A 71239-nucleotide genomic window follows, 5' to 3' on the forward strand; every position below is an offset into this window, starting at 1 on the left:
CATTTTCATATCCTTGATTCAGTTCCATTTCCAGCACTTTTGTAGGCAGTTTATTCCATGTTATGAAGTTTACCTCGAGACACACCGAAGTCTATTTTAAGGTTTCTGTGTGCCGGGTAATGTGTGATCACCAGGCATCTGGCAATCTTCAGGAATTTCCACCTATGTTATGTCCATTTAACTGTGCAGACTGATCACTTATTTTGTGATTTTCTTTGCAGGAAGACGTGCAGAAAGAAATCTGAAAGGAAATGATACATCTACTTCTGACAGAGCCACTAGATTCATTGGGACTTGAATATCAGCAGCCATTCCAATCGAGAAGAAATGTTTGCTTTTGTTTGCTTGAGAGACTTTGGACACTGGTGTGGCAGGGAGAATACTGAGATACCGAGTGAGGGAGATTCAGTGCGCTGACTGTGAAAAGTGCTTCAAACCATTTACTCAGATTGGGGAATTAAAATCACACCCCTCACGGTGGGAAAGACGATATCCCCGCACTGTTTGTAATTTCAGACGCAGAGCAACACAAGGAAAGCTCCACCCAATGGGGAAACCGTGGAAATGTGGGGACTGTGGGAAAGGATTCCCTTCCCCATCAGTGCTGGAAACCCACAGACGCATTCACAACGGGGTGAGGCCGTTCACCTGCTCAGTGTGCAGGAAGGGGTTCAGTCAGAGAGACGCCATTCACGTGCCCCATGTGCAGGGGAGAGTTCACTCAGTCATCTGCACTGCTCACCCACCAGTGGGTCCACACTGGAGAGAGGCCATTCACCTGGTGTAAGTTCCAAAAGGGCTTCACCTGCTCCTCCCACCTGAGGAGGCACCACCGAGTTCACGTGCCAGCGCAAGGGGATTGAAGGAGCGATGGCCAAGTGCTCCGATCAACCCAGCACTGGGGCGTCCCAGGTTCGAATCCCACTGCGGTGGATGGCAGAATTGGAATTCGGTCAGTAATCTGGACTTCAGAATCTAAGGATGACACCACTTTTAGGGGGAAAAAGCACCATCTGATTCACTCATGTCCTTTTCAGTGAAGGAAACTGCCGTTGCGGGAAAGGGTTCACTCAGTCATCCCAGCTGCATGTTTTACCCGGCTGTACCAAGGATCCAGTTACAAAGGACAACTCAGCTGACCAACAAAGAAAGTTGGGTGGGGGGAGTCGGTGCACTTTGAGCTGGAGGTGTTTTCTTGAAAAACTACTTTTTGTCTGCCTTTCTCCTGGGGAAATCTGAAGCTGTCACAAAATAGGGTCAGAGTAAAGGTTACCTGAACTTACCGCCCGGCTTAGACCCTGTGAGGTCCAACAGGTTTTTGTTTTAAAGCTGCTCATTTCTTTCAGCCTCCAGCACTAATGTCATGTCTCAGAAGGACCAGTGAATGAGTAGCTAATATTGTTACAAATTGTATATTTTTTCAGGACTTCAGGTTCATTGTTTCATTGGAATTGCAAAGATTATTGGCAACAGTGGGAGGTGTGGGCTGTATTCACTGGAAACAAAGTTTTAAAATGTCACAAACACCAGGGTATATTCTAACAGGTTTATTTGGAAGCACTAGGTTTCGAAGTGCTGCTCCTTCTTCAGGTAGCTGTGGAGTAGGATCACAAGACACAGAATATATCGCAAAAACATTATCGTGTCATTCAACATAAGTGACGTATTGAAGAAACCTAGATTGCTGTTAAATCTTTCATCTTTTAAAATGGGCTGCAGATTTCGGTTCATTAATATGTACATTCCAGAACTTCTTTTAAGTCACGTTCTCCAGGAAAGTTGATGTTTTTTAAAAGGAGGTAACACCTCACATCAAACAACGCATGAAAGCTGTGAGGTGAGAGTCTGTCTGTATCCCAATCTTGAGTCAGACTGGTTCTATTTCCAAATATATAATCCTGTAAATGCAAATTCACCCCAAATGTGTGAGTGCATGCATGAGAGAGAGTGTGTGTATGTGCGTGTGCATGCTGGGTAAAGTGTGTGTGTGATGGAGTGTCGTCATGTGCGAAGATGTATGCGTGGGTGTGAGTGGGGGGCGTCTGAGTGTGTGTCTGAGAGAGAGCATGTCTATCGGAAAGGCTCTGCACGAGCGTGTGAGTATGTAAGAGTATGTGTGAGAGTGAGGGAGAGACAGAGAGAGAGAGCGCGTAACAGTGAAGTGGGGTTACCTGTCATGTGACATGAACCCAAGGTCGCGGTTGAGGCCATCCTCCTGGTTTCCGAACTTGGCTATCAACCTTTGCTGGGGCTCTAAAAGTGATTAAGCAGTTACACAACACACATTGGAGAGGGCAGGGTGGGACTTGTCTTTCGATTTGCAGAAGGTGGGACGTTCTGGGTGCTGGAAATGAAGGAATACACATACTGGAGGACCTTCGGCACAGAGAGATGGAGCTGGAAGCCAGGCTGCAGACACGATGGGGGATTCACTGTGGAAACAGGCTGTTTGACCCACCAAGTCCACACTGACCCTCCGAAGAATGTAGTCCCACCCCCCGACACACCCGATAATCCCCACAGCTAATCCCTGAATTTAGAACGCCCAATCCACTCTAGCCTGCACATCTTTGGAACATGGGAGAAAACCCGAGCACCCAGAGGAAACCGACGTGGACAGGGGGTGGGGGAGGGGTAGGAAAGTGCAAAATCCACACAGTCTCTGTGAGGGTGGGATTGAACCCAGGTCCCTGGCGCTGCGCCGAATCCCCTCTCCAGCTCTTGGCTTCTCCCCAATCCTGGTGACACTCCAATCAGTTTGAGGAATTCAATCTGCTTCCATAGAGTTTCCACGGGGCAGGTGTCGTTGTTACTCGGCAGATTCAACGATCCAATGAAGGGCTCGTCTATAGCGAGAACACTGGTCCACATTTCGCTGAAAAATTAAAGTTCTCTCCGCAATTAGAACCCTTGAGCACTCCCACGCAGGCTGCGTGTATTCACGGGGATTCTCAATGCATGTTGATATTTGAAATCATTTCCTGCAGACAAACATTTCCCCTCCTGGATTCAAACACTGCTGATATTCAGGCCCTGACTACATTTCTTGTCCCTGGCTGAAAAGCAAATCCTCCTCTTCTAATACCTTGCGAAAACAGATCACTGCTATCAGCGCAGGGCAGAAAATAGGATGAAAGAATTTTGGTTTGCACAGAACAGCCTTCTCTATCTTCTACCCGAAATCTCTGTCTCTCAATTCCTCCACCTTTCAATGGATTCCAACCCAAATTCATCCTTCCATCCTCCTGCCTTTCCCCAGCTCCCCTCTCCTGAAAGTGCTGACCCTCTGTTCAGTTTCTCAGCCACATCTCGCCATCCTTAGCATATAGCCCACATCTTTATTTAGTTTTTAAAACAGAAAGGCAGTGGTTTGCTGATGCCAGGATGTGAGGGTGACTGCACTCACACAGTGTTCCAGACTCGTCTCTTGTGTCATTCAGAAAAGTCTGCATTGCACATGTGCAGAGAAGGGTATGCTGGGAGTGGGTGGGATGCATTCACCAGCTCCCCATTGAAACATCCCCATAGCATCCCCTGTCCATTCTCTCTCTCTACCCGAACCTACCAGTCCCTTCTCTCTCTCTCCCACACATACCACTCTCCCCACTCCGTCCATTCTATCTCTGCACCCTCTGCCCTCTGTCCAGTCCCTCATCCACCCTCTGTCCCCATCCATTCCCTTTATCGCTCCACCCTCTGCCTTCCCCAATCCAGTCCCTTCCCTTACACTCATTTTCTCTCACCTCCCACACGCTGCCCCCATCCATTCCTTTTCTCCCCCACCTTCTCCCGCCATTCGTTGTTGCTCTCTTTCTCTACCCCGTCCATTCTCTCCCCAACCATTGACCCCGTCCATTCTCTCCCCACCCATATCCCCATCCATTATCTCCCCACCCATTGACACCTGTCCATTCTCTTCCCACCGACTGTCCCGTGTCCATTCTGTCCTGATCCACTGCCCCCGTCCATTCTCTCCCCACCCACTGCCCCGTCCATTCTCTCCCCACCCACTGCCCCCGTCCATTCTGTCGTGATCCACTGCCCCTGTCCATTCTCTCCCCACCCACTGCCCCGTCCACTCTCTCCCTACCCACTGCCCCGTCCATTCTCTCCCCACCCACTATCCCCGTCCATTATCTCCCCACCCATTGACACCTGTCCATTCTCTCCCCACCCACTGCCCCGTCGATTCTCTCCCCACCCACTGCCCCGTCTATTCTGTCCCCACCCACTGCCCCCATGAATTCTCTCCCACCCACTGCCCCCGTCCATTCTCTCCACACCCACAGGCCCCCGTCCATTCTCTCCCCACCCACTGCCCCGTCCATTCTCTCTCCCCACACTCTGCAACCAATTTCTTTCACTTCACACTCTACAACTCCGCATTCTCTCTCTCCTCCCCAATCCTCTTCACCACATTCTCTCTCTCTGCTCCCACCCTGTGTCCCCCCCATGGATTCTCTTCCCCCGATGCTCTGCTCTCCTACCCATTTTCTCTCTTTCTCTTCCCCCAGTCTCTGCGCCCCCGGTCAAATCTCACTCTGAGTACCCTCCTCCGTCCTTTCTCGTGCCTCGAGCCCTCTTTGATCACTGTATCAAGCCCTTCTAATGATAGAGAGAGAATAGATGGTGATGGCGACCTGGGGTGGGGGCGGGGAAGGGAAGCAAAGAAGGTTAACTGGAGATTTCCTGGGGCTGTTGGTCATGATGGGAGAAGAAGCGGTGGGAATGGGCAGATTAATGATCAGAAGAACCAATTGCCACTGACCAGAGTCAGTTACCAGAGGACAGGGATTGAAGTTCTTGAATGAAAAGCAGCACTTGTGCCTAATAAACACAGAGAATACTGCAGAAAGCCAACAGGTCGAGCAGCATCTGTGGAAAGGGAAACAGAGCTGACGTTGTGAGTCTGGTACGTTGTTTGTTCAGAAAACGAGTTTCCTGTTTGGCAATCAATTCCCAGACATGAGAAAACGGGTCTTTATTGAGACGGGTTTTGTGAAGTTTGAGCGATAATGAAACCAACAGGAAGTCATTTAAAATCGCCAGCGAAGAAAGCATAGCCAGCAGGTTACCACCCTGGGCGGGGGGTACCCCAAAGGATCTCTACGCCAACACCTTAAGTGTTCGGCCACAACTACACGCCCAAAGTTGTGCTCTAAACTTTCTCATGGAATACTTCTAACAGGAAAGGTGAGTGCTGGGCTTGTCCTGTCCGCGCCATAGCCCCAACGTTTCCTGTTCCCCTGGATTTGATCAGGACAGAGGAGGCTGATGGGAGATCGAATTGAACTACACACATTGATGAGAGATAGAGCGGCTGGGAAGGATCCATTCCAATGCGTAGAGAGATTAATAATCAGGGCCGAAATTAAGGAGCCACTTCAAGTATTGTGGGGTTCATTCAGCAAAGCTAATGTAGAACTGTTCACAGAAAATTGTGATGGAAGTCTCTCGAGTTATTTTGATGAGAAGTGTTGATGATGCTAATACAATCGATAGGATGAACGTAGATTGGTAAATGTATTTGGTGACAGTTCTGTTCCTGTGAGCGAAACCTGGATCTGAAGGAGTATAAGGGATCCGAAATTGGACACGTGACAAGAAACAGAGCCATCATTAACAGTTGGCTTTTGAACTGGAGAAGGTTTCTCGTGAAATTAGCCTGAGGCTTGACCTATGCAAGGTCAAGATAATATAGGTAAAACACGGAAACGCTATCCTCATTAGCAGACAGTGAAAGGATTACAAGACACAAATTAAACATTGTCGACAAGTGATACAGGGGACTGGGAAGATAAGTATTATAAACTGTGAACAGCAAAGTTCTGGAGCACAACACTTACATTCAAAGACCGAAAACATCCAGGTCCTGATTAATCAGATTGCATTGTGGTGCTTTTCTGCAAAACATCCACTTGCAATGCCCTACAAAAGAGTGACAAAACCCATCCCTGTCAGCCCAGGATAGAAAATCCGAAGGGATGAACGCTTGCTCATTTACTGAAGATTCACAGAGCTTAGACTGGGTTTTGGTGATTGTTTCTTTTCCACTGCCAGGAGCTGCAGTGGTTGAGGCGTTGAGTTGTGAAGAATAACATGTGCCCGTGAGCAGCATGTGGGGCTATTTCAGCTTCCCCTCATATGACTGCGCTGTGAGTTGACTCAGATGTTCTCAGGGACATTTACTGACGCGAGACAGTGAAAGGATTCTCATTCCTGCAGATCGGGAATTCAAACCATATGCCGGCTTCAGGACAATGAGAAGATTAATTGGGGTGTGTGAAGAAGCTGTGAGCTGCATTTCAAACAGGTAGGTGGAGTCAGATGCATCATCCATTGCGCCCCGGCCCTGTACGTATCTTCCGCCACCATGCTGCAGAGTTCTGACGTTAACACGGACATGCGCAGCAATGGGTTCATTCACAATGTGAACAACCAAAGATAATCACCGTCACTGCTACCCTTCCACAGGCCCAACTTTGTGAAGCAGTATCTTTCACTGGCAAAGGAAACACCCTTGTCCTCAGGTGCCTGCTTCATTTCGATCACGATTTCAAGCCCCTCACTGTTCTAGTCTCATTTCCAAACACTTTGCTCATAGCCTCAAAAGAAGCTCTGCGGGTATCTGCTTGTTCCACCCGAACAGGCAGTGGGTTGCAGATTCCCACCAGTCCCAATTTGAGTGAAATATTTTTCCCTCTCCACCGAAATGAATTTTAAAAAGAAGCCGGGGAGGAAACTCCCTTTCTTTTCGACGACATTTCTCATTTTGTACTCGGCAGGGTTCACACCTGCGAGGGGAAACCGCAATGGATTTCAAGTCCATCGCATTAACCACTCGGCCCACGAATACAGAACCACACTGACAGCTTGACTTCCCAGGTCTGTCTGCCTGTGGAGCTGAGAAAGAGTGAATCATCGCAGAGTTTGTTTGAATCCAATCACTTCACAGTGATTGGAAAGGGTTAAATATCTGCACATGGTGTTTGCAGATATTTAGGTGTTTCACCCCAAAAGATGAAATGAACATTCAGTTAGAAATTGCAGGAGGAACTCAGCAGGTCAGGCAACATCTGTGGAAAGAGAATCAGAGGCAACATTTCAAAATTCTGTTTTCTCCGACAGGTACTGTCAAACCTGCCATGTTTCTCTTTTGGTCTCGTCTTCTCAGCAGACGCAATCCCTTCCGTTAGACATTATTTCAATTCAGAAACCCCTTTGTGGAGAAGATTTCCGTTTGGGGAACATTTTCCTGACCCCATTAAAAGCGCACAGCTTCGAAGCCAAAGAAGGGCAGCGGACACACCGCCCCTGGATGGGCTCGAACCACCAACCTTCCGGTTAATAGCCGAACGCGCTGACCAATTGCGGCATAGAGACAGCCGTAGACGTAGGCTGCACCATCGCTTAATGATTTTATAATTCAGCCTCCCCGCCAGTCTCTGGACTGTCTCTGCTCAATCGGACCGGTCATCTTTCATTCTCCTCTAAATCCGCTTCCCAAATCGTTTCTAAATGATCACAAAGCTGGATACTGGGATTTCTGTTTTGCTTCATGAACATTTGCACATTTTTTCCATTTCCTAACTGACAATATTTTGCCAAATTCTCTTCCCTTGCCTCATGTCCAGGGATGAGGAATTTCCATTTTGGGGACACATTCCCAAGGTTGAGAATGTTCGCTTTGGAGCAAAGAAGGATAACTGGAGATTTCCTGGGGCTGTTGGTCATGATGGGAGAAGAAGCGGTGGGAATGGGCAGTTTAATGATCAGAAGAACCAATTGCCACTGACCAGAGTCAGTTACCAGAGGACAGGGATTGAAGTTCTTGAATGAAAAGCAGCACTTGTGCCTAATAAAGACAGAGAATACTGCAGAAAGCCAACAGGTCGAGCAGCATCTGTGGAAAGGGGAACAGAGCTGACGTTGTGAGTCTGGTACGTTGTTTGTTCAGAACCCGAGTTTCCTGCATGGCAATCAATTCCCAGACATGAGAAAACGGGTCTTTATTGAGACTGGTTTTGTGAAGTTTGAGCGATAATGAAACCAACAGGAAGTCATTTAAAATCACCAGCCAAGAATGCACAGCCAGCAGGTTACCACCCTGGGCGGGGGAGCCCCCAAGGATCTCTACGCCAACACCTTAAGTTTTCGGCCACAACTACACGCCCAAAGTTGTGCTCTAAACTTTCTCATGTAATTCTTCTAACAGGAAAGGTGAGTGCTGGGCTTGTCCTGTTCGCGCCATAGCCCCAACGTTTCCTGTTCCCCTGGATTTGATCAGGACAGAGGAGGCTGATGGGAGATCGAATTGAACTACACACATTGATGAGAGATAGAGCGGCTGGGAAGGATCCATTCCCATGCGTAGAGAGATTAATAATCAGGGCCGAAAATAAGGAGCCACTTCAAGAAATTTGGGGTTCATTCAGCAAAGCTAATGTAGAACTGTTCACAGAAAATTGTGATGAAAGTCTCTCGAGTTATTTTGATGAGAAGTGTTGGTGATGTTAATACAATCGATAGGATGAACGGAGATTGGTAAATGTATTTGGTAACAGTCCTCGTTATCGCATCGCCCTCTTGTTTAATTCATTCGACCCTCCTCATCTCTATGTACCGGAATTGCTCCCCAGCCTATGTCGCAACTCTGTAACAAAATGCATCAAAATCACTTATTAAAGCCTGAGTACGAGATCAAGTCACAATCCAGTGGTTGCATGAGCATTGAAACTAACATAAAACGTACCATAGCCAACGATTGCTCTGAGATAATCTGGGTGACGAAGTTTCTTAATTTCTTTCCTTGAAATGAATCACATCTTACTCATTTCTGTGTACGTTAATATTAATTCCCATAGCACTTGACCGTTCTAATTCTGTGATTGAGCCATTTATTGGCCTCGATGCATGAGTAGAATCTGTCAATTTTCAAGTGCCACCGTTAAGCCACACCTACAAACTTGTCTCCCGTTCACTCTCAGCTTTCCCTCATAACCGAGCAACGGGGACAGGGAGAAAACGAACGGGAGTAAAACTCAGTTTGAATATGAGTCGATTGCCAGTTGAAGAAAGAACGAATGTTCCGCACAAAAAGCAAAGTTTCACGGGAACATTGCACAATATGGATGTTAAACTCACGACCTCAGAATAAAAATCTTTTGTTCTACTCCTGAGGTATTCCAACATATAGTCAGGGTGTGACCAGTTCTTTTATCAAGGCGAAATAACTTTTTAAACTTTACGAAAACAAATACATTGATCAGCAGAAGTCCACAGCTCCAATGCTTTCTGCTCAAAACTCAAAAAATCATTAAGATTCCACTTCCTTTTTGCTTCTTTCTCAACGCTAACATCCAGTTTCTTCAGTTTCTCTTCTTGAATTTAAAGTTGTTTGTCTTTTTTTTGCCTTTTTTTGAAAGCAAATTCGCTTCAATATCAACAAAACTGACAGGCAAATCTGACACACAAACAGCCATTCGCGACCACATATCCCCAATTCTCACTTTCAGATTTGCAAAAGTCAATAAAATAAAGGAACTAAGCAGTTGAGCACGTTTAGAAAGTAGATGACTGACTTTTATGGGTGAGTCGCTTGGGCCTTTGCCAACGCTGCTCGCAGGTTTCGTGATCAGGACATAATCTCCCTCAGTTTTGTTGAGCCTGTGCTTGGTTCATTGGGAGATGAGGCCCGGGTTGCAGTCGACCCCGACTTAAGTTGCGTTGTTGTTTTTCACTGGCAGCAGAAGATTGGAGATTATAGGACCAGAACATTGCTGCTTTTCTATTTTTTCTTGTGTCGTTCCATCTGGGACTGAGGAAAGCGAATCATTATCGAGAAACCAAGAACATTACGTTTCTAAAGATTCAAGTGCAGGAATTCAATCAGTTAACTGTTCTGTGACTGTGTTTGTCCGAATATTGGTATAAGATGCCTGGGTGTGTCTGTGTTCGATATTTCAAGAACAAATAATTGGAGAATATTTTCTTGCAGATTGTGCCCCCGATAACAGGCCGCAAATGTGCAATAAGGAAACAGTTAAGATTATAGGAACATCGGAATATGAGTCGGCCATTTAGCCCCTCAAGTGTGTTCCAACGTTCAAAGAAATCATGGCTGATCAGAGGCCTAAATCCATTTATCTGTCTTTGGCCCATGTCCCTTAATACCTTTCCTGAACAAAAAAAATCTGTTTCGGATTTAAAGCTGACAAATTATCCTGTACCACTGCCATTTATGTAGGATATTTCCAAACATCTGACAAACTCAATGTGTAGAAGTGCTTCTGAACATGTACCCTGAAAAGTCTGGCCCTAATTCTACAATTTTGCTCCATTTCGACTTACAACTATTTTGGTGAACAGCCGGACTTGCTGACTAAATGCACCAAAGAGTCTGAGATGTAAAAAATCAGTAAGATCACGAAACCCGAGTGTTAGCGAATTCCAGCTTCAGACTACAATTACAGAAATAGCAATTGTCCTTTACAAGTGTGACTTTAACAAAATAAAGGCTGGGACATTCATTGTAAACGGTCTGACCACAGACACTGCAGACACACCCATGTCACAGAAACCACCCCTGTGTGGGGATACAAACAGAGTGGTATGGCAGCCTGTCTGCAATTTCGTTCGTTTCACTTGCATTGTCACTTTTGTCTCGATTTAGAAACACGAACTGACTGAGCGGAATACAGTCTTTCTCAGCCGTAATCATACGGTGCTTTTATAGCACTATCACCTCTTTAATTATTGGTCGAGTAATTCGGGAACGTGGTTTGGAAGCCGATGGCTCTCACCGTGTTCAAACTTTACCAAATGTCTGCAGAAATCATTAGCCAACATCGGGAAAAAGTGCTTCCAGACATACCTGAGGAATTTCGGTTTGATAGGCTTTGAACTTAAGTGGAAGGAAGGGAAGCCCCGATGCAGGGTCTGCCTGACCCTCTTTAAAAAACTCTCACCAGAAATTCCACCCGCAACACGACGTCATCGGACATGCGCAGTGATGGCCTGCAGCTATTGTGACGCAATAATGATGCTGGCCCCAGGAACATGAATATGTATTCGGCATTGGTCACGTGGTACTGAATCCAAAAAGTAGTTTTCAGAACATCTGCTTCTCATTCTGTCTCCCAGGACCCGGGCGGGTCTCCACTGGCGGATAATTACGCCATTCTGTTTTTAAGTTTGGCTCGAACACCCGAGTGGCCAGGGACAAGCATTACCCTCCTCAACAAAGGGGACAGAGATAAGGAGAACACCACCCTGAACTCCACAAGTGTGTAACCTCAACTTTCGACATTGGGCCAGTGTATCATTGTGATGATATTTAGCTCACATATTCAAACATTTGTTGGGGTAGCGGGTGAGGAGGGAAAGCTGCAAAAGATGACACTGAGCGGATAGCAGAGGATGGCTTCTATCCATCAACCTCTGGTTCTGGGCCCAACACGGTCCCGCTGCAGCACTCTGCTATGCTACGCAAACAGCCTTTCCAGACAAAAATTTTCAGCTTTTCATCTGGTGTGTGACATGCACGTTCGAGATTGATGCCAAAAGATCTTCACTCCTCTCGTGAAATATGCTGTTGTGAAGATGTATCGCTGTTGTGCAAATATTAACGTTGTCTAAATTCCAACATTCTGCTTTTCGAAGTGTGATTTCGCTCAGAACTACACACTTTCAAAAATCACCAAGTTGAAACGTAAACACAGTGCCCACAGAAAGAATTAGCCATGCCAATGCTACCCGATGCAGGGCTGCCTGACCCTCAGGGAGGTTTCTTTGATAAACTGTGTCCAAGCATTCCGGCCGCACGTCATTGGGTATGCACGATGATGGCCTGCAGCTATTGTGACACAATAATGATGCAGGCCCCGGGAACATAATATGAATTAGCCGTGGTTCACGTGGTAGTGAATGATTCAAACGAATGTTATTCCATGTCCAGGGATTTATTTGAGGGATGAGGTAAATGGGCAAGCGTTACACCCGGGTTCACTCTTCCTTCACTCCCATCACCCACCCATAGCCCCATGGCACTTTGTCCGGCAACGGCCGAAATTGGAACACCTGCCCGTTTCCCCCACCCTGCTCAGTATTCAAGGGCCCGAACATACCTTCGACGTGAAGAAACACTTTACCTGCACTTACCACAGACAAGACTACTGCATTCGCTAGTCGCAATGTGGTCTCGTCAACATTGGAGAAACGAAGCGGGTGACTGCTTCGCAGAACATCTAGGTTCTGCCCACACAAAGACCCTGAGCTTCCAGTTGCCTGCCACTTCAGCACACCACCCTGTTCCCTGTCCAGCATCACTGTCTCAGGCTTGTTGCAGTGTGCGAGCAGAACAATTTTGCACTTACAGTCGTCCTCAATATTGTATTTAATAATTTTAAGGCCTGAACTTCCCCACATCATAGCCCCGTACCACGCACACAAGGCCTTGTTATCACGTAGTCTGCCATTACACACCACCTATTATTCGCGACTAACACTTTCCTTTAACAGCTATTCACCCTCCCAGACAGTTCGTTATCAATTCCTTTGTCTGTCCAACCATTCTTGTCTCACTTTGGGCTCTATCCCTATCTATCATTTACTCCGCCCACCTTCCTCTCACCCTCCCATCTGCATATTAACCGACATTTTCCTATTCATCACCAGCTCTGTGGAAGGGTCACCGGATTCTTCTTCACAGAAGCTGCCAGATCTGCTGAGCTTTTCCAGCAACGACTGTTTTTGTTTCTGAAATACAGCATCCGCAGTTTTTATTCAGAAAGAGTTGCTAATTGGTTTGAGAGACAGAGTGAGAGAGTAAGTGAGACAGAACAGCCATGAACCGTTGGCCTCCGTTCTAATCATAAAGTAAAATCATTGTAGTACGATCATTGTCGTAAGGGCTTGTGGCTTGTGGCGCAACGGGAGCGCGTCTAACTGCAAACCAAAAAGTTGAATGTTCAAATGGTGTCAGCCTCAGTGTGCTACATAGGAGCTCCATTCCTGCTGTTTCAGCTTAGAATAACAGAATGTGCCGCAGCCCACCCTGGCTCTGCTGCTTCTTTGCAATGAGCAAGTTAGTGTCTTTTTTCGTACCGTAAGCTTGCCTTCTCCCTGTCAGTCTCTGCTTTGTTCCTTTGACCATGACCACCCCGAAATCCCTTCTGTGTCGATTGAATCTGCCTCTCTGTCACTGTCAGGCAGCCTTTCCTGATCCCAACCACTCCATCTGCGAAAACGTTCTTCTTAATGTCACTTTTCCTACTGACTTTCAGTCTCTGCCTATTCGCTTTCAATCCTTTCAGGCGTGGAAGCATTTTCACCAAAGCGGGAATCATACGCCTGGACCACTCCACCATACATCGTGGGTCCTCTCACCTCCCGAAGCAACTGGGACTTGGTCACTATGGAATACATTCTACATTCCTTCAATAATTGCAAGGATGCAACAGTTTCCAGAACATCTGCTTCTCATTCTGTCTCCCAGGCTCCGGGCGATCTACACTGGCAGATAATTACACAATTCTGTTTCTAAATTGTTCTCTCACACCCGAGCGGACAGGGACAAGCATTATCCTCCTCAACAAAGGGAACAGATAACAGGAGAGCACCACATGTGCGTCACCTCAACTTCCTATGTTGGGCCAGGATATCGGTGTGAGACATTTAGTTCGCATCTTAAAAGGCAAGATACAGAACATAGCACCAGTGTAGGGGAAAGCTGCTGAAGGAAACATCGAGAGGAGCATCGCGGTTGGCTTCGACCCATCGACTGCTGGGTTATGAGCCCAACACGCTCCCGCTATGCCACTCTGCTATGCTGCATGGCAGCTTTTCCAGAGAAGTATTCAGCTGTTTGCCCCATGTTTGCACCAGGAACATAAAGAGATCCGGAGTTGAGTGATTTTGCTCAACTGGAAGTGAGATCTATGAGCACGATATTGCAAAGCAAGTGCTGCCTGATGTTATTGTTGTCGACTTGTTATCACCGATTGGGAATAACAATCCATCTTTCTGGCGAACACAATATGGATGCTCTGTCAAGCAGTCACCCAGTCTGCACTTCGTTTCAACCGGGTCCGATCCATCTCCCGCAATTCTGCCTTCCCACTCTCGTGTGCAATGACGTCACGATGCGGCTGGAAGTCTAAGGGACAGTTTATCAAAGAAACCTCCCTGTGGGTCAGGCAGCCCTGCATCGGGAAACATGGGATGGCCACCCATTATCAGTTTACATGGGGAACACTTCTCCATATTAAACGGTCTCGATGCAAACTTCCCTTCCTTCTGCTTAAATTTCGAAATCACAGTTCGAAAAGCAGAATGTGGGAATTTAGACAAAGTTAAGTTTGCACAACATCGATATGTCTGTGCAACAACATATTACCCGACAGCAGTGCAGATCTTTTGACATCAATCTCGAACGTGCATGCCACAGTCCAGATGAAAAGTTGAATACTTCTCTGGAAAAACTGCCATGCAGCACAGCAGATTGGCATAGCGGGAGCGTGCTGGGCCCATAACCAAGAAGTCATAGAGTCATAGAGATGTACAGCATGGTAACAGACCCTTCGGTCCAAACCGTCCAAGCCGGCCAGATATCCCAACTCAATCTAGTCCCACCTGCCAGCACCCGACACAAATCCCTCCAAACCTTTCCTATTCACATACCCATCCAAATGCCTCTTAAAGATTGCAATTGTACCAGCCTCCACCACATCCTCTGGCAGCTCATTCCACACACGTACCACCCCCTGCGTGAAAACGTTACCCCTTAGATCTCTTTTATGTCATTCCCCTCTCACCCTAAACCTATGCCCTCTAGTTTTGGACTCCCCGAACCCAGGGAAAATACTTTGTCTATTTATCCTATCTATGCCCTTCATAATTTTGTAAACATGTATAAGGTCACCCCTCAGCCTCCGACGCTCCAGGGAAAACAGCCCCAGCCTGTTCAGACTCTCCCTGTAGCTCAGATCCTCCAACCCTGACAACATCATTGTAAATCTTTTCTGAACCCTTTCATGTTTCACAACATCTTTCCGATAGGAAGGAGACCAGAATTGCATACAATATTCCAACAGTGGCCTAACCAATGCCTGTACAGCCGCAACATGACCTCCCAACTCCTGTACTCAGTACTCTGACCAATAAAGGAAAGCATACCAAACGCCTTCTTCACTATCCTATCTACGTGTGACTCCACTTACAAGGAGCTATGAACCTGCACTCCAAGGTCTCTTTGTTCAGCAACACTCCCTAGGACCTTACCATTAAGTGTATAAGTCCTGCTGAGATTTGCTTCCCCAAAATGGAGCACCGCGCATTTATCTGAATTAAACTCCATCTGCCACTCCTCAGCCCATTGGCCCATCTGGTCCTGATCCTGTTGTAATCTGAGGTAACCCTCTTTGCTGTCCACTACATCTCTAATTTTGGTGTCATCTGCAAACTTACTAACTGTACCTCTTATGCTCGCATCCAAATCATTTCTGTAAATGACAAAAAGTAGAGGGCCCAGCACTGATCCTTGTGGCACTCCACTGGTCACAGGCCTCCAGTCTGGAACACAACGCTCCACCACCACCCTCTGTCTTCTACCTTTGAACCAGTTCTGTATCCAAGTGGCTAGTTCTCCCTGTATTCCGCGAGATCTAACCTTGCTAATCAGTCTCCCATGGGGAACCGGATTCTGGGTAATCCAAGTTGGAGGATCGGAAGAATTTCTGGCTATAAGAGCTGCTCCTTTTTTTTGAGGTATTTTAAGTGTTGGAGGCGATTTCCTCCAATTCCAGAAGCAGCAATTACTGTTTTATATGCTGTTGCATTGTTTTGGAACTTTTGGAAAAAAAGACAAAATAACAGCTGTTTTAATGGGGAGAAGAGCAGACAAAGGAAGCACATGGCGAGGACAGTGCAGGAGACAGAGAGAGGGAGAGAGAACCTGCACAGTTACCGCCTTTGCTGTTTGAATTCGTGTATCGCTGGACATCGGAGTGCATCTGGGAAGATTAACAAACAGTGAAATTCACAACTAATCTTGGAGTCGATGGCTCGACTCTCCTCTCGATGTTTCCTTCAGCAGCGTTCCCCTACACTGGTGCTATGTTCTGTGTCTTGCCTTTGAAGATGCGAACTAAATATCTCACACTGATATACTGGCCCAACATAGGAAGTTGAGGTGACGCACATGTGGTGCTCTCCTGTTCTCTGTTCCCTTTGTTGAGGAGGATAATGCTTGTACCTGTCCGCTCGGGTCTGAGAGAACAATTCAGAAACAGAATGGTGTAATTATCCACCAATGGAGATAGGCCGTGTCTTGGGAGACAGAATGAGAAGCAGATGTGGTAGAAACTCTCGCTGCATGCAATTCTTGGAGGAATGTAGAATGTACTCCACAGTGAGCAAGTCCCAGCTGCTTCGGGAGGTGAGAGGGCCCACCGTGTATGGTATGGTGGTCTAGGCATATGATTCCCGCTTTGGTGAAAATGCTCTCACGCCTGAAAGGATCGAAAGTGAATAGGCAGAGACTAAAAGTCATTGGGAAGAGTAGGAAAAGTGATATTAAGATTAGATTACATTACATTACAATGTGGAAACAGGCCCTTCAGCCCATCAAGTCCAGACTGACCCGCCAAAGCGCAACCCACCCATACCCCTACATTTACCCCTTAGATAACACTACAGGCAATTTAGCATGGCCAATTCACCTGACCTGCACATCTTTGGACTGTGGGAGGAAACCGGAGTACCCGGAGGAAACCCACGCAGACACAGGGAGAACGGATATTAAGTAGAACGTTTTCACAGAGGGAGTGGTTGGGATCAGGAAAGGCTGCCTGACAGTGACAGAGAGGCAGATTCAATGGACACAGAAGGGATTTCGGGGTGGTCATGGTCAAAGTAACAATGCAGAGATTTACAGGGAGAAGGCAAGATTACGATACGAATAAAGGTACATTGCTCATTTTGGAGAAGCAGCAGAGCAAAGGTGGGCTGTGACACATTCTGTGATTCTGAATGAACTGACAGTTGGACCAACATAAGGTGGCAATTTATCCAAAGGTTATGTTTACACAGCCTCCACACCAGCAGCTTTAGATCTAACTTCTTGATTTAAAGCAGCAGAAATTGCGCCCCATTGAGCCTGATGGGATTTAAACGCGCAATCTTGAAAGCAGCAGGGAGACGCGCTCCCGTTGCGTCACAAGCCCACCCGACGCGGGGTTGAGGGAAGTGATCGTACTGCAATGATTTTATGTTATGATTGAGAACGGAGGCCAACGGTTCATGGCTGTTCTGTCTCACTCACTCTCTCACTCTGTCTCTCCAACAAATTTGCAACTCTTTCTGAATAAAAACTGCGGATGCTGTATTTCAGAAACAAAAACAGTAGTTCCTGGAAAAGCTCAGCAGGTCTGGCAGCTTCTGTGAAGAAGAATCCGGTGACCCTTCCACAGAGCTGGTGATGATTAGGAAAATGTCGGTTACTATGCAGATGGGAGGGTGGAAGGAAGGCGGCGGAGTAAATGGTAGATAGGGATAGAGACCAAAGTGAGACAAGAATGGTTGGACAGACATCGGAGTTGACAGCGATCTGTCTGGGAGGGTGAATAGGTGTTAAAGGAAATTGTTAAGGGCTAAGAATAGGTGGTGTGTTCAAATCTTTGAAGATGTGAACTAAATATCATCACAATGATATACTGGCCCAATGTCGAAAGTTGACTAGAGGTCAGACTGTTTGGTTCTTCTGATCATTAATCTGCCCAATCCCACCGCTTCTTCTCACGTGTCCAATTTCAGATCGATGTTGTTAATGTCCCTTATACTCCTTCAGATCCAGGTTTCGCTCACAGGGCTAGAACAGAACTGTCACCAAATACATTTACCAATCTACGTTCATCCTATCGATTGTATTAGCATCATCAACACTTCTCATCAAAATAACTCGAGAGACTTTCATCACAATTTTCTGTGAACAGTTCTACATTAGCTTTGCTGAATGAACCCCAAATTTCTTGAAGTGGCTCCTTATTTTCGGCCCTGATTATTAATCTCTCTACGCATGGGAATGGATCCTTCCCACCCGCTCTATCTCTCATCAATGTGTGTAGTTCAATTCGATCTTCCATCAGCCTCCTCTGTCCTGAACAAATCCAGGGGAACAGGAAACGTTGGGGCTATGGCGCGGACAGGATAAGCCCAATACTCACCTTTCCTGTTAGAACTATTCCATGAGAAAGTTTAGACCTCAACTTTGGGCGTGTAGTTGTGGCCGAACACTTAAGGTGTTGGCGTAGAGATCCTTTGGGGCTCCCCCGCCCAGGGTGGTAACCTGCTGGCTATGATTTCTTCGCTGGCGATTTTAAATAACTTCCTGTTGGTTGCATTATCGCTCAAACTTCACAAAACCCGTCTCAATAAAGACCCGTTTTCTCATGTCTGGGAATTGATTGCCATGCAGGAAACTCGGGTTCTGAACAAACAACGTATCAGACTCACAACGTCAGCTCTGTTTACCTTTCCACAGATGCTGCTCGACCTGTTGGCTTTCTGCAGTATTCTCTGTGTTTATTAGGCACAAGTGCTGCTTTTCATTCAAGAACTTCAATCCCTGTCCTCTGGTAACTGACTCTGGTCAGTGGCAATTGGTTCTTCTGATCATTAATCTGCCCATTCCCACCGCTTCTTCTCCCATCATTACCAACAGCCCCAGGAAATCTCCAGTTATCCTTGTTTACTCCAAAGCGAACATTCTCAACCTTGGGAATGTCTCCCCAAAATGGAAATTCCTCATCCCTGGACATGAGGCAAGGCGTACAATTGGGAAGAGATTTTGGCAAAATATTGTCAGTTAGGAAATGGAAAAATGTTCAAATGTTCATGAAGCAAAACAGAAATCCCAGTCTCCAGCTTTGTGAACCTTTAGAAACACTTTGGGAAGCGGATTTAGAGGAGAATGAAAGATGACTGGTCCGATTGAGCAGAGACAGTCCAGACACCGTCCCCTTGTTGAAGAGGCCGGGAGGTTGACTCTGATGTTCTCGGCACATGAACTGATCTGAGACATTGAAAGAATTGTCGTTCCTGCACATCAGGAATTCAAACTCCTTCTCGCCTCCGATCCAATGAGAGAACTCGGGAACAGGCAAAACGCTGAAAGGCTGGAAGGGCGACGGCCCCGGAGTAAGAAAGCTAGTTCCTCGTGACATGGATGTGTCTGCAGACAGCCCCCGGTATCTCCACAACACATCTCCCAGACTTGATCATGGAAAAGTAAAACAGATAGACGACAATTGTAATTCTTGGCGTTGAGGCTGAATTATATAATCACTAAGCGATAGCGCCGGCCGTAGCAGCGCCTGTTTCTGTGGAGCAATTGGTCAGCGCGTTCGGCTGTTGACCGGAAGGTTGGTGGTTCGAGTCCACCCAGGGGCGGTGTGTTCGCTGCTCTTCTTTGGCTTCGAAGCTGTGCGTTTTTAATGGGGTCAGGAAAATGTTCCCCAAACGGAAATCTTCTCCACAAAGGGGTTTCTGAATTGAATTAATGTCTAACGTAAGGGACTGCGTATGCTGAGAAGACGAGACCCAAAGAGAAACTCGGCAGGTTTGACAGTACCTGTCGGAGAAATCAAAATTCTGAAATGTTGCCTCTGATTCTCTTTCCACAGATGTTGCCTGACCTGCTGAGTTCCTCCTGCAATTTCTAACTGAAAGTTCATTTCATCTTTTGGGGTGAAACACCTAAATATCTGGAAAACCATGTGCAGATATTTAACCCTTTCGAATCACAGTGAAGTGATTGGATTCAAACAAACTCTGCGATGATTCACTCTTTCTCAGCTCCACAGGCAAACAGACCTGGGAAGTCAAGCTGTCAGTGTGGTTCTGGATTCGTGGGCCGAGTGGTTAATGCGAAGGACTTGAAATCCATTGCGGTTTCCCCACGCAGGTGTGAACCCTGCCGAGTACAAAATGAGAAATGTCGTCGAAAAGAAAGGGAGCTTGCTCCCCGGCTTCTTCTTTAAGATTCAAATCAGTTGAGGGGGAAAATATTTCACTCAAATTGGGACTGGTGGGAATCTGCAACCCACTGCCTGTTCGGGTGGAACAAGCAGATACCCGCAGAGCTTCTTTTGAGGCTATGAGCAAAGTGTTTGGAAATGAGACTAGAAGAGTGAGGGGCTTGAAATCGGGATCGAAATGAAGCAGGTACCTGTGGACAAAGGTGTTTTATTTGCCAGTGAAAGATACTGCTTCACAAAGTTGGGCCTGTGGAAGGGAATCAGTGACGGTGATTATCTTTGGTTGTTCACCTTGTGAATGAACCCATTGCTGCGCATGTCCGTGTTAACGTCAGAACTCTGCAGCATGGTGGCGTGAGATACGCACAGGACCGGGGTGCAATGGATGATGCATCTGACTCCACCTACCTGTTTGAAATGCAGCTCACAGCTTCTTCACACACCCCAATTAATCTTTCTCATTGTCCTGAAGCCGGCATACGGTTTGAATTCCCGATCTGCGGGAATGAGAATCCTTTCACTGTCTCGCGTCAGTAAATGTCCCTGAGAACATCTGAGTCAACTCACAGCGCAGTCAGATGAGGGGAAGCTGAAGTAGCCCCACGTGCTGCTCACGGGCGCATTTTATTCTCCCCAACTCAACGCCTCAACCACTGCGGCTCCTGGGAGTGGAAAAGAAACAATCACCAAAACCCAGTCTAAGCTCTTTGAATCTTCAGAAAATAAGCATGCGTTCATCCCTTCGGATTTTCTATCCTGGGCTGACAGGGATGGGTTTTGTCACTCTTTTGTAGGACATTGCAAGTGGATGTTTTGCTGAAAAGCACCGCAATGCAATCTGATTAATCAGGGCCTGGATGTTTTCGGCCTTTGAATGTAAGTGTTGTGCTCCAGAACTTTGTTGTTCCCAGTTTATAATACTTATCTTCCCAGTCCCCTTTATCACTTCTCGAAAGTGTTTAATTTGTGTCTTGTAATCCTTTCACAGTCGGCTAATGAGGATAGCGTTTCCGTGTTTTACCTCAATTATCTTGACCTTGCATACCTCAAGCCTGAAGCTAATTTCACGAGAAACCTTGTCCAGTTCAAAAGCCAACTATTAATGATGGCTCTGTTTCTTGTCACGTGTCCAATTTCAGATCGATGTTGTTAATGTCCCTTCTACTCCTTCAGATCCAGGTTTCGCTCACAGGGCTAGAACAGAACTGTCACCAAATACATTTACCAATCTACGTTCATCCTATCGATTGTATTAGCATCATCAACACTTCTCATCAAAATAACTCGAGAGACTTTCATCACAATTTTCTGTGAACAGTCATACATTAGCTTTGCTGAATGAACCCCAAATTTCTTGAAGTGGCTCCTTATTTTCGGTCCTGATTATTAATCTCTCTACGCATGGGAATGGATCCTTCCCACCCGCTCGATCTCTCATCAATGTGTGTAGTTCAATTCGATCTCCCATCAGCCTCCTCTGTCCTGATCAAATCCAGGGGAACAGGAAACGTTGGGGCTATGGCGCGGACAGGCAAGCCCAATACTCACCTTTCCAGTTAGAACTATTCCATGAGAAAGTTTAGACCACAACTTTGGGCGTGTAGTTGTGGCCGAACACTTAAGGTGTTGGTGTAAAGATCCTTTGGGACACCCCCGCCCAGGGTGGTAACCTGCTGACTATGCTTTCTTCGCTGGCGATTTTAAATGACTTCCTGTTGGTTGCATTATCGCTCAAACTTCACAAAACCCGTCTCAATAAAGTCCCGTTTTCTCATGTCTGGGAATTGATTGCCATGCAGGAAACTCGGGTTCTGAACAAACAACGTACCAGACTCACAACGTCAGCTCTGTTTACCTTTCCACAGATGCTGCTCGACCTGTTGGCTTTCTGTAGTATTCTCTTTGTTTATTAGGCACAAGTGCTGCTTTTCATTCAAGAACTTCAATCCCTGTCCTCTGGTAACTGACTCTGGTCAGTGGCAATTGGTTCTTCTGATCATTCATCTGCCCATTCCCACCGCTTCTTCTCCCATCATGACCAACAGCCCCAGGAAATCTCCAGTTAACCTTCTTTGCTCCAAAGCAAACATTCTCAACCTTGGCAATGTCTCGCCAAAATGGAAATTCCTCATCCCTGGACATGAGGCAAGGCGTACAATTGGGAAGAAATTTTGGCAAAATATAGTCAGTTAGGCAATGGAAAAATGTTCAAATGTTCATGAAGCAAAACAGAAATCCCAGTCTCCAGCTTTGTGAACCTTTAGAAACACTTTGGGAAGCGGATTTAGAGGAGAATGAAAGATGACCGGTCCGATTGAGCAGAGACAGTCCAGACACCGTCCCCTTGTTGAAGAGGCCGGGAGGTTGACTCTGATGTTCTCGGCACATGAACTGATCTGTGACATTGAAAGAATTGTCGTTACTGCACATCAGGAATTCAAACTCCTTCTCGCCTCCGAGCCAATGAGAGAACTCGGGAACAGGCAAAACGCTGAAAGGCTGGAAGGGCGACGGCCCCGGAGTAAGAAAGCTAGTTCCTCGTGACATGGATGTGTCTGCAGACTGTCCCCGGTATCTCCCCAATAGATCTCCCAGGCTTGATTATGGAAAAGTAAAACTGATAGACGACAATTGTAATTCTAGGCGGGGGGCTGAATTATGAAATCACTGCGCGATGGCGCCGCAGATGGCCGCGCCTGTCTCTGTGGCGCAATTGGTCAGCGCGTTCGGCTGTTCCCCGAAAGGTTGGTGCTTCGAGCCCACCCAGGGGCGGCGTGTTCGCTGCTCTTCTTTGGCTTCGAAGCTGTGCGCTTTTAATGGGGTCAGGAAAATGTTCCCCAAACGGAAATCTTCTCCACAAAGGGGTTTCTGAATTGAATTAATGTCTAACGTAAGGGACTGCGTGTGCTGAGAAGACGAGACCAAAAGAGAAACTCGGCAGCTTTGACGGTACCTGTCAGAGAAAACAGAATTCTGGAATGTTGCCTCTGATTCTCTTTCCACAGATGTTGCCTGACCTGCTGAGTTCCTCCTGCAATTTCTAACTGAAAGTTCATTTCATCTTTTGGAGTGAAACACCTAATTATCTGCAAAACCATGTGAAGATATTTAACCCTTTCGAATCACTGTGAAGTGATTGGATTCAAACAAACTCTGCGATGATTGACTCTTTCTCAGCTCCACAGGCAGACAGACCTGGGAAGTCAAGCTGTCAGTGTGGTTCTGTATTCGTCGGCCGAGTGGTTAATGCGATGGACTTGAAATCCATTGCGAGTTCCCCACGCAGGTGTGAACACTGCCGAGTACAAAATGAGAAATGTCGTCGAAAAGAAAGGGAGTTTGCTCCCCGGCTTCTTCTTTAAGATTCAAATCAGTGGAGAGGGAATAATATTTCACTGAAATTAGGAATGGTGGGAATCTGCAACCCACTGCCTGTTCGGGTGGAACAAGCAGACACCAGCAGAGCTTCTTTTGAGGCTATGAGCAAAGTGTTTGGAAATGAGACTAGAAGAGTGAGGGGCTTGAAATCGTGATCGAAATGAAGCAGGCACCTGTGGACAAGGGTGTTTCCTTTGCCAGTGAAAGATACTGCTTCACAAAGTTGGGCCTGTGGAAGGGAATCAGTGACGGTGATTATCTTTGGTTGTTCACCTTGTGAATGAACCCATTGCTGCGCATGTCCGTGTTAACGTCAGAACTCTGCAGCATGGTGGCGTGAGATACGCACAGGACCAGGGCGCAATGGATGATGCATCTGACTCCACCTACCTGTTTGAAATGCAGCTCACAGCTTCTTCACACACCCCAATTAATCTTCTCATTGTCCTGAAGCCGGCATACGGTTTGAATTCCCGATCTGCGGGAATGAGGATCCTTTCACTGTCTCGCGTCAGTAAATGTCACTGAGAACATCTGAGTCAACTCACAGCGCAGTCAGATGAGGGGAAGCTGAAATAGCCCCATATGCTGCTCACGGGCACATTGTATTCTCCCCAACTCAACGCCTCAACCACTGCGGCTCCTGGGAGTGGAAAAGAAACAATCACCAAAACCCAGTCTAAGCTCTGTGAATCTTCAGAAAATCAGCAAACGTTCATCCCTTCGGATTTTCTATCCTGGGCTGACAGGGATGGGTTTTGCCACTCTTTTGTTGGACATTGCAAGTGGATGTTTTGCAGAAAAGCACCACAATGCAATCTGATTAATCAGGACCTGGATGTTTTCGGCCTTTGAATGTAAGTGTTGTGCTCCAGAACTTTGTTGTTCCCAGTTTATAATACTTATCTTCCCAGTCACCTGTATCACTTGTCGAAAATGTTTAATTTGTGTCTTGTAATCCTTTCACTGTCTGCTAATGAGGATAGCGTTTCCGTGTTTTACCTAAATTATCTTGACCTTGCATACCTCAAGCCTCAAGCGAATTTCACGAGAAACCTTCTCCAGTTCAAAAGCCAACTGTTCATGATGGCTCTGTTTCTTGTCACGTGTCCAATTTCAGATCGATGTTGTTAATGTCCCTTCTACTCCTTCAGATCCAGGTTTCGCTCACAGGGCTAGAACAGAACTGTCACCAAATACATTGACCAATCTACGTTCATCCTATCGATTGTATTAGCATCATCAACACTTCTCATCAAAGTAACTCGAGAGACTTTCATCACAATTTTCTGTGAACAGTTCTACATTAGCTTTGCTGAATGAACCCCAAATTTCTTGAAGTGGCTCCTTATTTTCGGCCCTGATTATTAATCTCTCTACGCATGGGAATGGATCCTTCCCAGCCGCTCTATCTCTCATCAATGTGTGTAGTTCAATTCGATCTCCCATCAGCCTCCTCTGTCCTGATCAAATCCAGGGGAACAGGAAACGTTGGGGCTATGGCGCGGACAGGACAAGCCAAATACTCACCTTTCCTGTTAGAACTATTCCATGAGAAAGTTTAGACCACAACTTTGGGCGTGTAGTTGTGGCCGAACACTTAAGGTGTTGGCATAGAGATCCTTTGGGGCTCCCCCGCCCAGGGTGGTAACCTGCTGACTATGCTTTCTTCGCTGGCGATTTTAAATGACTTCCTGTTGGTTGCATTATCGCTCAAACTTCACAAAACCCGTCTCAATAAAGACCCGTTTTCTCATGTCTGGGAATTGATTGCCATGCAGGAAACTCGGGTTCTGAACAAACAACGTACCAGACTCACAACGTCAGCTCTGTTTCCCTTTCCACAGATGCTGCTCGACCCGTTGGCTTTCTGCAGTATTCTCTGTGTTTATTAGGCACAAGTGCTGCTTTTCATTCAAGAACTTCAATCCCTGTCCTCTGGTAACTGACTCTGGTCAGTGGCAATTGGTTCTTCTGATCATTAAACTGCCCATTCCCACCGCTTCTTCCTCCATCGTGACCAACAGCCCCAGGAAATCTCCAGTTTTCCTTCTTTGCTCCAAAGCGAACATTCTCCATCTTGGGAATGTCTCCCCAAAATGGAAATTCCTCATCCCTGGACATGAGGCAAGGCGTACAATTGGAAGAGATTTTGGCAAAATATTGTCAGTTAGGAAATGGAAAAATGTTCAAATGTTCATGAAGCAACACAGAAATCCCAGTCTCCAGCTTTGTGAACCTTTAGAAACACTTTGCGAAGCGGATTTCGAGGAGAATGAAAGATGACCGGTCCGATTGAGCAGAGACAGTCCAGACACCGTCCCCTTGTTGACGAGGCCGGGAGGTTGACTCTGATGTTCTTGGCACATGAACTGATCTGAGACAATGAAAGAATTGTCGTTCCTGCACATCATGAATTCAAACCCCTTCTCCCCTGCGAGCCAACGAGAGAACTCGGGAACAGGCAAAACACTGAAAGGCTGGAAGGGCGACGGCCCCGGAGTAAGAAAGCTAGTTCCTCGTGACATGGATGTGTCTGCAGACTGTCCCCGGTATCTCCACAAGAGATCTCCCAGGCTTGATTATGGAAAAGTAAAACTGATAGACGACAATTGTAATTCTCGGCGGGGAGGCTGAATTATAAAATCACCAGGCGATGGTGCAGCCCAAGTCAGCGCCTGTCTCTGTGGCGCAATTGGTCAGCGCGTTCGGCTGTTAACCGAGAGGTTGGTGGTTCGAGCCCACCCAGGGGCGGTGTGTTCGCCGCCCGTCTTTGGCTTCGAAGCTGTGCGCTTTTAATGGCGTCAGGAAAATTTTCCCCCAACGGAAATCTTCTCCACAAAGGGGTTTCTGAATTGAATTGGTGTCTAACGGAAGGGACTGCGTTTGCTGAGAAGACGAGACCAAAAGAGAAACTAGGCAGGTTTGACAGTACCTGTCGGTGAAAACACAATTTTGAAATGTTGCCTCTGATTCTCTTTCCACAGATGTTGCCTGACCTGCTGAGTTCCTCCTGCAATTTCTAACTGAAAGTTCATTTCATCTTTTGGGGTGAAACACCGAAATATCTGCAAACACCATGTGCCGATATTTAACCCTTTCGAATCACTGTGAAGTGATTGGATTCAAACAAACTCTGCGATGATTCACTCTTTCTCAGCTCCATAGGCAGACAGGCCTGGGAAGTCAAGCTGTCAGTGTGGTTCTGTATTCGTTGGCCGAGTGGTTAATGCGATGTACATGAAATCCATTGCGGTTTCCCCTCGCAGGTGTGAACCCTGCCGAGTACAAAATGAGAAATGTCGTCGAAAAGAAAGGGAGCTTGCTCCCCGGCTTCTTCTTTAAGATTCAAATCAGTGGAGGGGGAAAAATATTTCACTCAAATTGGGACTGGTGGGAATCTGCAACCCACTGCCTGTTCGGGTGGAACAAGCAGATACCCGCAGAGCTTCTTTTGAGGCTATGAGCAAAGTGTTTGGAAATGAGACTAGAACAGTGAGGTGCTTGAAATCGTGATCGAAATGAAGCAGGCACCTGAGGACAAGGGTGTTTCCTTTGCCAGTGAAAGATACTGCTTCACCAAGTTGGGCCTGTGGAAGGGAATCAGTGACGGTGATTATCTTTGGTTGTTCGCCTTGTGAATGAACCCATTGCTGCGCATGTCCGTGCTAACGTCAGAACTCTGCAGCATGGTGGCGTGAGATACGCACAGGGCGGGGCCAATGGATGATGCATCTGACTCCACCTCCCTGTTTGAAATGCAGCTCACAGCTTCTTCACACACCCCAATTAATCTTTCTCATTGTCCTGTAGCCGGCATACGGTTTGAATTCCCGATCTGCGGGAATGAGAATCCTTTCACTGTCTCGCGTCAGTAAATGTCCCTGAGAACATCTGAGTTAACTCACAGCGCAGTCATATGAGGGGAAGCTGAAATAGCCCCACATGCTGCTCACGGGCACATTTTATTCTCCCCAACTCAACGCCTCAAACACTGCGGCTCCTGGGAGTGGAAAAGAAACAATCACCAAAACCCAGTCCAAGTTCTGTGAATCTTCAGAAAATCAGCAAACGTTCATCCCTTCGGATTTTCTATCCTGGGCTGACAGGGATGGGTTTTGTCACTCTTTTGTAGGACATTGCAAGTGGATGTTTTGCAAACATGCACTACAATGCAATCTGATTAATCAGGACCTGGATGTTTTCGGTCTTTGAATGTATGTGTTGTGCTCCAGAACTTTGCTGTTCACAGTTTATAATACTTATCTTCCCAGTCCCCTGTATCACTTGTCGAAAATGTTTAATTTGTGTCTTGTAATCCTTTCACTGTCTGCTAATGAGGATAGCGTTTCCGTGTTTTACCTAAATTATCTTGACCTTGCATACCTCAAGCCTCAAGCGAATTTCACGAGAAACCTTCTCCAGTTCAAAAGCCAACTGTTCATGATGGCTCTGTTCCTTGTCACGTGTCCAATTTCAGATCGATGTTGTTAATGTCCCTTCTACTCCTTCAGATCCAGGTTTCGCTCACAGGGCTAGAACAGAACTGTCACCAAATACATTTACCAATCTACGTTCATCCTATCGATTGTATTAGCATCATCAACACTTCTCATCAAAATAACTCGAGAGACTTTCATCACAATTTTCTGTGAACAGTCATACATTAGCTTTGCTGAATGAACCCCAAATTTCTTGAAGTGGCTCCTTATTTTCGGCCCTGATTATTAATCTCTCTACGCATGGGAATGGATCCTTCCCAGCCGCTCTATCTCTCATCAATGTGTGTAGTTCAATTCGATCTCCCATCAGCCTCCTCTGTCCTGATCAAATCCAGGGCAACAGGAACCGTTGGGGCTATGGCGCGGACAGGACAATGCCAATACTCACCTTTCCTGTTAGAACTATTCCATGAGAAAGTTTAGACCACAACTTTGGGCGTGTAGTTGTGGCCGAACACTTAAGGTGTTGGCGTAGAGATCCTTTGGGGCTCCCCGCCCAGGGTGGTAACCTGCTGGCTATGATTTCTTCGCTGGCGATTTTAAATGACTTCCTGTTGGTTGCATTATCGCTCAAACTTCACAAAACCCGTCTCAATAAAGACCCGTTTTCTCATGTCTGGGAATTGATTGCCATGCAGGAAACTCGGGTTCTGAACAAACAACGTACCAGACTCACAACGTCAGCTCTGTTTCCCTTTCCACAGATGCTGCTCGACCCGTTGGCTTTCTGCAGTATTCTCTGTGTTTATTAGGCACAAGTGCTGCTTTTCATTCAAGAACTTCAATCCCTGTCCTCTGGTAACTGACTCTGGTCAGTGGCAATTGGTTCTTCTGATCATTAAACTGCCCATTCCCACCGCTTCTTCCTCCATCGTGACCAACAGCCCCAGGAAATCTCCAGTTTTCCTTCTTTGCTCCAAAGCGAACATTCTCCATCTTGGGAATGTCTCCCCAAAATGGAAATTCCTCATCCCTGGACATGAGGCAAGGCGTACAATTGGAAGAGATTTTGGCAAAATATTGTCAGTTAGGAAATGGAAAAATGTTCAAATGTTCATGAAGCAACACAGAAATCCCAGTCTCCAGCTTTGTGAACCTTTAGAAACACTTTGCGAAGCGGATTTCGAGGAGAATGAAAGATGACCGGTCCGATTGAGCAGAGACAGTCCAGACACCGTCCCCTTGTTGACGAGGCCGGGAGGTTGACTCTGATGTTCTTGGCACATGAACTGATCTGAGACAATGAAAGAATTGTCGTTCCTGCACATCATGAATTCAAACCCCTTCTCCCCTGCGAGCCAACGAGAGAACTCGGGAACAGGCAAAACACTGAAAGGCTGGAAGGGCGACGGCCCCGGAGTAAGAAAGCTAGTTCCTCGTGACATGGATGTGTCTGCAGACTGTCCCCGGTATCTCCACAAGAGATCTCCCAGGCTTGATTATGGTAAAGTAAAACTGATAGACGACAATTGTAATTCTCGGCGGGGAGGCTGAAGTATAAAATCACCAGGCGATGGTGCAGCCCAAGTCAGCGCCTGTCTCTGTGGCGCAATTGGTCAGCGCGTTCGGCTGTTAACCGAAAGGTTGGTGGTTCGAGCCCACCCAGGGGCGGTGTGTTCGCTGCCCTTCTTTGGCTTCGAAGCTGTGCGCTTTTAATGGCGTCAGGAAAATTTTCCCCCAACGGAAATCTTCTCCACAAAGGGGTTTCTGAATTGAATTGATGTCTAACGGAAGGGACTGCGTTTGCTGAGAAGACGAGACCAAAAGAGAAACTAGGCAGGTTTGACAGTACCTGTCGGTGAAAACACAATTTTGAAATGTTGCCTCTGATTCTCTTTCCACAGATGTTGCCTGACCTGCTGAGTTCCTCCTGCAATTTCTAACTGAAAGTTCATTTCATCTTTTGGGGTGAAACACAGAAATATCTGCAAACACCATGTGCCGATATTTAACCCTTTCGAATCACTGTGAAGTGATTGGATTCAAACAAACTCTGCGATGATTCACTCTTTCTCAGCTCCATAGGCAGACAGGCCTGGGAAGTCAAGCTGTCAGTGTGGTTCTGTATTCGTGGGCCGAGTGGTTAATGCGATGTACATGAAATCCATTGCGGTTTCCCCTCGCAGGTGTGAACCCTGCCGAGTACAAAATGAGAAATGTCGTCGAAAAGAAAGGGAGCTTGCTCCCCGGCTTCTTCTTTAAGATTCAAATCAGTGGAGGGGGAAAAATATTTCACTCAAATTGGGACTGGTGGGAATCTGCAACCCACTGCCTGTTCGGGTGGAACAAGCAGATACCCGCAGAGCTTCTTTTGAGGCTATGAGCAAAGTGTTTGGAAATGAGACTAGAACAGTGAGGTGCTTGAAATCGTGATCGAAATGAAGCAGGCACCTGAGGACAAGGGTGTTTCCTTTGCCAGTGAAAGATACTGCTTCACCAAGTTGGGCCTGTGGAAGGGAATCAGTGACGGTGATTATCTTTGGTTGTTCGCCTTGTGAATGAACCCATTGCTGCGCATGTCCGTGCTAACGTCAGAACTCTGCAGCATGGTGGCGTGAGATACGCACAGGGCCGGGGCCAATGGATGATGCATCTGACTCCACCTCCCTGTTTGAAATGCAGCTCACAGCTTCTTCACACACCCCAATTAATCTTTCTCATTGTCCTGTAGCCGGCATACGGTTTGAATTCCCGATCTGCGGGAATGAGAATCCTTTCACTGTCTCGCGTCAGTAAATGTCCCTGAGAACATCTGAGTCAACTCACAGCGCAGTCATATGAGGGGAAGCTGAAATAGCCCCACATGCTGCTCACGGGCACATTTTATTCTCCCCAACTCAACGCCTCAAACACTGCGGCTCCTGGGAGTGGAAAAGAAACAATCACCAAAACCCAGTCCAAGCTCTGTGAATCTTCAGAAAATCAGCAAACGTTCATCCCTTCGGATTTTCTATCCTGGGCTGACAGGGATGGGTTTTGTCACTCTTTTGTAGGACATTGCAAGTGGATGTTTTGCAAACATGCACTACAATGCAATCTGATTAATCAGGACCTGGATGTTTTCGGTCTTTGAATGTATGTGTTGTGCTCCAGAACTTTGCTGTTCACAGTTTATAATACTTATCTTCCCAGTCCCCTGTATCACTTGTCGAAAATGTTTAATTTGTGTCTTGTAATCCTTTCACTGTCTGCTAATGAGGATAGCGTTTCCGTGTTTTACCTAAATTATCTTGACCTTGCATACCTCAAGCCTCAAGCGAATTTCACGAGAAACCTTCTCCAGTTCAAAAGCCAACTGTTCATGATGGCTCTGTTCCTTGTCACGTGTCCAATTTCAGATCGATGTTGTTAATGTCCCTTCTACTCCTTCAGATCCAGGTTTCGCTCACAGGGCTAGAACAGAACTGTCACCAAATACATTTACCAATCTACGTTCATCCTATCGATTGTATTAGCATCATCAACACTTCTCATCAAAATAACTCGAGAGACTTTCATCACAATTTTCTGTGAACAGTCATACATTAGCTTTGCTGAATGAACCCCAAATTTCTTGAAGTGGCTCCTTATTTTCGGCCCTGATTATTAATCTCTCTACGCATGGGAATGGATCCTTCCCAGCCGCTCTATCTCTCATCAATGTGTGTAGTTCAATTCGATCTCCCATCAGCCTCCTCTGTCCTGATCAAATCCAGGGCAACAGGAACCGTTGGGGCTATGGCGCGGACAGGACAATGCCAATACTCACCTTTCCTGTTAGAACTATTCCATGAGAAAGTTTAGACCACAACTTTGGGCGTGTAGTTGTGGCCGAACACTTAAGGTGTTGGCGTAGAGATCCTTTGGGGCTCCCCGCCCAGGGTGGTAACCTGCTGGCTATGATTTCTTCGCTGGCGATTTTAAATGACTTCCTGTTGGTTGCATTATCGCTCAAACTTCACAAAACCCGTCTCAATAAAGACCCGTTTTCTCATGTCTGGGAATTGATTGCCATGCAGGAAACTCGGGTTCTGAACAAACAACGTACCAGACTCACAACGTCAGCTCTGTTTCCCTTTCCACAGATGCTGCTCGACCCGTTGGCTTTCTGCAGTATTCTCTGTGTTTATTAGGCACAAGTGCTGCTTTTCATTCAAGAACTTCAATCCCTGTCCTCTGGTAACTGACTCTGGTCAGTGGCAATTGGTTCTTCTGATCATTAAACTGCCCATTCCCACCGCTTCTTCCTCCATCGTGACCAACAGCCCCAGGAAATCTCCAGTTTTCCTTCTTTGCTCCAAAGCGAACATTCTCCATCTTGGGAATGTCTCCCCAAAATGGAAATTCCTCATCCCTGGACATGAGGCAAGGCGTACAATTGGAAGAGATTTTGGCAAAATATTGTCAGTTAGGAAATGGAAAAATGTTCAAATGTTCATGAAGCAACACAGAAATCCCAGTCTCCAGCTTTGTGAACCTTTAGAAACACTTTGCGAAGCGGATTTCGAGGAGAATGAAAGATGACCGGTCCGATTGAGCAGAGACAGTCCAGACACCGTCCCCTTGTTGACGAGGCCGGGAGGTTGACTCTGATGTTCTTGGCACATGAACTGATCTGAGACAATGAAAGAATTGTCGTTCCTGCACATCATGAATTCAAACCCCTTCTCCCCTGCGAGCCAACGAGAGAACTCGGGAACAGGCAAAACACTGAAAGGCTGGAAGGGCGACGGCCCCGGAGTAAGAAAGCTAGTTCCTCGTGACATGGATGTGTCTGCAGACTGTCCCCGGTATCTCCACAAGAGATCTCCCAGGCTTGATTATGGAAAAGTAAAACTGATAGACGACAATTGTAATTCTCGGCGGGGAGGCTGAAGTATAAAATCACCAGGCGATGGTGCAGCCCAAGTCAGCGCCTGTCTCTGTGGCGCAATTGGTCAGCGCGTTCGGCTGTTAACCGAAAGGTTGGTGGTTCGAGCCCACCCAGGGGCGGTGTGTTCGCTGCCCTTCTTTGGCTTCGAAGCTGTGCGCTTTTAATGGCGTCAGGAAAATTTTCCCCCAACGGAAATCTTCTCCACAAAGGGGTTTCTGAATTGAATTGATGTCTAACGGAAGGGACTGCGTTTGCTGAGAAGACGAGACCAAAAGAGAAACTAGGCAGGTTTGACAGTACCTGTCGGTGAAAACACAATTTTGAAATGTTGCCTCTGATTCTCTTTCCACAGATGTTGCCTGACCTGCTGAGTTCCTCCTGCAATTTCTAACTGAAAGTTCATTTCATCTTTTGGGGTGAAACACAGAAATATCTGCAAACACCATGTGCCGATATTTAACCCTTTCGAATCACTGTGAAGTGATTGGATTCAAACAAACTCTGCGATGATTCACTCTTTCTCAGCTCCATAGGCAGACAGGCCTGGGAAGTCAAGCTGTCAGTGTGGTTCTGTATTCGTGGGCCGAGTGGTTAATGCGATGTACATGAAATCCATTGCGGTTTCCCCTCGCAGGTGTGAACCCTGCCGAGTACAAAATGAGAAATGTCGTCGAAAAGAAAGGGAGCTTGCTCCCCGGCTTCTTCTTTAAGATTCAAATCAGTGGAGGGGGAAAAATATTTCACTCAAATTGGGACTGGTGGGAATCTGCAACCCACTGCCTGTTCGGGTGGAACAAGCAGATACCCGCAGAGCTTCTTTTGAGGCTATGAGCAAAGTGTTTGGAAATGAGACTAGAACAGTGAGGTGCTTGAAATCGTGATCGAAATGAAGCAGGCACCTGAGGACAAGGGTGTTTCCTTTGCCAGTGAAAGATACTGCTTCACCAAGTTGGGCCTGTGGAAGGGAATCAGTGACGGTGATTATCTTTGGTTGTTCGCCTTGTGAATGAACCCATTGCTGCGCATGTCCGTGCTAACGTCAGAACTCTGCAGCATGGTGGCGTGAGATACGCACAGGGCCGGGGCCAATGGATGATGCATCTGACTCCACCTCCCTGTTTGAAATGCAGCTCACAGCTTCTTCACACACCCCAATTAATCTTTCTCATTGTCCTGTAGCCGGCATACGGTTTGAATTCCCGATCTGCGGGAATGAGAATCCTTTCACTGTCTCGCGTCAGTAAATGTCCCTGAGAACATCTGAGTCAACTCACAGCGCAGTCATATGAGGGGAAGCTGAAATAGCCCCACATGCTGCTCACGGGCACATTTTATTCTCCCCAACTCAACGCCTCAAACACTGCGGCTCCTGGGAGTGGAAAAGAAACAATCACCAAAACCCAGTCCAAGTTCTGTGAATCTTCAGAAAATCAGCAAACGTTCATCCCTTCGGATTTTCTATCCTGGGCTGACAGGGATGGGTTTTGTCACTCTTTTGTAGGACATTGCAAGTGGATGTTTTGCAAACATGCACTACAATGCAATCTGATTAATCAGGACCTGGATGTTTTCGGTCTTTGAATGTATGTGTTGTGCTCCAGAACTTTGCTGTTCACAGTTTATAATACTTATCTTCCCAGTCCCCTGTATCACTTGTCGAAAATGTTTAATTTGTGTCTTGTAATCCTTTCACTGTCTGCTAATGAGGATAGCGTTTCCGTGTTTTACCTAAATTATCTTGACCTTGCATACCTCAAGCCTCAAGCGAATTTCACGAGAAACCTTCTCCAGTTCAAAAGCCAACTGTTCATGATGGCTCTGTTCCTTGTCACGTGTCCAATTTCAGATCGATGTTGTTAATGTCCCTTCTACTCCTTCAGATCCAGGTTTCGCTCACAGGGCTAGAACAGAACTGTCACCAAATACATTTACCAATCTACGTTCATCCTATCGATTGTATTAGCATCATCAACACTTCTCATCAAAATAACTCGAGAGACTTTCATCACAATTTTCTGTGAACAGTCATACATTAGCTTTGCTGAATGAACCCCAAATTTCTTGAAGTGGCTCCTTATTTTCGGCCCTGATTATTAATCTCTCTACGCATGAGAATGGATCCTTCCCAGCCGCTCTATCTCTCATCAATGTGTTTAGTTCAATTCGATCTCCCATCAGCCTCCTCTGTCCTGATCAAATCCAGGGCAACAGGAACCGTTGGGGCTATGGCGCGGACAGGACAATGCCAATACTCACCTTTCCTGTTAGAACTATTCCATGAGAAAGTTTAGACCACAACTTTGGGCGTGTAGTTGTGGCCGAACACTTAAGGTGTTGGCGTAGAGATCCTTTGGGGCTCCCCGCCCAGGGTGGTAACCTGCTGGCTATGATTTCTTCGCTGGCGATTTTAAATGACTTCCTGTTGGTTGCATTATCGCTCAAACTTCACAAAACCCGTCTCAATAAAGACCCGTTTTCTCATGTCTGGGAATTGATTGCCATGCAGGAAACTCGGGTTCTGAACAAACAACGTACCAGACTCACAACGTCAGCTCTGTTTCCCTTTCCACAGATGCTGCTCGACCCGTTGGCTTTCTGCAGTATTCTCTGTGTTTATTAGGCACAAGTGCTGCTTTTCATTCAAGAACTTCAATCCCTGTCCTCTGGTAACTGACTCTGGTCAGTGGCAATTGGTTCTTCTGATCATTAAACTGCCCATTCCCACCGCTTCTTCCTCCATCGTGACCAACAGCCCCAGGAAATCTCCAGTTTTCCTTCTTTGCTCCAAAGCGAACATTCTCCATCTTGGGAATGTCTCCCCAAAATGGAAATTCCTCATCCCTGGACATGAGGCAAGGCGTACAATTGGAAGAGATTTTGGCAAAATATTGTCAGTTAGGAAATGGAAAAATGTTCAAATGTTCATGAAGCAACACAGAAATCCCAGTCTCCAGCTTTGTGAACCTTTAGAAACACTTTGCGAAGCGGATTTCGAGGAGAATGAAAGATGACCGGTCCGATTGAGCAGAGACAGTCCAGACACCGTCCCCTTGTTGACGAGGCCGGGAGGTTGACTCTGATGTTCTTGGCACATGAACTGATCTGAGACAATGAAAGAATTGTCGTTCCTGCACATCATGAATTCAAACCCCTTCTCCCCTGCGAGCCAACGAGAGAACTCGGGAACAGGCAAAACACTGAAAGGCTGGAAGGGCGACGGCCCCGGAGTAAGAAAGCTAGTTCCTCGTGACATGGATGTGTCTGCAGACTGTCCCCGGTATCTCCACAAGAGATCTCCCAGGCTTGATTATGGAAAAGTAAAACTGATAGACGACAATTGTAATTCTCGGCGGGGAGGCTGAAGTATAAAATCACCAGGCGATGGTGCAGCCCAAATCAGCGCCTGTCTCTGTGGCGCAATTGGTCAGCGCGTTCGGCTGTTAACCGAAAGGTTGGTGGTTCGAGCCCACCCAGGGGCGGTGTGTTCGCTGCCCGTCTTTGGCTTCGAAGCTGTGCGCTTATAATGGCGTCAGGAAAATTTTCCCCCAACGGAAATCTTCTCCACAAAGGGGTTTCTGAATTGAATTGATGTCTAACGGAAGGGACTGCGTTTGCTGAGAAGACGAGACCAAAAGAGAAACTAGGCAGGTTTGACAGTACCTGTCGGTGAAAACACAATTTTGAAATGTTGCCTCTGATTCTCTTTCCACAGATGTTGCCTGACCTGCTGAGTTCCTCCTGCAATTTCTAACTGAAAGTTCATTTCATCTTTTGGGGTGAAACACCGAAATATCTGCAAACACCATGTGCCGATATTTAACCCTTTCGAATCACTGTGAAGTGATTGGATTCAAACAAACTCTGCGATGATTCACTCTTTCTCAGCTCCATAGGCAGACAGGCCTGGGAAGTCAAGCTGTCAGTGTGGTTCTGTATTCGTGGGCCGAGTGGTTAATGCGATGTACATGAAATCCATTGCGGTTTCCCCTCGCAGGTGTGAACCCTGCCGAGTACAAAATGAGAAATGTCGTCGAAAAGAAAGGGAGCTTGCTCCCCGGCTTCTTCTTTAAGATTCAAATCAGTGGAGGGGGAAAAATATTTCACTCAAATTGGGACTGGTGGGAATCTGCAACCCACTGCCTGTTCGGGTGGAACAAGCAGATACCCGCAGAGCTTCTTTTGAGGCTATGAGAAAAGTGTTTGGAAATGAGACTAGAACAGTGAGGTGCTTGAAATCGTGATCGAAATGAAGCAGGCACCTGAGGACAAGGGTGTTTCCTTTGCCAGTGAAAGATACTGCTTCACCAAGTTGGGCCTGTGGAAGGGAATCAGTGACGGTGATTATCTTTGGTTGTTCGCCTTGTGAATGAACCCATTGCTGCGCATGTCCGTGCTAACGTCAGAACTCTGCAGCATGGTGGCGTGAGATACGCACAGGGCCGGGGCCAATGGATGATGCATCTGACTCCACCTCCCTGTTTGAAATGCAGCTCACAGCTTCTTCACACACCCCAATTAATCTTTCTCATTGTCCTGTAGCCGGCATACGGTTTGAATTCCCGATCTGCGGGAATGAGAATCCTTTCACTGTCTCGCGTCAGTAAATGTCCCTGAGAACATCTGAGTCAACTCACAGCGCAGTCATATGAGGGGAAGCTGAAATAGCCCCACATGCTGCTCACGGGCACATTTTATTCTCCCCAACTCAACGCCTCAAACACTGCGGCTCCTGGGAGTGGAAAAGAAACAATCACCAAAACCCAGTCCAAGCTCTGTGAATCTTCAGAAAATCAGCAAACGTTCATCCCTTCGGATTTTCTATCCTGGGCTGACAGGGATGGGTTTTGTCACTCTTTTGTAGGACATTGCAAGTGGATGTTTTGCAAACATGCACTACAATGCAATCTGATTAATCAGGACCTGGATGTTTTCGGTCTTTGAATGTATGTGTTGTGCTCCAGAACTTTGCTGTTCACAGTTTATAATACTTATCTTCCCAGTCCCCTGTATCACTTGTCGAAAATGTTTAATTTGTGTCTTGTAATCCTTTCACTGTCTGCTAATGAGGATAGCGTTTCCGTGTTTTACCTAAATTATCTTGACCTTGCATACCTCAAGCCTCAAGCGAATTTCACGAGAAACCTTCTCCAGTTCAAAAGCCAACTGTTCATGATGGCTCTGTTCCTTGTCACGTGTCCAATTTCAGATCGATGTTGTTAATGTCCCTTCTACTCCTTCAGATCCAGGTTTCGCTCACAGGGCTAGAACAGAACTGTCACCAAATACATTTACCAATCTACGTTCATCCTATCGATTGTATTAGCATCATCAACACTTCTCATCAAAATAACTCGAGAGACTTTCATCACAATTTTCTGTGAACAGTCATACATTAGCTTTGCTGAATGAACCCCAAATTTCTTGAAGTGGCTCCTTATTTTCGGCCCTGATTATTAATCTCTCTACGCATGGGAATGGATCCTTCCCAGCCGCTCTATCTCTCATCAATGTGTGTAGTTCAATTCGATCTCCCATCAGCCTCCTCTGTCCTGATCAAATCCAGGGCAACAGGAACCGTTGGGGCTATGGCGCGGACAGGACAATGCCAATACTCACCTTTCCTGTTAGAACTATTCCATGAGAAAGTTTAGACCACAACTTTGGGCGTGTAGTTGTGGCCGAACACTTAAGGTGTTGGCGTAGAGATCCTTTGGGGCTCCCCGCCCAGGGTGGTAACCTGCTGGCTATGATTTCTTCGCTGGCGATTTTAAATGACTTCCTGTTGGTTGCATTATCGCTCAAACTTCACAAAACCCGTCTCAATAAAGACCCGTTTTCTCATGTCTGGGAATTGATTGCCATGCAGGAAACTCGGGTTCTGAACAAACAACGTACCAGACTCACAACGTCAGCTCTGTTTCCCTTTCCACAGATGCTGCTCGACCCGTTGGCTTTCTGCAGTATTCTCTGTGTTTATTAGGCACAAGTGCTGCTTTTCATTCAAGAACTTCAATCCCTGTCCTCTGGTAACTGACTCTGGTCAGTGGCAATTGGTTCTTCTGATCATTAAACTGCCCATTCCCACCGCTTCTTCCTCCATCGTGACCAACAGCCCCAGGAAATCTCCAGTTTTCCTTCTTTGCTCCAAAGCGAACATTCTCCATCTTGGGAATGTCTCCCCAAAATGGAAATTCCTCATCCCTGGACATGAGGCAAGGCGTACAATTGGAAGAGATTTTGGCAAAATATTGTCAGTTAGGAAATGGAAAAATGTTCAAATGTTCATGAAGCAACACAGAAATCCCAGTCTCCAGCTTTGTGAACCTTTAGAAACACTTTGCGAAGCGGATTTCGAGGAGAATGAAAGATGACCGGTCCGATTGAGCAGAGACAGTCCAGACACCGTCCCCTTGTTGACGAGGCCGGGAGGTTGACTCTGATGTTCTTGGCACATGAACTGATCTGAGACAATGAAAGAATTGTCGTTCCTGCACATCATGAATTCAAACCCCTTCTCCCCTGCGAGCCAACGAGAGAACTCGGGAACAGGCAAAACACTGAAAGGCTGGAAGGGCGACGGCCCCGGAGTAAGAAAGCTAGTTCCTCGTGACATGGATGTGTCTGCAGACTGTCCCCGGTATCTCCACAAGAGATCTCCCAGGCTTGATTATGGAAAAGTAAAACTGATAGACGACAATTGTAATTCTCGGCGGGGAGGCTGAAGTATAAAATCACCAGGCGATGGTGCAGCCCAAATCAGCGCCTGTCTCTGTGGCGCAATTGGTCAGCGCGTTCGGCTGTTAACCGAAAGGTTGGTGGTTCGAGCCCACCCAGGGGCGGTGTGTTCGCTGCCCTTCTTTGGCTTCGAAGCTGTGCGCTTTTAATGGCGTCAGGAAAATTTTCCCCCAACGGAAATCTTCTCCACAAAGGGGTTTCTGAATTGAATTGATGTCTAACGGAAGGGACTGCGTTTGCTGAGAAGACGAGACCAAAAGAGAAACTAGGCAGGTTTGACAGTACCTGTCGGTGAAAACACAATTTTGAAATGTTGCCTCTGATTCTCTTTCCACAGATGTTGCCTGACCTGCTGAGTTCCTCCTGCAATTTCTAACTGAAAGTTCATTTCATCTTTTGGGGTGAAACACCGAAATATCTGCAAACACCATGTGCCGATATTTAACCCTTTCGAATCACTGTGAAGTGATTGGATTCAAACAAACTCTGCGATGATTCACTCTTTCTCAGCTCCACAGGCAGACAGGCCTGGGAAGTCAAGCTGTCAGTGTGGTTCTGTATTCGTGGGCCGAGTGGTTAATGCGATGTACATGAAATCCATTGCGGTTTCCCCTCGCAGGTGTGAACCCTGCCGAGTACAAAATGAGAAATGTCGTCGAAAAGAAAGGGAGCTTGCTCCCCGGCTTCTTCTTTAAGATTCAAATCAGTGGAGGGGGAAAAATATTTCACTCAAATTGGGACTGGTGGGAATCTGCAACCCACTGCCTGTTCGGGTGGAACAAGCAGATACCCGCAGAGCTTCTTTTGAGGCTATGAGCAAAGTGTTTGGAAATGAGACTAGAACAGTGAGGTGCTTGAAATCGTGATCGAAATGAAGCAGGCACCTGAGGACAAGGGTGTTTCCTTTGCCAGTGAAAGATACTGCTTCACCAAGTTGGGCCTGTGGAAGGGAATCAGTGACGGTGATTATCTTTGGTTGTTCGCCTTGTGAATGAACCCATTGCTGCGCATGTCCGTGCTAACGTCAGAACTCTGCAGCATGGTGGCGTGAGATACGCACAGGGCCGGGGCCAATGGATGATGCATCTGACTCCACCTCCCTGTTTGAAATGCAGCTCACAGCTTCTTCACACACCCCAATTAATCTTTCTCATTGTCCTGTAGCCGGCATACGGTTTGAATTCCCGATCTGCGGGAATGAGAATCCTTTCACTGTCTCGCGTCAGTAAATGTCCCTGAGAACATCTGAGTCAACTCACAGCGCAGTCATATGAGGGGAAGCTGAAATAGCCCCACATGCTGCTCACGGGCACATTTTATTCTCCCCAACTCAACGCCTCAAACACTGCGGCTCCTGGGAGTGGAAAAGAAACAATCACCAAAACCCAGTCCAAGTTCTGTGAATCTTCAGAAAATCAGCAAACGTTCATCCCTTCGGATTTTCTATCCTGGGCTGACAGGGATGGGTTTTGTCACTCTTTTGTAGGACATTGCAAGTGGATGTTTTGCAAACATGCACTACAATGCAATCTGATTAATCAGGACCTGGATGTTTTCGGTCTTTGAATGTATGTGTTGTGCTCCAGAACTTTGCTGTTCACAGTTTATAATACTTATCTTCCCAGTCCCCTGTATCACTTGTCGAAAATGTTTAATTTGTGTCTTGTAATCCTTTCACTGTCTGCTAATGAGGATAGCGTTTCCGTGTTTTACCTAAATTATCTTGACCTTGCATACCTCAAGCCTCAAGCGAATTTCACGAGAAACCTTCTCCAGTTCAAAAGCCAACTGTTCATGATGGCTCTGTTCCTTGTCACGTGTCCAATTTCAGATCGATGTTGTTAATGTCCCTTCTACTCCTTCAGATCCAGGTTTCGCTCACAGGGCTAGAACAGAACTGTCACCAAATACATTTACCAATCTACGTTCATCCTATCGATTGTATTAGCATCATCAACACTTCTCATCAAAATAACTCGAGAGACTTTCATCACAATTTTCTGTGAACAGTCATACATTAGCTTTGCTGAATGAACCCCAAATTTCTTGAAGTGGCTCCTTATTTTCGGCCCTGATTATTAATCTCTCTACGCATGAGAATGGATCCTTCCCAGCCGCTCTATCTCTCATCAATGTGTTTAGTTCAATTCGATCTCCCATCAGCCTCCTCTGTCCTGATCAAATCCAGGGCAACAGGAACCGTTGGGGCTATGGCGCGGACAGGACAATGCCAATACTCACCTTTCCTGTTAGAACTATTCCATGAGAAAGTTTAGACCACAACTTTGGGCGTGTAGTTGTGGCCGAACACTTAAGGTGTTGGCGTAGAGATCCTTTGGGGCTCCCCGCCCAGGGTGGTAACCTGCTGGCTATGATTTCTTCGCTGGCGATTTTAAATGACTTCCTGTTGGTTGCATTATCGCTCAAACTTCACAAAACCCGTCTCAATAAAGACCCGTTTTCTCATGTCTGGGAATTGATTGCCATGCAGGAAACTCGGGTTCTGAACAAACAACGTACCAGACTCACAACGTCAGCTCTGTTTCCCTTTCCACAGATGCTGCTCGACCCGTTGGCTTTCTGCAGTATTCTCTGTGTTTATTAGGCACAAGTGCTGCTTTTCATTCAAGAACTTCAATCCCTGTCCTCTGGTAACTGACTCTGGTCAGTGGCAATTGGTTCTTCTGATCATTAAACTGCCCATTCCCACCGCTTCTTCCTCCATCGTGACCAACAGCCCCAGGAAATCTCCAGTTTTCCTTCTTTGCTCCAAAGCGAACATTCTCCATCTTGGGAATGTCTCCCCAAAATGGAAATTCCTCATCCCTGGACATGAGGCAAGGCGTACAATTGGAAGAGATTTTGGCAAAATATTGTCAGTTAGGAAATGGAAAAATGTTCAAATGTTCATGAAGCAACACAGAAATCCCAGTCTCCAGCTTTGTGAACCTTTAGAAACACTTTGCGAAGCGGATTTCGAGGAGAATGAAAGATGACCGGTCCGATTGAGCAGAGACAGTCCAGACACCGTCCCCTTGTTGACGAGGCCGGGAGGTTGACTCTGATGTTCTTGGCACATGAACTGATCTGAGACAATGAAAGAATTGTCGTTCCTGCACATCATGAATTCAAACCCCTTCTCCCCTGCGAGCCAACGAGAGAACTCGGGAACAGGCAAAACACTGAAAGGCTGGAAGGGCGACGGCCCCGGAGTAAGAAAGCTAGTTCCTCGTGACATGGATGTGTCTGCAGACTGTCCCCGGTATCTCCACAAGAGATCTCCCAGGCTTGATTATGGAAAAGTAAAACTGATAGACGACAATTGTAATTCTCGGCGGGGAGGCTGAAGTATAAAATCACCAGGCGATGGTGCAGCCCAAATCAGCGCCTGTCTCTGTGGCGCAATTGGTCAGCGCGTTCGGCTGTTAACCGAAAGGTTGGTGGTTCGAGCCCACCCAGGGGCGGTGTGTTCGCTGCCCGTCTTTGGCTTCGAAGCTGTGCGCTTATAATGGCGTCAGGAAAATTTTCCCCCAACGGAAATCTTCTCCACAAAGGGGTTTCTGAATTGAATTGATGTCTAACGGAAGGGACTGCGTTTGCTGAGAAGACGAGACCAAAAGAGAAACTAGGCAGGTTTGACAGTACCTGTCGGTGAAAACACAATTTTGAAATGTTGCCTCTGATTCTCTTTCCACAGATGTTGCCTGACCTGCTGAGTTCCTCCTGCAATTTCTAACTGAAAGTTCATTTCATCTTTTGGGGTGAAACACCGAAATATCTGCAAACACCATGTGCCGATATTTAACCCTTTCGAATCACTGTGAAGTGATTGGATTCAAACAAACTCTGCGATGATTCACTCTTTCTCAGCTCCATAGGCAGACAGGCCTGGGAAGTCAAGCTGTCAGTGTGGTTCTGTATTCGTGGGCCGAGTGGTTAATGCGATGTACATGAAATCCATTGCGGTTTCCCCTCGCAGGTGTGAACCCTGCCGAGTACAAAATGAGAAATGTCGTCGAAAAGAAAGGGAGCTTGCTCCCCGGCTTCTTCTTTAAGATTCAAATCAGTGGAGGGGGAAAAATATTTCACTCAAATTGGGACTGGTGGGAATCTGCAACCCACTGCCTGTTCGGGTGGAACAAGCAGATACCCGCAGAGCTTCTTTTGAGGCTATGAGAAAAGTGTTTGGAAATGAGACTAGAACAGTGAGGTGCTTGAAATCGTGATCGAAATGAAGCAGGCACCTGAGGACAAGGGTGTTTCCTTTGCCAGTGAAAGATACTGCTTCACCAAGTTGGGCCTGTGGAAGGGAATCAGTGACGGTGATTATCTTTGGTTGTTCGCCTTGTGAATGAACCCATTGCTGCGCATGTCCGTGCTAACGTCAGAACTCTGCAGCATGGTGGCGTGAGATACGCACAGGGCCGGGGCCAATGGATGATGCATCTGACTCCACCTCCCTGTTTGAAATGCAGCTCACAGCTTCTTCACACACCCCAATTAATCTTTCTCATTGTCCTGTAGCCGGCATACGGTTTGAATTCCCGATCTGCGGGAATGAGAATCCTTTCACTGTCTCGCGTCAGTAAATGTCCCTGAGAACATCTGAGTCAACTCACAGCGCAGTCATATGAGGGGAAGCTGAAATAGCCCCACATGCTGCTCACGGGCACATTTTATTCTCCCCAACTCAACGCCTCAAACACTGCGGCTCCTGGGAGTGGAAAAGAAACAATCACCAAAACCCAGTCCAAGCTCTGTGAATCTTCAGAAAATCAGCAAACGTTCATCCCTTCGGATTTTCTATCCTGGGCTGACAGGGATGGGTTTTGTCACTCTTTTGTAGGACATTGCAAGTGGATGTTTTGCAAACATGCACTACAATGCAATCTGATTAATCAGGACCTGGATGTTTTCGGTCTTTGAATGTATGTGTTGTGCTCCAGAACTTTGCTGTTCACAGTTTATAATACTTATCTTCCCAGTCCCCTGTATCACTTGTCGAAAATGTTTAATTTGTGTCTTGTAATCCTTTCACTGTCTGCTAATGAGGATAGCGTTTCCGTGTTTTACCTAAATTATCTTGACCTTGCATACCTCAAGCCTCAAGCGAATTTCACGAGAAACCTTCTCCAGTTCAAAAGCCAACTGTTCATGATGGCTCTGTTCCTTGTCACGTGTCCAATTTCAGATCGATGTTGTTAATGTCCCTTCTACTCCTTCAGATCCAGGTTTCGCTCACAGGGCTAGAACAGAACTGTCACCAAATACATTTACCAATCTACGTTCATCCTATCGATTGTATTAGCATCATCAACACTTCTCATCAAAATAACTCGAGAGACTTTCATCACAATTTTCTGTGAACAGTCATACATTAGCTTTGCTGAATGAACCCCAAATTTCTTGAAGTGGCTCCTTATTTTCGGCCCTGATTATTAATCTCTCTACGCATGGGAATGGATCCTTCCCAGCCGCTCTATCTCTCATCAATGTGTGTAGTTCAATTCGATCTCCCATCAGCCTCCTCTGTCCTGATCAAATCCAGGGCAACAGGAACCGTTGGGGCTATGGCGCGGACAGGACAATGCCAATACTCACCTTTCCTGTTAGAACTATTCCATGAGAAAGTTTAGACCACAACTTTGGGCGTGTAGTTGTGGCCGAACACTTAAGGTGTTGGCGTAGAGATCCTTTGGGGCTCCCCGCCCAGGGTGGTAACCTGCTGGCTATGATTTCTTCGCTGGCGATTTTAAATGACTTCCTGTTGGTTGCATTATCGCTCAAACTTCACAAAACCCGTCTCAATAAAGACCCGTTTTCTCATGTCTGGGAATTGATTGCCATGCAGGAAACTCGGGTTCTGAACAAACAACGTACCAGACTCACAACGTCAGCTCTGTTTCCCTTTCCACAGATGCTGCTCGACCCGTTGGCTTTCTGCAGTATTCTCTGTGTTTATTAGGCACAAGTGCTGCTTTTCATTCAAGAACTTCAATCCCTGTCCTCTGGTAACTGACTCTGGTCAGTGGCAATTGGTTCTTCTGATCATTAAACTGCCCATTCCCACCGCTTCTTCCTCCATCGTGACCAACAGCCCCAGGAAATCTCCAGTTTTCCTTCTTTGCTCCAAAGCGAACATTCTCCATCTTGGGAATGTCTCCCCAAAATGGAAATTCCTCATCCCTGGACATGAGGCAAGGCGTACAATTGGAAGAGATTTTGGCAAAATATTGTCAGTTAGGAAATGGAAAAATGTTCAAATGTTCATGAAGCAACACAGAAATCCCAGTCTCCAGCTTTGTGAACCTTTAGAAACACTTTGCGAAGCGGATTTCGAGGAGAATGAAAGATGACCGGTCCGATTGAGCAGAGACAGTCCAGACACCGTCCCCTTGTTGACGAGGCCGGGAGGTTGACTCTGATGTTCTTGGCACATGAACTGATCTGAGACAATGAAAGAATTGTCGTTCCTGCACATCATGAATTCAAACCCCTTCTCCCCTGCGAGCCAACGAGAGAACTCGGGAACAGGCAAAACACTGAAAGGCTGGAAGGGCGACGGCCCCGGAGTAAGAAAGCTAGTTCCTCGTGACATGGATGTGTCTGCAGACTGTCCCCGGTATCTCCACAAGAGATCTCCCAGGCTTGATTATGGAAAAGTAAAACTGATAGACGACAATTGTAATTCTCGGCGGGGAGGCTGAAGTATAAAATCACCAGGCGATGGTGCAGCCCAAATCAGCGCCTGTCTCTGTGGCGCAATTGGTCAGCGCGTTCGGCTGTTAACCGAAAGGTTGGTGGTTCGAGCCCACCCAGGGGCGGTGTGTTCGCTGCCCTTCTTTGGCTTCGAAGCTGTGCGCTTTTAATGGCGTCAGGAAAATTTTCCCCCAACGGAAATCTTCTCCACAAAGGGGTTTCTGAATTGAATTGATGTCTAACGGAAGGGACTGCGTTTGCTGAGAAGACGAGACCAAAAGAGAAACTAGGCAGGTTTGACAGTACCTGTCGGTGAAAACACAATTTTGAAATGTTGCCTCTGATTCTCTTTCCACAGATGTTGCCTGACCTGCTGAGTTCCTCCTGCAATTTCTAACTGAAAGTTCATTTCATCTTTTGGGGTGAAACACCGAAATATCTGCAAACACCATGTGCCGATATTTAACCCTTTCGAATCACTGTGAAGTGATTGGATTCAAACAAACTCTGCGATGATTCACTCTTTCTCAGCTCCATAGGCAGACAGGCCTGGGAAGTCAAGCTGTCAGTGTGGTTCTGTATTCGTGGGCCGAGTGGTTAATGCGATGTACATGAAATCCATTGCGGTTTCCCCTCGCAGGTGTGAACCCTGCCGAGTACAAAATGAGAAATGTCGTCGAAAAGAAAGGGAGCTTGCTCCCCGGCTTCTTCTTTAAGATTCAAATCAGTGGAGGGGGAAAAATATTTCACTCAAATTGGGACTGGTGGGAATCTGCAACCCACTGCCTGTTCGGGTGGAACAAGCAGATACCCGCAGAGCTTCTTTTGAGGCTATGAGCAAAGTGTTTGGAAATGAGACTAGAACAGTGAGGTGCTTGAAATCGTGATCGAAATGAAGCAGGCACCTGAGGACAAGGGTGTTTCCTTTGCCAGTGAAAGATACTGCTTCACCAAGTTGGGCCTGTGGAAGGGAATCAGTGACGGTGATTATCTTTGGTTGTTCGCCTTGTGAATGAACCCATTGCTGCGCATGTCCGTGCTAACGTCAGAACTCTGCAGCATGGTGGCGTGAGATACGCACAGGGCCGGGGCCAATGGATGATGCATCTGACTCCACCTCCCTGTTTGAAATGCAGCTCACAGCTTCTTCACACACCCCAATTAATCTTTCTCATTGTCCTGTAGCCGGCATACGGTTTGAATTCCCGATCTGCGGGAATGAGAATCCTTTCACTGTCTCGCGTCAGTAAATGTCCCTGAGAACATCTGAGTCAACTCACAGCGCAGTCATATGAGGGGAAGCTGAAATAGCCCCACATGCTGCTCACGGGCACATTTTATTCTCCCCAACTCAACGCCTCAAACACTGCGGCTCCTGGGAGTGGAAAAGAAACAATCACCAAAACCCAGTCCAAGCTCTGTGAATCTTCAGAAAATCAGCAAACGTTCATCCCTTCGGATTTTCTATCCTGGGCTGACAGGGATGGGTTTTGTCACTCTTTTCTAGGACATTGCAAGTGGATGTTTTGCAAACATGCACTACAATGCAATCTGATTAATCAGGACCTGGATGTTTTCGGTCTTTGAATGTATGTGTTGTGCTCCAGAACTTTGCTGTTCACAGTTTATAATACTTATCTTCCCAGTCCCCTGTATCACTTGTCGAAAATGTTTAATTTGTGTCTTGTAATCCTTTCACTGTCTGCTAATGAGGATAGCGTTTCCGTGTTTTACCTAAATTATCTTGACCTTGCATACCTCAAGCCTCAAGCGAATTTCACGAGAAACCTTCTCCAGTTCAAAAGCCAACTGTTCATGATGGCTCTGTTCCTTGTCACGTGTCCAATTTCAGATCGATGTTGTTAATGTCCCTTCTACTCCTTCAGATCCAGGTTTCGCTCACAGGGCTAGAACAGAACTGTCACCAAATACATTTACCAATCTACGTTCATCCTATCGATTGTATTAGCATCATCAACACTTCTCATCAAAATAACTCGAGAGACTTTCATCACAATTTTCTGTGAACAGTCATACATTAGCTTTGCTGAATGAACCCCAAATTTCTTGAAGTGGCTCCTTATTTTCGGCCCTGATTATTAATCTCTCTACGCATGGGAATGGATCCTTCCCAGCCGCTCTATCTCTCATCAATGTGTGTAGTTCAATTCGATCTCCCATCAGCCTCCTCTGTCCTGATCAAATCCAGGGCAACAGGAACCGTTGGGGCTATGGCGCGGACAGGACAATCCCAATACTCACCTTTCCTGTTAGAACTATTCCATGAGAAAGTTTAGACCACAACTTTGGGCGTGTAGTTGTGGCCGAACACTTAAGGTGTTGGCGTAGAGATCCTTTGGGGCTCCCCGCCCAGGGTGGTAACCTGCTGGCTATGATTTCTTCGCTGGCGATTTTAAATGACTTCCTGTTGGTTGCATTATCGCTCAAACTTCACAAAACCCGTCTCAATAAAGACCCGTTTTCTCATGTCTGGGAATTGATTGCCATGCAGGAAACTCGGGTTCTGAACAAACAACGTACCAGACTCACAACGTCAGCTCTGTTTCCCTTTCCACAGATGCTGCTCGACCCGTTGGCTTTCTGCAGTATTCTCTGTGTTTATTAGGCACAAGTGCTGCTTTTCATTCAAGAACTTCAATCCCTGTCCTCTGGTAACTGACTCTGGTCAGTGGCAATTGGTTCTTCTGATCATTAAACTGCCCATTCCCACCGCTTCTTCCTCCATCGTGACCAACAGCCCCAGGAAATCTCCAGTTTTCCTTCTTTGCTCCAAAGCGAACATTCTCCATCTTGGGAATGTCTCCCCAAAATGGAAATTCCTCATCCCTGGACATGAGGCAAGGCGTACAATTGGAAGAGATTTTGGCAAAATATTGTCAGTTAGGAAATGGAAAAATGTTCAAATGTTCATGAAGCAACACAGAAATCCCAGTCTCCAGCTTTGTGAACCTTTAGAAACACTTTGCGAAGCGGATTTCGAGGAGAATGAAAGATGACCGGTCCGATTGAGCAGAGACAGTCCAGACACCGTCCCCTTGTTGACGAGGCCGGGAGGTTGACTCTGATGTTCTTGGCACATGAACTGATCTGAGACAATGAAAGAATTGTCGTTCCTGCACATCATGAATTCAATCCCCTTCTCCCCTGCGAGCCAACGAGAGAACTCGGGAACAGGCAAAACACTGAAAGGCTGGAAGGGCGACGGCCCCGGAGTAAGAAAGCTAGTTCCTCGTGACATGGATGTGTCTGCAGACTGTCCCCGGTATCTCCACAAGAGATCTCCCAGGCTTGATTATGGAAAAGTAAAACTGATAGACGACAATTGTAATTCTCGGCGGGGAGGCTGAATTATAAAATCACCAGGCGATGGTGCAGCCCAAGTCAGCGCCTGTCTCTGTGGCGCAATTGGTCAGCGCGTTCGGCTGTTAACCGAAAGGTTGGTGGTTCGAGCCCACCCAGGGGCGGTGTGTTCGCTGCCCTTCTTTGGCTTCGAAGCTGTGCGCTTATAATGGCGTCAGGAAAATTTTCCCCCAACGGAAATCTTCTCCACAAAGGGGTTTCTGAATTGAATTGATGTCTAACGGAAGGGACTGCGTTTGCTGAGAAGACGAGACCAAAAGAGAAACTAGGCAGGTTTGACAGTACCTGTCGGTGAAAACACAATTTTGAAATGTTGCCTCTGATTCTCTTTCCACAGATGTTGCCTGACCTGCTGAGTTCCTCCTGCAATTTCTAACTGAAAGTTCATTTCATCTTTTGGGGTGAAACACCGAAATATCTGCAAACACCATGTGCCGATATTTAACCCTTTCGAATCACTGTGAAGTGATTGGATTCAAACAAACTCTGCGATGATTCACTCTTTCTCAGCTCCATAGGCAGACAGGCCTGGGAAGTCAAGCTGTCAGTGTGGTTCTGTATTCGTGGGCCGAGTGGTTAATGCGATGTACATGAAATCCATTGCGGTTTCCCCTCGCAGGTGTGAACCCTGCCGAGTACAAAATGAGAAATGTCGTCGAAAAGAAAGGGAGCTTGCTCCCCGGCTTCTTCTTTAAGATTCAAATCAGTGGAGGGGGAAAAATATTTCACTCAAATTGGGACTGGTGGGAATCTGCAACCCACTGCCTGTTCGGGTGGAACAAGCAGATACCCGCAGAGCTTCTTTTGAGGCTATGAGAAAAGTGTTTGGAAATGAGACTAGAACAGTGAGGTGCTTGAAATCGTGATCGAAATGAAGCAGGCACCTGAGGACAAGGGTGTTTCCTTTGCCAGTGAAAGATACTGCTTCACCAAGTTGGGCCTGTGGAAGGGAATCAGTGACGGTGATTATCTTTGGTTGTTCGCCTTGTGAATGAACCCATTGCTGCGCATGTCCGTGCTAACGTCAGAACTCTGCAGCATGGTGGCGTGAGATACGCACAGGGCCGGGGCCAATGGATGATGCATCTGACTCCACCTCCCTGTTTGAAATGCAGCTCACAGCTTCTTCACACACCCCAATTAATCTTTCTCATTGTCCTGTAGCCGGCATACGGTTTGAATTCCCGATCTGCGGGAATGAGAATCCTTTCACTGTCTCGCGTCAGTAAATGTCCCTGAGAACATCTGAGTCAACTCACAGCGCAGTCATATGAGGGGAAGCTGAAATAGCCCCACATGCTGCTCACGGGCACATTTTATTCTCCCCAACTCAACGCCTCAAACACTGCGGCTCCTGGGAGTGGAAAAGAAACAATCACCAAAACCCAGTCCAAGCTCTGTGAATCTTCAGAAAATCAGCAAACGTTCATCCCTTCGGATTTTCTATCCTGGGCTGACAGGGATGGGTTTTGTCACTCTTTTGTAGGACATTGCAAGTGGATGTTTTGCAAACATGCACTACAATGCAATCTGATTAATCAGGACCTGGATGTTTTCGGTCTTTGAATGTATGTGTTGTGCTCCAGAACTTTGCTGTTCACAGTTTATAATACTTATCTTCCCAGTCCCCTGTATCACTTGTCGAAAATGTTTAATTTGTGTCTTGTAATCCTTTCACTGTCTGCTAATGAGGATAGCGTTTCCGTGTTTTACCTAAATTATCTTGACCTTGCATACCTCAAGCCTCAAGCGAATTTCACGAGAAACCTTCTCCAGTTCAAAAGCCAACTGTTCATGATGGCTCTGTTCCTTGTCACGTGTCCAATTTCAGATCGATGTTGTTAATGTCCCTTCTACTCCTTCAGATCCAGGTTTCGCTCACAGGGCTAGAACAGAACTGTCACCAAATACATTTACCAATCTACGTTCATCCTATCGATTGTATTAGCATCATCAACACTTCTCATCAAAATAACTCGAGAGACTTTCATCACAATTTTCTGTGAACAGTCATACATTAGCTTTGCTGAATGAACCCCAAATTTCTTGAAGTGGCTCCTTATTTTCGGCCCTGATTATTAATCTCTCTACGCATGGGAATGGATCCTTCCCAGCCGCTCTATCTCTCATCAATGTGTGTAGTTCAATTCGATCTCCCATCAGCCTCCTCTGTCCTGATCAAATCCAGGGCAACAGGAACCGTTGGGGCTATGGCGCGGACAGGACAATGCCAATACTCACCTTTCCTGTTAGAACTATTCCATGAGAAAGTTTAGACCACAACTTTGGGCGTGTAGTTGTGGCCGAACACTTAAGGTGTTGGCGTAGAGATCCTTTGGGGCTCCCCGCCCAGGGTGGTAACCTGCTGGCTATGATTTCTTCGCTGGCGATTTTAAATGACTTCCTGTTGGTTGCATTATCGCTCAAACTTCACAAAACCCGTCTCAATAAAGACCCGTTTTCTCATGTCTGGGAATTGATTGCCATGCAGGAAACTCGGGTTCTGAACAAACAACGTACCAGACTCACAACGTCAGCTCTGTTTCCCTTTCCACAGATGCTGCTCGACCCGTTGGCTTTCTGCAGTATTCTCTGTGTTTATTAGGCACAAGTGCTGCTTTTCATTCAAGAACTTCAATCCCTGTCCTCTGGTAACTGACTCTGGTCAGTGGCAATTGGTTCTTCTGATCATTAAACTGCCCATTCCCACCGCTTCTTCCTCCATCGTGACCAACAGCCCCAGGAAATCTCCAGTTTTCCTTCTTTGCTCCAAAGCGAACATTCTCCATCTTGGGAATGTCTCCCCAAAATGGAAATTCCTCATCCCTGGACATGAGGCAAGGCGTACAATTGGAAGAGATTTTGGCAAAATATTGTCAGTTAGGAAATGGAAAAATGTTCAAATGTTCATGAAGCAACACAGAAATCCCAGTCTCCAGCTTTGTGAACCTTTAGAAACACTTTGCGAAGCGGATTTCGAGGAGAATGAAAGATGACCGGTCCGATTGAGCAGAGACAGTCCAGACACCGTCCCCTTGTTGACGAGGCCGGGAGGTTGACTCTGATGTTCTTGGCACATGAACTGATCTGAGACAATGAAAGAATTGTCGTTCCTGCACATCATGAATTCAAACCCCTTCTCCCCTGCGAGCCAACGAGAGAACTCGGGAACAGGCAAAACACTGAAAGGCTGGAAGGGCGACGGCCCCGGAGTAAGAAAGCTAGTTCCTCGTGACATGGATGTGTCTGCAGACTGTCCCCGGTATCTCCACAAGAGATCTCCCAGGCTTGATTATGGAAAAGTAAAACTGATAGACGACAATTGTAATTCTCGGCGGGGAGGCTGAAGTATAAAATCACCAGGCGATGGTGCAGCCCAAATCAGCGCCTGTCTCTGTGGCGCAATTGGTCAGCGCGTTCGGCTGTTAACCGAAAGGTTGGTGGTTCGAGCCCACCCAGGGGCGGTGTGTTCGCTGCCCTTCTTTGGCTTCGAAGCTGTGCGCTTTTAATGGCGTCAGGAAAATTTTCCCCCAACGGAAATCTTCTCCACAAAGGGGTTTCTGAATTGAATTGATGTCTAACGGAAGGGACTGCGTTTGCTGAGAAGACGAGACCAAAAGAGAAACTAGGCAGGTTTGACAGTACCTGTCGGTGAAAACACAATTTTGAAATGTTGCCTCTGATTCTCTTTCCACAGATGTTGCCTGACCTGCTGAGTTCCTCCTGCAATTTCTAACTGAAAGTTCATTTCATCTTTTGGGGTGAAACACCGAAATATCTGCAAACACCATGTGCCGATATTTAACCCTTTCGAATCACTGTGAAGTGATTGGATTCAAACAAACTCTGCGATGATTCACTCTTTCTCAGCTCCACAGGCAGACAGGCCTGGGAAGTCAAGCTGTCAGTGTGGTTCTGTATTCGTGGGCCGAGTGGTTAATGCGATGTACATGAAATCCATTGCGGTTTCCCCTCGCAGGTGTGAACCCTGCCGAGTACAAAATGAGAAATGTCGTCGAAAAGAAAGGGAGCTTGCTCCCCGGCTTCTTCTTTAAGATTCAAATCAGTGGAGGGGGAAAAATATTTCACTCAAATTGGGACTGGTGGGAATCTGCAACCCACTGCCTGTTCGGGTGGAACAAGCAGATACCCGCAGAGCTTCTTTTGAGGCTATGAGCAAAGTGTTTGGAAATGAGACTAGAACAGTGAGGTGCTTGAAATCGTGATCGAAATGAAGCAGGCACCTGAGGACAAGGGTGTTTCCTTTGCCAGTGAAAGATACTGCTTCACCAAGTTGGGCCTGTGGAAGGGAATCAGTGACGGTGATTATCTTTGGTTGTTCGCCTTGTGAATGAACCCATTGCTGCGCATGTCCGTGCTAACGTCAGAACTCTGCAGCATGGTGGCGTGAGATACGCACAGGGCCGGGGCCAATGGATGATGCATCTGACTCCACCTCCCTGTTTGAAATGCAGCTCACAGCTTCTTCACACACCCCAATTAATCTTTCTCATTGTCCTGTAGCCGGCATACGGTTTGAATTCCCGATCTGCGGGAATGAGAATCCTTTCACTGTCTCGCGTCAGTAAATGTCCCTGAGAACATCTGAGTCAACTCACAGCGCAGTCATATGAGGGGAAGCTGAAATAGCCCCACATGCTGCTCACGGGCACATTTTATTCTCCCCAACTCAACGCCTCAAACACTGCGGCTCCTGGGAGTGGAAAAGAAACAATCACCAAAACCCAGTCCAAGCTCTGTGAATCTTCAGAAAATCAGCAAACGTTCATCCCTTCGGATTTTCTATCCTGGGCTGACAGGGATGGGTTTTGTCACTCTTTTGTAGGACATTGCAAGTGGATGTTTTGCAAACATGCACTACAATGCAATCTGATTAATCAGGACCTGGATGTTTTCGGTCTTTGAATGTATGTGTTGTGCTCCAGAACTTTGCTGTTCACAGTTTATAATACTTATCTTCCCAGTCCCCTGTATCACTTGTCGAAAATGTTTAATTTGTGTCTTGTAATCCTTTCACTGTCTGCTAATGAGGATAGCGTTTCCGTGTTTTACCTAAATTATCTTGACCTTGCATACCTCAAGCCTCAAGCGAATTTCACGAGAAACCTTCTCCAGTTCAAAAGCCAACTGTTCATGATGGCTCTGTTCCTTGTCACGTGTCCAATTTCAGATCGATGTTGTTAATGTCCCTTCTACTCCTTCAGATCCAGGTTTCGCTCACAGGGCTAGAACAGAACTGTCACCAAATACATTTACCAATCTACGTTCATCCTATCGATTGTATTAGCATCATCAACACTTCTCATCAAAATAACTCGAGAGACTTTCATCACAATTTTCTGTGAACAGTCATACATTAGCTTTGCTGAATGAACCCCAAATTTCTTGAAGTGGCTCCTTATTTTCGGCCCTGATTATTAATCTCTCTACGCATGGGAATGGATCCTTCCCAGCCGCTCTATCTCTCATCAATGTGTGTAGTTCAATTCGATCTCCCATCAGCCTCCTCTGTCCTGATCAAATCCAGGGCAACAGGAACCGTTGGGGCTATGGCGCGGACAGGACAATCCCAATACTCACCTTTCCTGTTAGAACTATTCCATGAGAAAGTTTAGACCACAACTTTGGGCGTGTAGTTGTGGCCGAACACTTAAGGTGTTGGCGTAGAGATCCTTTGGGGCTCCCCGCCCAGGGTGGTAACCTGCTGGCTATGATTTCTTCGCTGGCGATTTTAAATGACTTCCTGTTGGTTGCATTATCGCTCAAACTTCACAAAACCCGTCTCAATAAAGACCCGTTTTCTCATGTCTGGGAATTGATTGCCATGCAGGAAACTCGGGTTCTGAACAAACAACGTACCAGACTCACAACGTCAGCTCTGTTTCCCTTTCCACAGATGCTGCTCGACCCGTTGGCTTTCTGCAGTATTCTCTGTGTTTATTAGGCACAAGTGCTGCTTTTCATTCAAGAACTTCAATCCCTGTCCTCTGGTAACTGACTCTGGTCAGTGGCAATTGGTTCTTCTGATCATTAAACTGCCCATTCCCACCGCTTCTTCCTCCATCGTGACCAACAGCCCCAGGAAATCTCCAGTTTTCCTTCTTTGCTCCAAAGCGAACATTCTCCATCTTGGGAATGTCTCCCCAAAATGGAAATTCCTCATCCCTGGACATGAGGCAAGGCGTACAATTGGAAGAGATTTTGGCAAAATATTGTCAGTTAGGAAATGGAAAAATGTTCAAATGTTCATGAAGCAACACAGAAATCCCAGTCTCCAGCTTTGTGAACCTTTAGAAACACTTTGCGAAGCGGATTTCGAGGAGAATGAAAGATGACCGGTCCGATTGAGCAGAGACAGTCCAGACACCGTCCCCTTGTTGACGAGGCCGGGAGGTTGACTCTGATGTTCTTGGCACATGAACTGATCTGAGACAATGAAAGAATTGTCGTTCCTGCACATCATGAATTCAAACCCCTTCTCCCCTGCGAGCCAACGAGAGAACTCGGGAACAGGCAAAACACTGAAAGGCTGGAAGGGCGACGGCCCCGGAGTAAGAAAGCTAGTTCCTCGTGACATGGATGTGTCTGCAGACTGTCCCCGGTATCTCCACAAGAGATCTCCCAGGCTTGATTATGGAAAAGTAAAACTGATAGACGACAATTGTAATTCTCGGCGGGGAGGCTGAAGTATAAAATCACCAGGCGATGGTGCAGCCCAAGTCAGCGCCTGTCTCTGTGGCGCAATTGGTCAGCGCGTTCGGCTGTTAACCGAAAGGTTGGTGGTTCGAGCCCACCCAGGGGCGGTGTGTTCGCTGCCCTTCTTTGGCTTCGAAGCTGTGCGCTTTTAATGGCGTCAGGAAAATTTTCCCCCAACGGAAATCTTCTCCACAAAGGGGTTTCTGAATTGAATTGATGTCTAACGGAAGGGACTGCGTTTGCTGAGAAGACGAGACCAAAAGAGAAACTAGGCAGGTTTGACAGTACCTGTCGGTGAAAACACAATTTTGAAATGTTGCCTCTGATTCTCTTTCCACAGATGTTGCCTGACCTGCTGAGTTCCTCCTGCAATTTCTAACTGAAAGTTCATTTCATCTTTTGGGGTGAAACACCGAAATATCTGCAAACACCATGTGCCGATATTTAACCCTTTCGAATCACTGTGAAGTGATTGGATTCAAACAAACTCTGCGATGATTCACTCTTTCTCAGCTCCATAGGCAGACAGGCCTGGGAAGTCAAGCTGTCAGTGTGGTTCTGTATTCGTGGGCCGAGTGGTTAATGCGATGTACATGAAATCCATTGCGGTTTCCCCTCGCAGGTGTGAACCCTGCCGAGTACAAAATGAGAAATGTCGTCGAAAAGAAAGGGAGCTTGCTCCCCGGCTTCTTCTTTAAGATTCAAATCAGTGGAGGGGGGAGAATATTTCACTCAAATTGGGACTGGTGGGAATCTACAACCCACTGCCTGTTCGGGTGGAGCAAGCAGATACCCGCAGAGCTTCTTTTGAGGCTATGAGCAAAGTGTTTGGAAATGAGACTAGAACAGTGAGGTGCTTGAAATCGTGATCGAAATGAAGCAGGCACCTGAGGACAAGGGTGTTTCCTTTGCCAGTGAAAGATACTGCTTCACCAAGTTGGGCCTGTGGAAGGGAATCAGTGACGGTGATTATCTTTGGTTGTTCGCCTTGTGAATGAACCCATTGCTGCGCATGTCCGTGCTAACGTCAGAACTCTGCAGCATGGTGGCGTGAGATACGCACAGGGCCGGGGCCAATGGATGATGCATCTGACTCCACCTCCCTGTTTGAAATGCAGCTCACAGCTTCTTCACACACCCCAATTAATCTTTCTCATTGTCCTGTAGCCGGCATACGGTTTGAATTCCCGATCTGCGGGAATGAGAATCCTTTCACTGTCTCGCGTCAGTAAATGTCCCTGAGAACATCTGAGTCAACTCACAGCGCAGTCATATGAGGGGAAGCTGAAATAGCCCCACATGCTGCTCACGGGCACATTTTATTCTCCCCAACTCAACGCCTCAAACACTGCGGCTCCTGGGAGTGGAAAAGAAACAATCACCAAAACCCAGTCCAAGCTCTGTGAATCTTCAGAAAATCAGCAAACGTTCATCCCTTCGGATTTTCTATCCTGGGCTGACAGGGATGGGTTTTGTCACTCTTTTGTAGGACATTGCAAGTGGATGTTTTGCAAAAATGCACTACAATGCAATCTGATTAATCAGGACCTGGATGTTTTCGGTCTTTGAATGTATGTGTTGTGCTCCAGAACTTTGCTGTTCACAGTTTATAATACTTATCTTCCCAGTCCCCTGTATCACTTGTCGAAAATGTTTAATTTGTGTCTTGTAATCCTTTCACTGTCTGCTAATGAGGATAGCGTTTCCGTGTTTTACCTAAATTATCTTGACCTTGCATACCTCAAGCCTCAAGCGAATTTCACGAGAAACCTTCTCCAGTTCAAAAGCCAACTGTTCATGATGGCTCTGTTCCTTGTCACGTGTCCAATTTCAGATCGATGTTGTTAATGTCCCTTCTACTCCTTCAGATCCAGGTTTCGCTCACAGGGCTAGAACAGAACTGTCACCAAATACATTTACCAATCTACGTTCATCCTATCGATTGTATTAGCATCATCAACACTTCTCATCAAAATAACTCGAGAGACTTTCATCACAATTTTCTGTGAACAGTCATACATTAGCTTTGCTGAATGAACCCCAAATTTCTTGAAGTGGCTCCTTATTTTCGGCCCTGATTATTAATCTCTCTACGCATGGGAATGGATCCTTCCCAGCCGCTCTATCTCTCATCAATGTGTGTAGTTCAATTCGATCTCCCATCAGCCTCCTCTGTCCTGATCAAATCCAGGGCAACAGGAACCGTTGGGGCTATGGCGCGGACAGGACAATGCCAATACTCACCTTTCCTGTTAGAACTATTCCATGAGAAAGTTTAGACCACAACTTTGGGCGTGTAGTTGTGGCCGAACACTTAAGGTGTTGGCGTAGAGATCCTTTGGGGCTCCCCGCCCAGGGTGGTAACCTGCTGGCTATGATTTCTTCGCTGGCGATTTTAAATGACTTCCTGTTGGTTGCATTATCGCTCAAACTTCACAAAACCCGTCTCAATAAAGACCCGTTTTCTCATGTCTGGGAATTGATTGCCATGCAGGAAACTCGGGTTCTGAACAAACAACGTACCAGACTCACAACGTCAGCTCTGTTTCCCTTTCCACAGATGCTGCTCGACCCGTTGGCTTTCTGCAGTATTCTCTGTGTTTATTAGGCACAAGTGCTGCTTTTCATTCAAGAACTTCAATCCCTGTCCTCTGGTAACTGACTCTGGTCAGTGGCAATTGGTTCTTCTGATCATTAAACTGCCCATTCCCACCGCTTCTTCTCCCATCATGACCAACAGAGCCAGGAAATCTCCAGTTATCCTTCTTTGCTCCAAAGCGAACATTCTCCACCTTGGGAATGTCTCCCCAAAATGGAAATTCCTCATCCCTGGACATGAGGCAAGGCGTACAATTGGGAAGAAATTTTGGCAAAATATTGTCAGTTAGGAAATGGAAAAATGTTCAAATGTTCATGAAGCAACACAGAAATCCCAGTCTCCAGCTTTGTGAACCTTTAGAAACACTTTGCGAAGCGGATTTAGAGGAGAATGAAAGATGACCGGTCCGATTGAGCAGAGACAGTCCAGACACCGTCCCCTTGTTGACGAGGCCGGGAGGTTGACTCTGATGTTCTCGGCACATGAACTGATCTGAGACGTTGAAAGAATTGTCGTTACTGCACATCAGGAATTCAAACTCCTTCTCGCCTCCGAGCCAATGAGAGAACTCGGGAACAGGCAAAACGCTGAAAGGCTGGAAGGGCGACGGCCCCGGAGTAAGAAAGCTAGTTCCTCGTGACATGGATGTGTCTGCAGAGAGTGGGATCAGACTGTCCTCAGTGTCTCCACAGTAAATGTCCCAGACTTTATTTGTGATAATTAAGACTGATAGACCACAATTGTAATTTTAGGCGGGGCAGGCTGAATTTTGAATTCACTAATATCCTCCCCTAAGCGATGGCCTTTTGTCGTTGCTTGTCTCTGTGGCGCAATTGGCCAGCGCATTCGGCTGTTAACTGAAAAGTTGGTTCTTCGAGCCCACCCAGTGGCGGTGTGTTGGTTGCTCCTCCTTGGCTTGGGTTGTGTGCTTTTAATGGGGTCTATCAAACAATTTCCAGAACAGTTGCTTCTCATTCTGTCTCCTTGCTTCCGTTTGTCCCGTCTCCAGGAACCGGGCCCTCTCTACTGGCAGAAAATTAAACCGTTTTCTTTCGAAACTTTTCTCTGACACCTGAGTGACCAGTGACAAGCATTGCCCTCCTCAACAGAGAACAGGAGAAGACCACGCAGACCTCCACGAGTGTGTCATCTCAATTGTGCACATTGGGTCAGTATATCAATGTGAAATATTTATGTCGAAGTGTTTTGGGAAGCAGATGAGTAGGCGAGGTGCAGAACAGAGCGCCCTTATACGGAAAGCTGCTAAAGAGGACATTGAGTGAATAGGAGAGATGGTTTCCCTTCTGGGTGATGCTCCCATCACGCACCCGCAGACATTCCCACATTCTGTTTTTCGAACTGCGATTTCGATCAAAAGCACATAATTTCAACACTCACAAAATTCAAACTTTAACAAATTGCTCATAGATGTACTTTGCGGACACCTGGAAAAAGTTCTTCCAAACGTACCTGGGGAATTTCGGTCTGAGGGCTCTTGAACTTTAAGTAGAAGGAAGTTTGCCTCGAGGCTGCATAATATGGAGATGTGTTCCCCATGTTAACTGATAGTGGTTGACCATCCCAGTGCTTCCTAATGCAGAGTTGCCCTGACCCACAGGGAGGTTTCTTTGATAAACTCTCCCGGGGCTTCCAGCCGCACCGTGACGTCATAGGGCGAGCCCCCGGTGATGGCCTGCAGCTGCTGTGACGCAATAATGATGCTGGCCCCGGAACATGAATACAAATTAGTTCATGAGTCACGTGGTACTGAATTATTGGATGGAATGTTCTTTCAACTTCACGGATTTATATGTGAGAGGAGGTAAGTGGGCAGGGTTACGCCTCGGGTCCACTCTTCCTTCACTCTCAACACCCCACACCCACCTCCCATTGTCCCAAGGCACTTTATCCTCTAACCGCCGAATGTGTAACACCTGCCCATTTACCTGCTCCCTCCTGAATATCACAGGGCTCGAACATACCCGCCAGGTGAAGCAGCACTTTACCTGCACATTTGCCACAACCTAGTCTACTGCATTCGCTGCTCACAGTGTGGTTTCCCCAAAGTAGCATGAAGCATAAACTGGGTGACTGTTTCGCAGAACATCTCAATTCTGCCCGCAAAAAAGGCCCTGAGCTTCGGGTTGCCCGCCACTTTAACATGCCACCCTGTTCCCTGGCCAACATCTCTGTCTCAGGCATGCAGCAGTGTTCCAGCAAAGCTCAGCTCCAGATGGAAGAACAATGCTTCATTTTCCACTTGAAGACCCTACATGCCCCCTGTCTTCAATATCGAGTTCCATGACTTTAGGGCCTGAAATCCGCCATGTCCTATTCTCTCCTATTCACGTAACGTCGTCTTTAGCAGCTTACCCGTCAAAGGGTGCTCTGTTCTGCACCTCGCCTTCTCATCTGCTTCCCAAAAAACTCAACATGAATATTTCACATTGATATACTGGCCCAATGTGCACAGTTGAGTTGACACACTCGTGGAGGTCTGCGTGGTTTTCTCCTGTTCTCTGTTGAGGAGGGCAATGCTTGTGGTCATGTTCAGATGCGCAGATTTACACGGAAAAGGCAAGAGAATGATACGAATTGAGACACGCGTTTACTTACGGTGTAGAACCAGCAGAGCGAAGGTGGGCCGCATGGCCTCCATCTACGCTGTGACATATGTTATGATTCAGAGTTAAATCACAGTTCGATCAACAGAATGTGGGAATTTAGAAAACAGTTCATATTCACACAGCCTCCATACGTCTGCGAAACACCATATAACACGACAGCAGTGGAGATCTTTGACACCAGTCTCGAACTTGCCTGTCACACGCCAGACGAAAGGGTGAAGGGATCTATGGAAAACACTCCGTGCGGGAAAGTGGAGTGGCGCAGCGGGAGGGTGCTGGGTTCATGTCCCTCGATCAAAACTGTCGTCTGCTATTGCTTTCCTTTGTAACGGTACTCTGTTCTATATCTTGCCTTTGCCTCTGCTTCCCAAATCTTCGAGCATCTGAGCTGAATATGTCACTAAACACGGGCCCAATTTACACAATTGAGGGGAAGTGCTTGTGGAGATTTGAGTTGCTTTCCGCCGGTCTGCTCTGAACTGAATCCTAACACCTCTTCTCTGAAATGGGAATGAGCTGGTGAAGTTGAAACAATTCGAATTCGAATCCCTACAGTGTGGAAACAGGCCCTCCTGCTCAACAAGTCCGTATCAACCCTCCGAAGAGTAACCCGCCCAGACCCGACATTTACTTCTGACTGATGCCCCCAACCTCCCGACCTCTGGGCACTATGGGGCAGTTTAACATGGTCAGTCCACCTAACCTGCACATCTTTCGACTGTGGAAGGAAACCGGAGCACCGCAGGAAACCCACGCAGACACGGGGAGATTGAACAAACTCCACACAAACAAGCCGCACACGGGTAGGATCGAATTCAGGTCCCGTTATGAGACAGCAGGGTTAACCACTGAGCCACAAAGCCACATTATTTGCGGTCGTATTCATTCCCTGCAATAATTCCCCACTCCGGTTCAGACGTGAATGACAGGACGATCAGCATTTCGAAAGCAGCATCACCACACAGACACAGTTCCCATGATGAGGACACATATCACCGATTGGGAATCATCTCGGAGAGATACAAGTGACAGAGAGTCACATGGAAATGATGGACTGAACGGCTTCAGGCTGCGGCGGAATGACGTCACGCGTTGATGCCGTCCCTCTCCCTGTCTCTGGGACAGAGCGGCTGAGGGAGAAACAATGGCTCATTTTCAACTTCATCTGGGACAGTTGGGGCTCAGATGTTCACTGCTGCCCGTTCTCAGCAAAGAAACAGACGCCCGTGTTAGAAAAGTCTTTCTGCAGGATTGCTGTGTGAAGACGAATTCTGAACACCGAGCAGGCTGCACACAAATACACTCATATGGATATACCTGAGGGAACAGTTTCCGGTGTCCATTTCTCTCTGTCCCGCCATCACAGCATCTTTCTGTCTCTTTGATTACAGACCTTTGTAATGTAGTTAAAACTTGCCCATTTCCTATGCATTAGTGGAACTGACGTCTCCCATCCAAAGTGATTGCGAGAGAGCAGAAGAGCGAAGGGGCTCTGCCCTCCCCCAGAACAGTTTGCAATTAGAAACAATATGGTTTAATTATCCGCCAGTGGAGAGAGTCCAGTTACTGGGAACGGGACAAACAGCAGCGTCCTGGGCGCAGGGAGACGGAATGAGAAGCAAATGTTGTGGAATCTCTTTGCTGTTTGCGATTCTTGGTGCAACTCAAACGTATTTCACACTGAGCAAGTCTCAGCTGATTCAGGGGAGGGCGCTTGGAGCGTCCGGGGTCAGGGTAGCTCGCGCCGTGCTGGGCCTGTGGCTCGTTGGTCTAGTGGTATGATTCTCGTTTCGGGCCTTCAGTTGGGTGAATTTGCGAGAGATCCCGGGTTCGAATCCCGGACGAGCCCTCGTTTCTTAAGTTGCCTTGTGCAGAAACGCCGGGGTGATTTTCTCAAAAAGCACATTTATTAAACGAGATTGTGCTGCCTGAAGTCGGGATGAGGTCGAGCTCCCATTCCAGCGAACAGGATAAAAGGAAACACTTGCTCAAAGTCAAAACAATCATTGCACATAGTTCGCCCGCGCAGTCCGACTCTGAATGAATCCTCCAGCTGCATTATTGCTCAATTGTGAGCGTGAAATTTCAGGAAGCGGGGAAGTGAAGTGATTGCAGACAGCGCTGAACAGGTTGACGTGAATGGTGCCGTGTATGAGGATTGTCAGCAATGAAGGTAGATTGGAAAGTTGGGACAGTTCTCCTAGGAGAACAGGAGGTTGAAAGCTGGCCTGATTGACGTTTTTCAAGTCATGAGGGTCTAGACACAGGAATAATGGAGTGCAAATGCTCCCACGCCTGAAAGGATCGACAACGATTCAGCAGAGTTTTAAAATCACGAGGAAAAGAAGTAAAAGTGACATTAGGAAGAACGTTTTCGTCCAGGGAGTGATCAGGGTCAGTAGGTGACGCAAACTTCAAACAATTATGGTCCTGAACCCATAGGACAGACGGATGGGAGTGGAAGACAAGAAGAAAGAGAGACACAGAGTGAGCGAGAAAAGGGAGAAAAGTCAGAAAAACAGAAGTTAAGGAAAAACATAGAGAGACTGAGGAAGGGATACAATTCCAGTGGGTCCCAGCTTTCTCTGTGGTTTCATACACTCCCTCTCAACCAGGAGAGACAGGCCCTGCTCCGAGAATCTACGTCAGTCTGGCTGGTTCAGGGACGGTGTTTCGCACACTTGCTTTCATTTTTCACACCATTGAGTGTTGGAGTTGGGACGTCATGTTGAGGTTGTACAGGATGTTGATGAGGCCACTTTTAGTTTCTGTTCATTAATATGTAAATCCCAGAACTACTTTTAAGGTACATTCTCCAGATTTTATAAAAAGAGGTGACATCTCAGCTCAGTCAATGTATTAAAGGTGTGAGGTTTGATTCTGTCTGTATCCCAATCTTGAGTTAGACTGGTTGTATTTTCAAAGTAGGGATTTATAAAATATGACATGGCTTCACTGCCTGCAGATTGCACACTCTTTGAGGAAAACTGAATGTATCTGCAAATATAATTCTGAAAATCCAAATTCACCCCAAAGACTTGTGTGTGCATAAGAGAGTGCGTGTTTGTATGCTTGGTAAAGTGTCATAATTTGGAGATGTCGGTGTTGGACTGGGCTGTACAAGGTTAAAAATCACACAACACCAGGTTATAGTCCAATAGGTTTAATTGGAAGCACTAGCTTTTGGAGCGCTGTTCCATCATCAGGTGGTTGTGGAGGACACAATTGTAAGGCACAGAATTTAGAGCAAAAATTTAAAGTGTGATGTAACTAAAATTGTACATAGGAAAATACCTTGATTGTTTGTTGAGTCTTTCATCTGTTCATAAACCATGAGAGTTTCACTTCTTTCATATGTAAATAGAGTCATAGAGATGTACAGCATGGAAACAGACCCTTCGGTCCAACCTGTCCATGCTGACCAGATATCCCACCCCAATCTAATCCCACCTGCCAGCACCCTGCCCATATCCTTCCAAACCCTTCCTGTTCATATACCCATCCAAATGCCTCTTAAATGTTCTCAGGTTAACTGTAACAATTTGTGTTAGCTAACATCAAATGTTACAGTTAACCTGAAAAGTAACTTATGTAAATCACAAAACTTCTTAAAATTTACATCTGAAAAATGTGAAACTATCATGGTATTCGAACAGATGAAAGATTCAACAAACAATCAAGGTATTTTTTAATGTATAATTTCAGCTTCATCACACTGTAAACGTTTGTTATAAATTCTGTGTCTTATAACTGTGTCCTCCACAACCACCTGATGAAGGAGCGGTGCTCCGAACGCTAATGCTTCCAATTAAACCTGTTGGACTATAACCTGGTGTTGTGTGATTTTTAACTTGGTAAAGTGTAAGTGTGATGGAGTGTAAGGCTGTGAAAGGCTGTGAAAGGCTGTATTTGTGTGTGTCCCTGAGAGAGACCGTGTGGATAAAAGCGAGAGGTTGCATTTTGGTAAAACAAACAAGGGCAAGACTTGTACAGTAAATGGTAGGGCCCTGGGTCTTGTTGTAGAACAGAGACCTGTTTTGGGGGTGGGGGTGGAGGGGAAGTTTCAGGTACATAGTTCTTTGAAAGTTTCATCACTGGTAGACAGGGTAGTTAAGGTGGTGTTTAGCACACTTGCTTTCATTTTTCACACCATTGAGTGTTGGAGTTGGGACGTCATGTTGAGGTTGTACAGGATGTTGATGAGGCCAATTTTAGTGTACTGAGTACAGTCCTGGTCACCCTGTTATAGGCAGAATACTATTGGAGAGGGTTTGGAAAAGCTTTTCCAGGATGTTGCCAGGATTGGAGTGTTCAGGTTACATGGAGAGGCTTGGACCTTTTTCACTGGAGCGTAGGAGGTTGAGGGTAACCTTGTAGAAATTTATAAAATCATGAAGGTTGTAGGTAAAGTGATTAGCAAATGTCTATTCCTTAGAGAAGGAGAATTAAAAACTAGGGGACTTTTTTTAAGGTGAGAGGAGAGAGATTTCAAAAGGAACCTGAGGGATAACGTTTTTACACAGACGTTAGTTTGTGAGTGAATGAACTTCCAGAAGTGATAGACGCAAGTATAGTTACAACATTTAAAAAACATTTGGATGGTGTAATGAAGGTGTAGGTGTGTAGTGTACCTTTTGACAGAGAGGAAACGAGCAAGGACTGACTGAAAGCACAAAGCGTGCTGAACAATTTAAAAATGTAACGTTTGGTTGAAACAAATAGCTGGAGTTGTGTTGCCATGGAACAAAAACAAATTCCAATTCGGCCAATCAGTTTAAAGTATGCCCCTGATACCAAATTCCTATCGAACTTGAATTTTACAGTTTGGAATGACACCAAACCAATGAAATGATCTGATGTTTTCGGGTATAAAACCAGACATTTTGAACAGTTAGAGGGGAAACAGCAAAGACAACCAAGCAAGCCGTTAATAGCATTTTAAGTGTGGAACCACCAGCTTTTGTGGGAGGAGTGCATTCCTCAGAAACATTTTGGAGGAATACTGTATAACTGTGAGACTGAAAACAGTTTTCCCACTGAACGTTAAACAGACACTGAGAATGTAAAACATTATAAATTGAACTTGCCAACATGAACCAAACTTTGCAGAGAAAGGAAATTTCCTGGGACGGAAGAGGTTGATAGCAGTCAATAATTGTCAGATTATTTGATGAAGATAACAGCTGATATGGGGTGATTACTGGGGATCCCAGAAGATTTGTATAGAACGTAAAAAATCTTTAATTAGGTTTGAAACATTGTTTTGTGTTTTGATTGATAAGGTTTATCTAAAGGAAGAAATATGCTAACTTTAAAAAAAATCAAGGTTAAGGAGGGACAGATTGATTGTTTGAGGACAGATAAAAAGACATTTATTGACATTGAGGTGGGAGTAGAGCTCAGAGTGATACAATTCTAAAATTTCACTCTGTGAATGAATGGAAAACTGATTAAAGATTGGCTCCTGGTCTTATACTTCACCAATTAAAATTGCTGGTTTGACAACTCTTGTAATTATAGAATCCCTACAGTGTGGGAGCAGGCCATTCGGCCCATCGAGTCCACACTGACCCTCCGAAAAGCATCCCACCCCATAACACATCTCTGCACACTGTGGGGCAATTTAGCACGGCCAATCCACCCTAACCTGCCCATCTTTGCGACCATGGGCGGAACCTGGAGCACTGAAAGGAGGGCAAAGGAATGTGCAAATCCCACACCAACAGTCGCCAGATGGTGGGATCGAATCCGGTTCCTTGCAGTGTGAGGCAACAGCGCTAACCACTGAACCAGCGAAACGGCTGATTTGTAAAACATTGAGAATAGCTAAAATGTTGTATTTAGAAACATCAATAACGTCTGAAAGCATATTCAATTGCTTTAAAAAAAACTGCAGACATCTTTCTGAAACTTGCAGTTAAGCCACAGTTGAGAACAGGCTGTGAGGGAGGAATGACCTATTCCTAGTCTTGTGAAATTGGTTCAGAATATGTAGAAATAGAGTCATAGAATTGCAGAGCACAGAAACAAACCTTTTGGTCCATGCCGACCACATATCTGAAATAAATCTAGTGGTCTGTATGCCAGTATTTGGCTCATCTCTCTCAACCCTTCCTATTCATATACAGGCCTTTCCAGAACCCATCCAGAAGCCTTTCACATGTTGTAAATGTACCAGCCTTGACACACGGCCTCTGGCAGCTCATTCCATACACGTACTATGCTCTGCGTGAAAATTTATCCCATCTGTCCCTTTTAAACCTTTCCGCTCTCACTCTCAGCCGATGCCCCTCTAGTTTTGTACTTCCTCTAACCTGGGGAAAAGACAGACAAAATTGAGCAGCCAGACAAAATTCAAAAACAATAAAATGTTGAGTCTCAGGAAAACAAATTTGTGGCACCAGTCTTTCTTTCTCTCCTATTAGCATTGAGACTGAAAATTTGTCGGTTACACCAACACCTCCACAGGACAGACTACGCATGCTTCTCGGTGTCAGCAAACACTGCGCATGTACGCTGGTGTCAGCAAAGTAGTGCGCATGCTCCTACCTGACAGCGGAGACAGGACGCGACATTCTTTTGATGGACCAATAGAAAGCGCCAGAAGACCGGAAGGAGTGTGGTCTTCCTGCCATTGAGAACGCCCCTATTCTCTGAATGCGGACGTTAGACCATGAATTTGTGAAGCTGTAGTTGCTGTTCTTCTCTCTCTGAATGAAGATTGAGCTTCACCTCAGACTGCAATTTTCCTCTGTCCAACATCTGTGAGTACAACACACTCTTTTCTCACCCCCTTTTCCATTTTATTTTTTCATTCTGGAGTTCAGTTCTTGACTTGCAGCAAAGTTGGTTCAGGTCTGTGTCTTAATTGGCAAACACATGGCAAATGCAGTTACACAGTGTGAAGTTATAGTCTTTCCTGTAAAATAAAAATAGAAAGGAGATGCATTGTTTAAATGGTGATATATTGGGATGTGGGACAAGTGAGAACTGCAGACGCTAGAGATCAGAGTCGAAATATGTGGCGCTGGAAAAGCACAACAGATCAGGCAGCATCCGTGGTGCAGGGCAGTCAATGTTTTGGGCAAAAACCATTCATCAGGAATGATGTGTGGACGTACAAAGGTGCCTCAGCTACCTTCTACTCAGGCTTTCTATCCCAGTCAATGCCAGTTGTCAGACAAGTGCAGCAAGCAATGAGCAAGGCAAGTGGTGTATTAGCAAGAGGAATTGAGTTCAGAAGTGGGGATGTCTTCGTGCAGTTAGGGGGTCATTGAATATATTCAAAGCTGAGTTTATCTGACTTTTGAATGTTAAAATTAGTTATGGGGGAAGGCAAGGAAATGTTTTTTAAAATATTTTATTAGAAACATTTTCAAATCTTTTACAAAACATCTATAGACAAAAAAGAACAATACCAAAATACAGAAAGATAGAGGCAGTACAATAATGTCATATCATGATACTATTAATAATGAACTAACTACTATTCTACCAGAACAACTTTACCTGCTTAGCTTAAACTAAACTTCAATCAAATTTAAAAAATAAATTAAACTGAATTCAAATTAAATTACATCACATTATTTTATTCTATTTAACTCATTACACCTCCACTGAGGCTCCCATCCCTGGGAGCTCCAGTTATTGTACCCATATTCTTTTCCCCCCAGCCTCCCTTCCCAGGGCCCCACTGGTGCCCAAACTGATTCCCATGGCATACCACGGCCCTAATCAATATTGCTGATAAGTCTGCATCCATATAATTTAGAAAGGTTTCCATGTCTTATAAAACCGCCCTGTTCAGTGGTGCACCATATTCATGTGGTAGTCTTGGGGGAGATGCTCCATCACTAGCCAACGCCACCCAGTAAGACCTGGGGTTTTTTCCGCTGTCTATTTAATTAAAATGTTCTTCCTTGTATAGTGGGTAAGAATGTTACATAGTCTCTTCCTATGTTTCCCCAGGAGAGGGCAAATTTGCTAACCCCAGAAGAAGAAATGCCAGATCCACTTTAACTTCAATCCCGAGGATGTCCTTCGGCTCCCTTACTATAGCACTCCAGTAAGTCTGGACCTTAAAACATGACCAATAGCAGTGTGTGAGAGTGCCTATAATAATTTTACATTTGGGACAACCTGGTGATACTCCTCTCTTGAACCTAGCTAGCCTTTCTGGCGCCATATGAGCCCTGTGTAAAATCTTCAATTTCAAGGCCTGTGCTTTGTTACGTATTGAAATTTTGCTCACATTTTCCCATATTTCTTTTCGATACTTCCAATGAAGTATCCTCTCGGAGTTCCTGATTCCACGTCCTACAGGTTCCCTCCACGTCCCCTAAGGCACACCCCTTTTGTAAATAATACAAAGTACTGACTGAAAGAACACCAGCACACTCGAGTACTCTTTTCTCCACTTCTGACCTGTAAAGCTGAGCAGGGACCATCATCTTTTTCTGTATATAACCCTTATCTGAAAGTACCGGAATAGGTACAATCCATATTTCTGACTTAGCTGGCTAAATGACATCAAGACCTCCCCCTTGAATAAATCTCCCAGACAGGAGATTCCCTTATTCTCCCATGACCTAAAGCCGGAGTCCATTGCCCCAGGTTTAAATCCTTGGGCTCCCACCAATGGGGTAAACGGTGAGGTCTTAAGCCAATTGCCCTCATCTTGCCTCATTATCCTCCAGGTTTTCACTGTATTTAAAATGATTGGACTCTTATACTGCTCGGTCATGGATTTCATCTTATTCATAAATAATTAGGAGACAACGTAACTGCGAGGCTTCAACATCAAGCCAAATTGACCCCGAATCACCCCCATGCCCCGCCACCCAGATAGGGGAACAAAGTGCATATTTGATGTCTCCAAGTCCAGAAGGTTCACCCCACTCCCTCACCCTGCGAGAGCTGCAATTTGGTAAACTTAATTAGGGTGCGCCTGCGACACCAAATAAAAGAACCGAGCCAACCATTGAGCCTCCGTAATACTCATCTGGGTAGCAACAACGGGAGCATTCTCAAGGGTTACAACAGGCAAGGAAGAACATTCATTTTATTCAGGGCTATTCGGCGTAACCATCATAACGGTAACCCTTCCACTGCTGCAAATCCTGCTTTATCCTCTCGAGTAATTGTACATAGTTAGCTTTATACAGCTGGTGGAAGGCAGGAGTAATAAAAATTCTCAAATACAAAAATCCTTTTGACAACCATCTAAACAGGAACTGCATTCCATCCTTCAGATCAGGCACCTCCACTAATCCCCCCACCGGCATGGCTTCCGATTTTGTAAAGTTGATCCTGTAGCCCGAAAAACAGCCAAATAAATTAATTGTTTGAATCAAATCGAGAAACTGACTCCTCCAGATTGGCCAAGAACAAAAGGACGTCATCAACATATTGGGTAATCTTATGCTCCCCATTCCCACCTCTGGCCCCACTATTTCAGGATCCCTCCTGATCGCCTCAGCTAATGGCACAATTGCCAAGATAAATAGCAGTAGTGAAAGAGGACATCCCTGTTGACTCCCTCTCCCCATATGAAAGTTATCAAACTTAGTGCCGTTTGTGATGACTGCTGCCTTAGGATCATTATACAACACCACTACCCGTCTAGCAAAATGCTCAGGGACCCCAAACAAGTACAGTCATTCCATCCGGTCAAATGCCTTGTCTGCATCTATGGAAACCACCGAACCCAGGATCAA

At 46.3% G+C, this 71239-nt stretch overlaps 1 protein-coding gene and 11 non-coding genes across 16 annotated transcripts in view; all 12 read left to right on the plus strand.

Moving 5' to 3' along the window:
- The first annotated feature begins 26091 nt into the window (after positions 1–26091).
- On the plus strand, positions 26092–26165 carry trnan-guu (transfer RNA asparagine (anticodon GUU)). The gene has a single exon. It is a non-coding gene; the product is annotated as a tRNA-Asn (tRNA).
- Positions 26166–29450: 3285 nt separating this feature from the next.
- trnan-guu (transfer RNA asparagine (anticodon GUU)) lies at positions 29451–29524 on the plus strand. The gene has a single exon. It is a non-coding gene; the product is annotated as a tRNA-Asn (tRNA).
- A 3286-nt stretch (positions 29525–32810) lies between these two features.
- On the plus strand, positions 32811–32884 carry trnan-guu (transfer RNA asparagine (anticodon GUU)). Its single transcript has one exon. It is a non-coding gene; the product is annotated as a tRNA-Asn (tRNA).
- Positions 32885–36170: 3286 nt separating this feature from the next.
- Positions 36171–36244, plus strand: trnan-guu (transfer RNA asparagine (anticodon GUU)). The gene has a single exon. It is a non-coding gene; the product is annotated as a tRNA-Asn (tRNA).
- Positions 36245–39530: 3286 nt separating this feature from the next.
- On the plus strand, positions 39531–39604 carry trnan-guu (transfer RNA asparagine (anticodon GUU)). The gene has a single exon. It is a non-coding gene; the product is annotated as a tRNA-Asn (tRNA).
- A 3286-nt stretch (positions 39605–42890) lies between these two features.
- trnan-guu (transfer RNA asparagine (anticodon GUU)) lies at positions 42891–42964 on the plus strand. The gene has a single exon. It is a non-coding gene; the product is annotated as a tRNA-Asn (tRNA).
- A 3286-nt stretch (positions 42965–46250) lies between these two features.
- Positions 46251–46324, plus strand: trnan-guu (transfer RNA asparagine (anticodon GUU)). The gene has a single exon. It is a non-coding gene; the product is annotated as a tRNA-Asn (tRNA).
- Positions 46325–49610: 3286 nt separating this feature from the next.
- trnan-guu (transfer RNA asparagine (anticodon GUU)) lies at positions 49611–49684 on the plus strand. The gene has a single exon. It is a non-coding gene; the product is annotated as a tRNA-Asn (tRNA).
- A 3286-nt stretch (positions 49685–52970) lies between these two features.
- On the plus strand, positions 52971–53044 carry trnan-guu (transfer RNA asparagine (anticodon GUU)). Its single transcript has one exon. It is a non-coding gene; the product is annotated as a tRNA-Asn (tRNA).
- Positions 53045–56330: 3286 nt separating this feature from the next.
- On the plus strand, positions 56331–56404 carry trnan-guu (transfer RNA asparagine (anticodon GUU)). Its single transcript has one exon. It is a non-coding gene; the product is annotated as a tRNA-Asn (tRNA).
- A 6878-nt stretch (positions 56405–63282) lies between these two features.
- trnap-cgg (transfer RNA proline (anticodon CGG)) lies at positions 63283–63372 on the plus strand. Its single transcript is given in 2 exon segments — positions 63283–63318; positions 63337–63372. It is a non-coding gene; the product is annotated as a tRNA-Pro (tRNA).
- Positions 63373–68164: 4792 nt separating this feature from the next.
- LOC140460428 (uncharacterized) overlaps positions 68165–71239 on the plus strand; it is a 19617-nt gene continuing 16542 nt past the window's right edge. For 3 of the 5 annotated variants that reach the window (XR_011954085.1, XM_072554982.1, XM_072554980.1), the window contains exon 1: positions 69492–69588. The gene's annotated coding sequence lies outside the window, so the exon portion shown is untranslated. Of the gene's footprint in view, positions 68288–69491; positions 69589–71239 lie in introns of those variants that run through there. The other 2 variants (XR_011954086.1, XM_072554981.1) reach the window with 2 other exon arrangements.

Source organism: Chiloscyllium punctatum, chromosome 36 (genome assembly GCF_047496795.1).
Source record: "Chiloscyllium punctatum isolate Juve2018m chromosome 36, sChiPun1.3, whole genome shotgun sequence".
Classification (NCBI taxonomy): domain Eukaryota; kingdom Metazoa; phylum Chordata; class Chondrichthyes; order Orectolobiformes; family Hemiscylliidae; genus Chiloscyllium; species Chiloscyllium punctatum.